Source organism: Anomalospiza imberbis, unplaced genomic scaffold, assembly GCF_031753505.1.
Source record: "Anomalospiza imberbis isolate Cuckoo-Finch-1a 21T00152 unplaced genomic scaffold, ASM3175350v1 scaffold_105, whole genome shotgun sequence".
In the NCBI taxonomy this organism is placed as follows: Eukaryota; Metazoa; Chordata; class Aves; order Passeriformes; family Viduidae; genus Anomalospiza; species Anomalospiza imberbis.
Genome location: NW_027099438.1, coordinates 1 through 54,725, shown reverse-complemented (window position 1 = coordinate 54,725; position 54,725 = coordinate 1). Strand labels below are relative to the sequence as shown.

At 54.2% G+C, this 54,725-nt stretch overlaps 4 protein-coding genes and 1 pseudogene across 5 annotated transcripts; all 5 read left to right on the top strand.

Moving 5' to 3' along the window:
• Positions 1-3,976: 3,976 nt before the first annotated feature.
• On the top strand, positions 3,977-8,581 carry LOC137465722 (fibroblast growth factor 11-like). The gene is given in 6 exon segments (XM_068177766.1): positions 3,977-4,093; positions 4,095-4,183; positions 6,058-6,168; positions 6,829-6,932; positions 7,170-7,368; positions 8,451-8,581. Coding segments are annotated over 6 exon segments (738 nt in total). The 5' UTR covers positions 3,977-3,989.
• Positions 8,582-9,653: 1,072 nt separating this feature from the next.
• Positions 9,654-15,653, top strand: CHRNB1 (cholinergic receptor nicotinic beta 1 subunit). Its single transcript, XM_068177765.1, has 10 exons — positions 9,654-9,729; positions 10,998-11,122; positions 11,660-11,704; positions 12,165-12,274; positions 12,686-12,794; positions 13,122-13,263; positions 13,695-13,880; positions 14,045-14,268; positions 14,515-14,766; positions 15,513-15,653. The coding sequence occupies exons 1-10, from the start codon at positions 9,654-9,656 to the stop codon at positions 15,651-15,653; spliced, it is 1,410 nt and encodes a 469-aa protein (XP_068033866.1).
• A 3,566-nt stretch (positions 15,654-19,219) lies between these two features.
• LOC137465720 (sentrin-specific protease 3-like) lies at positions 19,220-24,913 on the top strand (the record flags this gene model as incomplete). The annotated part of the gene is made up of 10 exons (XM_068177764.1): positions 19,220-19,520; positions 20,087-20,347; positions 20,778-20,889; positions 21,503-21,650; positions 21,960-22,007; positions 22,134-22,211; positions 22,847-22,984; positions 23,651-23,734; positions 24,393-24,443; positions 24,797-24,913. Coding segments are annotated over 10 exons (1,332 nt in total), but the record flags the coding sequence as incomplete, so codon positions are not given.
• A 2,559-nt stretch (positions 24,914-27,472) lies between these two features.
• On the top strand, positions 27,473-44,606 carry LOC137465716 (eukaryotic initiation factor 4A-I-like; annotated as a pseudogene). Its single transcript, XR_010994806.1, has 11 exons — positions 27,473-27,590; positions 28,213-28,261; positions 28,880-29,012; positions 31,232-31,371; positions 34,700-34,867; positions 36,566-36,675; positions 38,452-38,595; positions 40,174-40,311; positions 42,947-43,036; positions 43,934-44,013; positions 44,378-44,606. The product of XR_010994806.1 is annotated as a eukaryotic initiation factor 4A-I-like (transcript).
• Positions 44,607-48,352: 3,746 nt separating this feature from the next.
• ELP5 (elongator acetyltransferase complex subunit 5) lies at positions 48,353-54,686 on the top strand. The gene is made up of 7 exons (XM_068177757.1): positions 48,353-48,556; positions 49,017-49,225; positions 49,691-49,771; positions 50,768-50,980; positions 52,352-52,533; positions 53,408-53,624; positions 54,588-54,686. The coding sequence occupies exons 1-7, from the start codon at positions 48,353-48,355 to the stop codon at positions 54,646-54,648; spliced, it is 1,167 nt and encodes a 388-aa protein (XP_068033858.1). The 3' UTR covers positions 54,649-54,686.
• The last annotated feature ends 39 nt before the right edge of the window (positions 54,687-54,725 follow it).

Here is a 54,725-nt window from a genome sequence, read left to right as displayed (position 1 = left end):
TTAGAGGGGGGGGTCGCCCCTCCCCCAACACCTAAGCCCCTCTCCACCCTCCCCTCCCAAGACCCCCCAAAAAAACGGGGCGTGGGGGGAGGGGCCGCCGCTGCATGATCCCGGGGGAAACGAGGCGAAATCCGGCAAAATCCGGCAAAAAACAAAAGAAACCCCAAAAAAAACCGGCCGGGAATTCGGGGAGGGGGGCGCGCGGGGGGGTGGGGTCCCATCCCGTCCCTGCCCCTCCCCCCGCCCCGTTTTTTCCCCCAATTTCCGTTTTTTCGCCACTTTCTGTACAAAGAAATTCGTGCCAAACGTGGGGGAGGGGTGAGAGGGGGGTGGCCCGGCCCCTCCCCCCACCCCACCCCTGCTGCCCCTCCCCCACCACGGGGACCTCCCTTCCCCCCCCCGCCAGAAAAGGCCGCGACCTTTGACCCCCGGGGCATCATCATGGCGATGGCAATGACGTCATTGCCCAATTCCACGTGACGTCACTGGTCGCTGCGGTGACGTCACTGCAGTGACGTCATTGGCTATCCCTATGGCGTCACTGGTTACCGCGGTGACCTATGACGTCGTTGGTGACGTCACTGTGAGGCCGTCTCCCGGTTGCCATGGAGACGCCCTTCCCCGCCCCTCCCCCCCTCCTGGCGACCCCCGCCCCTCCCCCACCCGAGAGCTTCTATTTTTATTCCCGGGGGGGCCGCGGGGGGAGGGGCGGGGGGGAGGGGCGGGACCCCCCCCGCGTGGGGGACGGGGGAGGGGAGGGGAGGGGCGGGGGGAGGGGCGGGGGGCGGGGCGGCCCCGCGGGCGTTTTTAAGAAAAAAAAAAGAGGAAAAAAAAAAAAAACCAAAAACCGGAAGCGGAACAGGCGGAGTTTGTTCTCGCGGAGGGGCGGGGACCTAGAGGCCACGCCCCCTTCCCCTGAACGGCGGCTTCCCATTGGCTGGGCGTGGAGTGGGGTGGGAGGGACTGGGAATGAGCAGGGAGGGAACTGGGGGGGACTGGGATGGAACTGGGCGGAGATCAGGAGGAACTGGGAGGGACTGGGATGGAACTGGGAATGGACTGGGATAAACTGGGAGGGAACTGGGAGGGGAGTGGAACAAAACCGGGTGGAACTGGGATTGGGCCATACTGGGAGGTGCTGGGGATGCTCAGATCCACGCTCCACACTGGTCTGAACTGGGTCGAACTGGTTTGGACTGGTCTGAACTGGGTCGAACTGGTTTGGACTGGTCTGAAATGATTTGAACTGGTTTGGACTGGTTTGAACTGGTCTGGACTGGGTTGGACTGGTTTGAAATGGTTTGAACTGGTTTGGACTGGTTTGAACTGGTCTGGACTGGTTTGGACTGGTTTGAATGAATTGAACTGGTTTGGACTGGTTTGAACTGGTCTGGACTGGTCCATACTGGTTTGTACTGTCCCAAACTGGCCTGAACTGGTCTGAGCTTGCCCACACTGCTCCTTACTGGTCCTTACTGGTCCTTACTGGTCCGCTCCGCCCGAGGCTGGGGGGAGGGGCGCGCGCGGGTGAGGAGGGGGCGGGGCGTGGGCGCGGCCCCTCCCCCTCCCCCGCGGGGCGCCTGCGCGCCGCCCCCCCCGCGCCTGCGCGCACCGCCCCCGCCCCTCCCCCCCCGCGAACCCCGCCCCTCCCCCCACCCCCGCGGCCGCGCCCCTCCCCCACCCCCCTCGGCTCGGCGGGACCGCGGCGGCCGCGCGCCCCCCGCCCCTCCCCCACCGCCGCCGCCACGCAGGGACCCCTCCCCTCCCCCACCCGCCGGACGCGCCCCCCATCCCCCCACCTCCCCTCCCCCCCACGCCCCGCGCGCGCCGCTCGAGAAACCCCCACTCCCCCCTCCCCCACCGCCCCAAAACCAGAACTCCGCCGCCCCTCCCCACCTGCGGGCCCACACCCCTCCCCCCAGCCCACACCGCCACACCCCCCCCCTCGCGAGGCGAATTTTGGGGAAGGGGGAGAAGAAGGGGGGGAGGGGCGGGAGAGCGAGCGAGAGGAGACCCCTCCCCCACCTCATCCCCGCCCCCCCCCCGCGGGCGCGGCGCGAGTCACGTGATCCGGGCGCGACCCCACCCCGCCCCTCCCCCACTCGGGAGACCCCTCCCCAAATCGCCCCAAATTCCCTGAAGCCCCGCCCCCCAAAACCACCTGTGACCCCGCCCCCCCCTTCCGGGACCACCCCAAATCCTCTCGGACCCCCCCCAAAACCCAAAAAAACCCCCAAAAACTCCCTAAATCTCCCCAAAATCCTTGAAAACCCAAAAAAAAAACCCCAAATCCCCCCTAAATCTCCCCAAAATCTCCAAATTCCCCCAAACTCCCCCAAATCCCCTTTAAAGCCATTTAAACTCCGCCCAAAATCCCCAAAATTCCCCAAACCGCCCTCAAAACCTCTCTTAAACGCCCGCAAAAACCCCAAAACTTCCCCCAAAACCCCCAGGAAAAACCCAAACCACTCCCCAAAAAAAAACCCCAGAACTCCCCAGGAAGCGCCAAAAACCCCAAAACTTCCCCTAAAAATATCCCGACCCCCAAAAAAACGCCAATTCCCAAAAAAAAACCCCAAACTCCTCCCAAAAAAAACCCAAGAAACCAAAAAAACCTCCAATTCCTCCAGAACCCCTACAACCCCCCCCAAAAAAACCCACAAAATCCCAAACTCCTCCCAAAAAAACCCCAAAACCCAAACCCCCCCCCCAAAAACCCCAAACTCCCAAAAAAGCCAACCTTCCCAAAACCCTTCAACCCACTCACGAAAACCCCCCAAAATAACCCCAAAACTTCAAAAGCTCCAAAACCCCCCTAAAAAAAATCCCGAATAAAACTCAAAAAACCCAAAAATCTCTCAAAAACTCCTTAAAAAAACCCCAGCCGCACAAAAACCGCCATAAAACCCCCAAAACCCCTAAAAAAATCCCCAAAAATACCATAAAAACCCCAAAAATCCACAACACCTCAAGGAAACCCAACAAAAAACCCCAAAAAAACCCCAAACGCCCTCAAAGAAACCCCAAAAAACGCAATAAAAACCCACAAAATCCCCCAAAAACCCCCAACCCTCCAAAAAAACCCCCAAAAAATCCCCAAAAACCCCAAAAAACGCATAAAAACACCCAAAAACCCTATTAAAAAAACCTCAAAAACCCATAAAAATCCCCTAAATTCCCGAAAACTCCTAACACCAAAGCCCCCCAAAAAAACCCAGGAACCCCCCAAAAAAAAACCCCAAAAAGTCCCCAAAACCCCACAAAAAAACCCATAAAACCCATAAAAACCCCCAAAATCCAGAAAAAAACCCATAAAAATCCCCATACAACCCCAAAAACCCTACAAAAACCCCATAAAACACCCAAACCCCCCTAAAAAACCCCACCATCTCAAAAAACCCCATAAACCCCATAAAAACTCCCCAAAAAAACCCAAGAATCCCTTCAAAACCCCCAAAAACCCCATAAAAACACCAACTCCCCACAAAAAAAACCAAAGGCCCATCCCAGAAAAACCCCAAAAACCCCATAAAAACCCCAATAAAACCCCCCAAAAAACCCCAAAACCTCATAAAAAACCCCCAAAAAACCCAAAAGCCCCAAAACCCCCCAAAAAAACCTCCAGAACCCCCACAAGTAAACCCCCCTAACAATCCCCAAAACCCCAAAAACCCCCTAAAAACCCCTTAAAAATCCCCAAACCCCCCCCCCGAAAAACCTATTAAAAACCCAAAAAAATCTCCAAAAAACCCCCAAATCCCCCCCCAAAAAAAACCCATAAAAACCCTTAACCCCCCAAAACCCCAAAGCCCCCCCACCAAAATAAACCCCATAAAAAACTCCAAAACTCCCCCAAATCCTCCCCCTAAAAACCCATAAAAACCCATAAAAACCCCAAAAAAACCCCAACCCCCCCGAAAAAAAAAAACCCAAACAAATCCCCCAGAGCCCCCCAGAGCCCCCCAGAGCCCCCCAAAGCCCCCAGCCCCATGGCGGCGCTGGCCAGCTCCCTGATCCGGCAGCGCCGGGGGGTTCGGGACGCGCCCCCCGCCGCGCGCCCCCGGCCCCGCGCGCGCCCCCGGCGCCCCCCGGCCGCCCTCGCTGTGCCAGCAGCAGCTGCGCGGGCTCGTGGCCAAGGTCCGGGGCTGCGGGAGGCGGAGGAGACCCCGCGAGAAACCCCCCGGTAACCGGGCAGGGGGCCCCGATAAAATCGGGGGGGCCGTTTGGGGATTTTTCGGTTTTTTTTTTTTTTTTTTTTTTTTTTTTTTTTTTTTTTTTTTTTTTGGGGGGGGGGATTGGGAGTTTTGAGGGAGTTTGGGGAGGTCATGTGGGATTTTGGGGGGGGTTCGGGGGGATTTGGGGAGGCTTTGGGGGGTCTGGCGGGGTTTGGGGTGAGTTTGGGGGGTTTTGGGGAGGTTATGTGGATTTTGGGGAGATTTTAGGGGGATTTGGGGAGTTTGGGGTGATGTAGAGGGGAATTTGGGGCGATTTGGGGGAGTTCTCAGGGAGTTTGGAGGGATTTGGGGAGAGTTTGCGGTGATCTGGGGAGGTTTTGGGGAGATTTGGGGGAGTTTGGGGGGATTTGTCTGGAGTTTGGGAGGGTTTTGGGGAGGTTATGTAGGATTTTAGGGGAGTTTGGGGAGATTTTAGGGGATTTGGGGAGTTTGGGGTGATGTAGAGGGGAATTTGGGGGGATTTGGGGGAGTTCTCAGGGAGTTTGGAGGGACTTGGGGAGAGTTTGCGGTGATCTGGGGAGGTTTTGGGGGGATTTGGGGGAGTTTGGGGGGATTTGTCTGGAGTTTGGGAGGGTTTTGGGGAGGTTATGTAGGATTTTAGGGGAGTTTGGGGAGATTTTAGGGGGATTTGGGGAGTTTGGGTGATGTTGAGGGGAATTTGGAGGGATTTAGGGAGTTCTCAGGGAGTTTGGAGGGATTTGGGGAGAGTTTGCGGTGATCTGGGGAGGTTTTGGGAGATTTGGGGGAGTTTGGGGTGATTTGTCTGGAGTTTGGGAGGGTTTTGGGGAGGTTATGTAGGATTTTAGGGGAGTTTGGGGAGATTTTAGGGGGATTTGGGGAGTTTGGGTGATGTTGAGGGAATTTGGAGCGATTTGGGGGAGTTCTCAGGGAGTTTGGAGGGATTTGGGGAGAGTTTGCGGTGATCTGGGGAGGTTTTGGGGGGATTTGGGGGAGTTTGGGGGGATTTGTCTGGAGTTTGGGAGGGTTTTGGGGAGGTTATGTAGGATTTTAGGGGATTTGGGGGAGATTTTAGGGGGATTTGGGGAGTTTGGGGTGATGTTGAGGGGAATTTGGAGGGATTTAGGGGAGTTCTCAGGGAGTTTGGAGGGATTTGGGGAGAGTTTGCAGTGATCTGGGGAGGTTTTGGGGGGATTTGGGGTTTTTTTGGGGGCAATTTTGGAGAAATTTAGGGCAATTTGGGGGGATTTTTGGGGGGTTTCTGGGTGGAAATTTGGGGGTTTTTTGGGTGGGTTTTTGGGGGTTTTCAGGGCGGGTTTTTGGGTTTGTTTTTTGGGTTTTCCGGGTGAGTTCTTTGGGTGTTTTTGGGTTGGATTTCAGGCTTATCAGGTTGGATTTTGGTTTTTTGGGTTGGATTTTGGTTTCTTTGGTGTGGTTTTGGGGTTTTCCGGGTGGGCTTTTGGGGTTTTTTGGGCTGGATTTCGGGTTTTTCAGGTTGGATCTTGGGTTTTTCGGGTTGGATTTTGTTTTTTCGGGTCTGATTTTGGTTTTTTGGGTCAGATTTCAGTTTCTCCGGTTGGGTTTTTTGGGTTGGATTTCGGGTTTTTCGGGTGGGATTTCGGGTTTTTTTGGGTGGATTTGGGGTTTTTTCGGGTCGAATTTCGCGTTTTTTCGGGTTGGATTTTGTTTTTTCGGGTTGGATTTTGGTGTTCCGGGTTGGATTTTGGTTTCTCGGGTTGGATTTCAGGTTTTCCGGGTGGGTTTTTTGGGTGGATTTCAGGTTTTTTGGGAGGGATTCCAGATTTTTTGGTGTGGTTTTTGGGGTTCCCGGGGTCCCCGTGACCCCCGGACCCCCCCTGCTCAGAGCCACAGCTCCGGGGGGCGATCGCGCGGCTCCGGGGGGGCCACGGCCACTTCCTGCACATGGGCCCGGACGGGCGGCTGGACGGCACCTGGGAGGAGGCGGGGCCTGGCAGTGAGTGGGCGGGGCCTGCAGAGGGGCGGGACATGTTGGCGAGTGGGTGTGGCCAGGGAATGGGGCGGGGCTTTGGGTAAAGGGGCGGGGTCCGAGGGGGCACTGGGTGGGACTGGGGGATGCTGTCAGTGGTTACTGGTTTGTACCGGTTTATACCGGTTTATACTGGTTTATACCAGCTTATACCAGTTCATACTGGTTTATACTGGTTTATACTGGTTTATTCCAGCTTATACCAGTCTATACTGGTTTATACTGGTTTATACTGATTTATACCGGCTTATACCAGTCCATACTGGTTTATACTGGTTTATACTGGCTTATACCAGTCCCTACTGGTTCATACTGGTTTATACAAATCCATACTGGTTTATACTAGCTTATACTTGTTTATTCCAGTTTGTACTGGTTCATACTGTTTTATACTGGTTTATAACAGTTTTGACTGGTTTATACTGGTCCATACTGGTTTATACTGGGATATCCCTCCCCCCAGCGCTGTTTAACCTGATCCTGGTCGGGGTCCATGTCGTGGCTGGTTGGGGTTACTGGTTTATACTGGTTTACACTGGTCCATTCTGGTTTATACTGTTCCATACTGGTTTGTACCGGTCCATACTGGTTTATACTGGTTTATACTGGTATTTCCCCCCCTCCCAGCACTGTTTAACCTGATCCCGGTCGGGCTCCGTGTCGTGGCCATCCAAGGCACCCGGGCCGGGCGTTACGTGGCCATGAATGGGGCCGGCGTCGTCTACACCTCCGTGAGTGACCCAAAAACCCCAAAATCCACCACAAAAACCCCAAAATCCCAGAATCCGCCATAAAAATCCCAAAATCCACCTCAAAACCTCCAAAATCCACCCCAAAACCGCCAAATCCACCCCAATAACCCCCAAATCCACCCAAAATCCATCCTGGGATCCCCCAAAACCCCCAGGTGTGCCCAGGTGTACCCAGGTGCGCCCAGGTGCGCCCAGGTGACGCCCAGGTGCCCGCAGGTGCACTTCACGCCCGAGTGCCGCTTCAAGGAGTGCGTGTTCGAGAACTACCACGTGCTCTACGCCTCGGCGCTCTACCGGCAGCGCCGCTCGGGCCGCGCCTGGTACCTGGGGCTGGACCGGCACGGGCGGCCCATGGCCGGGCCCCGCGTGCGCAAGGACAAGGCCGCGGCGCACTTCCTGCCCCAGCTGCTGGAGGGTGAGCCCAAAATCCACGGATTTGGGGATTTGAACCCAAAAATTGGGGATTTGAGCCCAAAATTGGGGATTGGGAGTGACCCACACGGCTGGGCCATGGGTGCGCAAGGACAAGGCCGCGGCGCACTTCCTGCTCCAGCTGCTGGAGGGTGAGCCCAAAATCCACGGATTTGGGGATTTGAACCCAAAAATTGTGGATTTGAGCCCAAAATTGGGGATCAGGGATCCAAAAATTGGGGATTTGAGCCCAAAATTGGGGTTGGGAGTGACCAGGGAGTGACCACACGGCCGGACCCTGCGTGCGCAAGGACAAGGCTGCGGCGCACTTCCTGCCCCAGCTGCTCGAGGGTGAGCAAAAAAACCCAAAACTGGGGGTTTCAAACCCAAAAATTGGGGGTCAGGGTCCCGAAATTGAGGTTTGGAAACCCAAAATTGGGGATTGGGACCCAAAAATTGGAGTTTGGGACCCAAAATTGGTGATTGGAATCTAAAAATTGGGAATTGGAACCCAAATATTGGGATTTAGAACGCAAAATTGGGGATTGGAATCTAAAAATTGGGGATTTGAACCCAAAATTGGGGATCAGGAACCCAAAAATTGGGGTTCGGAATGCAAAGATTGGGTTTGGGAACCCAAAAATTTGGGATCAGGGACCTAAAATTGAGGATTTGAACCCAAAATTTGAGATTGGGAGGGACCACATGGCCAGACCCTGTGAACAATCAGCGAGACCCCAAAATTTGGGTCGGAACCCTTGGGAGTTGGGGGAGGGAAATTTGGGGAATATTTTGGGTGGGATTTTTGTGAAATTTGGGTGGAATTTGGGTGGGATTTCTGTGGGATTTCAGTGGAATTTTTGCGAAATTTGGGTAAAATTTGGGTGGGATTTGGGTGAGATTTTTGTGAAATTTGGGGGGGATTTGGGTGTGATTTCTGTGAAATTTGGGTGGGATTTTTGTGAAATTTGGGAGGTATTTTTGTGGGATTTTTGTGGGATTTGGGTGGGAATTCGGGGCTCCCCCCCCCCCCCAATTTGGGGAGGGGTCGGGGCCCCACCTGACCCCCGGCACCCTCCCCCACAGTGGCGCTGTACCGGGAGCCGTCCCTGCACGAGGTCGAGGAGCCCCCGGGGACCCCTCCCCCACCGGCGACCCCTCCCCCACCACCTGGGACCCCTCCCCCCCCTCCGGGGACCCCCCCCGGTGACCTCTGACCCTGCTCGGCCGGACCTGTGACCTCGGACCTGTGACCTCTGACCCCGCCCCCCCCCAAAAACACACACCTGCACTGAGAGCCCCCGGGGGGGCCCCGAAAACCCCAAAAATACCCCAAAAATCACTCCTGAAAAAAACCCAAAATCCCTGCTGAAAAAAACCCCAAAATTCACAAAACAAACCCAAAAATCCCGCCTGAAAAACCCCCAAAATCCACAAAACAAACCCAAAAAACCCCCGAAAATCCCCTCAAAAAATCCCAAAATTCCCCCCCCAAAAACCTGCACTGAGATCCCCTGGGGGGACCCCAAAAACCCAAACCCCCCCCCCCCAAAAAAAACCCAAAAAACCCCAAAAATCCCACCCCGACCCCTCCCCCCGGCACGTGGGGACCCGAGCCCCCCCCACAAGCCACGCCCCCTTCGCGACCACGCCCTTTTCTACGACCCCACACTGTGCAAGCCCCGCCCCCGAGAGCAATAAGTCCCACCCCTTCTCGGCGAGGCCCCGCCCATTCTTTGCATGATTGACACCTCCCCGCGCGGCCTGGCCCCGCCCCCTCAATAAACACCAGTTTGTACCATTTCGGACCAGTTGGGACCAGTTCGGGGGCGGGGCGGGGAAATTCCGAGATTTTTGGGGCAAATTCTGGGGATTTGGGGGCAAATTTGGGTCAATTTTGTGTCGGGGGGGGAATTTGGGGGGGGGGCAGAAATTTGGGGGGCGGGGAAGAATTAGGGGGGTGGGGCGGGCAAATTTGGGGTCACGTGATTTCGGGGGAGGGGTCCAGGCGAGATTGTGGGGGGCTTTGGGGGAAGAATTTTGGGGGGTTGGGGGCAAATTTGGGGTTCCCTGGGGGCAATTTTGGGGCTTTGGGGTCAATTTTGGGGTTCCCGGGTTCAATTTTGGGGTTTTGGGGTCAATTTTGGGCTGGGGGGAGGGGCCGGGGTCATTCCCGGGTCAGTTCCAGGGGGGGGGATGGGCGGAATTCCCCCCCCCGCCCCTCCCCCACATCCGGAGCAGCTGCGGCCGCCCCTCCCCCACCCCCCCCGCCCCTCCCCCACTCCGGCCATGGCCGCGCTCGCGCTCGGACCCCCCCTCACCTTCCTCCTCCTCCTCCTCCTCCTCCTCCTGGAGCCGGACCTCGGTACCGCGGCCCCCCCGGGACCCCCGAAACCGCCGAGATTCACCCCAAAACCTGCCCGGGACCCTCCCCCAAAAATCCCCCCCAAAATCCCCAAAATTCACCCCAAATTCCTCCCCAAAACCGCCCGGATACACCCCAAAACCTGCCCAAGACCCTCCCCCAAAAATCTCACCCAAATCCCCCCAAAATTCACCCCAAAACCGCCGGGATTCACCCCAAAATCTGCCCGGGACCCTCCCCCAAAAATCCCCCCAAAATTCACCCCAAATTCCTCCCCAAAACCGCCCGGATTCACCCCAAAACCTTCCCGGGACCCTCCCCCAAAAATCTCCCCCAAAATCCCCAAAATTCACCCCAAAACTGCCGGGATTCACCCCAAAACCTGCCCGGGACCCTCCCCCAAAAATCTCCCCCAAAATCCCCAAAATTCACCCCAAATTCCTCCCCAAAACCACCGGGATTCCCCCCAAAACCTGCCCAAGACCCTCCCCCAAAAATCTCCCCCAAAATCCCCAAAATTCACCCCAAAACCGCCGGGATTCACCCCAAAACCTGCCCGGGACCCTCCCCCAAAAATCTCCCCTCAAATCCCCCCAAAATCCCCAAAATTCACCCCAAAACTGCCCGGATTCACCCCAAAACCTGCCTAAGACCCTCCACCAAAAATCTCCCCCCAAATCCCCCCAAAATCCCCAAAATTCCCTCCCAAATCCCCCCCAAAATCCCCCAAAATTCACCCCAAAACCGCCCGGATTCACCCCAAAACCTGCCCGGGACCCTCCCCCAAAAATCCCCCCAAATCCCCCCAAAATTCACCCCAAATCCCCCTAGATTCACCCCAATATTTTATTTTAACTAATTAATTTATTTATTTCTATAATTTATTACATTTATTGATTAATTTCCTGCAATTAATGATATGTAATTATTGATATGTAATTAATTGATTAATTAATCCCCCCAGCCCGGGGGTCTCCCCTGGCCTGGGCCCTGCTGGGGCCGCACCGGGCCGGGGTTAATTTCATTTCTTGATTAATTTAATGCCGTTTATTGCATTTATTGATTAATTTCTTGTAATTAATGATATGTAATTAATTGATTAATTAATCCCCCCAGCCCGGGGGTCTCCCCTGGCCCGGGCCCTGCTGGGGCCGTACCGGGCCGGGGTTAATTTCATTTCTTGATTAATTTAATGCCGTTTATTGCATTTATTGATTAATTTCTTGCAGTTAATGCTATGTAATTAATTGATTAATTAATCCCCCCAGCCCGGGGGTCTCCCCTGGCCCGGGCCCTGCTGGGGCCGTACCGGGCCGGGGTCCGCCCGGGGGGGCCCGGGGGGGGCCCGGTGCTGGTCACGGTGGGGCTGGAGCTGGCCCAGCTGCTGGGGCTGGTACGGGACCGGGACCGCGGGAAATTGGGGGAAATTTGGGATTTGGGGATTTTGGGGGGCGTTGGGGCAGATTTGGGGCGGATTTAGGGGTGATTTTAGGAGGATTTTTGGGGGTTTAGGGGGGATTCGAGGGGATTTTGGGGTGATTTTGGGGGGATTTTGGGGTATGGTTTGGGGGATTTTGGTGCATTTTTGGGATTTTGGGGGGATTTTGGGGTGAAGTTTGGGGGATTTTGGGGGATTTCGGTGCATTTTTTGGATTTTGGGGGGATTTGGGGGATTTTTGGGGTGGATTTGGAGGAGATTGGGGTGGATTTGGGGAGGATTTAGGGGATTTTGGGGGGATTTAGGGTGGTTTAAGGGGGATTTTTGGGGGGTTGGGGTGGATTTGGGGGGGTTTAAGGGAATTTTGAGGGGAATTTTGGAGGGTTTGGGGTGGATTTGGGGGATTTTGGGGAGGTTTTGTGGATTTCTGGGTGAGGGAGGGTCCGGGGGGCCCAAAAAAACCCAGAATTCCCCAAATTCCCCCCATTCCAGGACGAGAAGAATGAGGAGATGACAACGAAAGTTTACCTGAACCTGGTGGGGATTTGGGGGAAATTCGGAGGAATTCGGGAAAAGTTGGGAGATTTTGGGAGAATTCGATGAATCCGGGGGGGATTTTGGGGTCTCCTTTTTTTGGGGGGGGCGGGAATTCTCGGGAATTTGGGGTGGATTTGGAGGAATTCTGGGGGTTTTGGGGCGGATTTGGGGGAATTTTGGGGTTTTTTGGGGTGGATTTTCTGGAATTTGGGGGTTTTGGGGGCGGATCCTCTGGAATTTGGGGTGGATTTTTGGAAATTTGGTGTTTTTGGGGTGGATTTTCTGGAATTTGGGGTGGATTTTTGGGAATTCAGGGTGGATGTTTGGGAATTCGGGGTGGATTTTCAGGAATTTGGGGGTTTTGGGGTGGATCCTCTGGAATTTGGGGTGGAATTTCGGGAATTTGATGTTTTTGGGGCGGATCCTCTGCACTTTGGGTTTTTTGGGGTTTTTCCCCCAGAGCTGGCGCGACCCCCGGCTCTCCTGGGACCCCCGCGAGCACGGGGGGGTGGCGGTGCTGCGGCTGCCGGCCGAGCACATCTGGCTGCCAGATGTGGGGCTGGACAACAAGTACGGCGATTCCGGGGCGATTTCGGGGAATTTCGGGAAAATTTGGGAATTTTTGTGAATTTTGGGCAATTTTTGGGTGGTTTTGGGGAGTTTCAGGTGATTTTGAAGCGTTTTTTGCAGAATTTTGGGGGATTTTGGGGTTTTTTTGGGGGGATTTTGTGGTTTTTGGGGTATTTTTTGGGGAATATTGGGGTTTTTTGGGGCAGTTTTGGGTTTTTGGGGTTTTTCTGGGGGGATTTTGGTGGTTTTTGGGGGGATTTTGTGGATTTTGGGGTATTTTTTTGGGATTTTTGTGGTTTTGGGGGGGATTTTGGTGGTTTGGGGGGGGGGTTGTGGATTTTGGGGCATTTCTTGGGGGATTTTGGGTTTTTTTGGGGTCCCCTGACCCCTCTGCCCCCCCCCACCCCCCAGCAATGATGGGGAATTCGGCGTGTCCCTGGGGGTCCGGGCCATCGTGACCCCCGACGGCGCCGTCACCTGGAGACCCCCGGCGCTGTTCCGGAGCCGCTGCCCCATCCGGGTGAGGCCGGAGCCGCGAAATTCGGGGAAATTCGGTGAAATCTGGGGGAATTTGGGGGATTTGGGGGGAAAATTTGGGGGATTTGGGGGGAAAATTTGGGGGATTTTTAGGAAATTTGGGGAAAATTTGGTGGATTTTTAGGCAATTTGGGAAAATTTTGGGGCATTTCAGGGGGATTTGGGGGAAATTCGGGGAAAATTTGGGGAATTTTTTTGGGGGAATTTGGGGTTGATCTGGGGTTTTTTTCCGGGCATTTCGGGCTCGGGGAAGCCGGGATTTTTGGGGCTCGGTTTTGGGGTGAACTCCGGGGGTTTCGGGGCTCCCCAGGTGTCGCACTTCCCCTTCGACTGGCAGAACTGCTCCCTCAACTTCCGCTCGGGCTCCTACGGCCCCGGGGAGCTGCGGCTGCGCCCGGGGGGCCCGGGAGGGCCCTGGGGGGCGCAGGTGGCACTGCCCCCCGACTTCCAGGGTGAGCTTTGGGATGAATTCCTGCGATTTTGGGGCATTTGGGGGGATTTTTGGGGATTTTTTAAATTTTTGGGGTATTTTGGGTCAGGAATGGGATTTTGGGGGAATTTGGGGGAATTTTGATGTTCTCAGGTGTATTTTGAGCAGGATTTTTGTGGTTTTTTTTGGGGGTTTGGGGTTTTTTGGGGGGGGTTGGGGTTTTTCTGGGTTTTTTTGGGGTTTTTGGGGTTCTCAGGTGTATTTTGGGGTGGATTTGGGGGTTTCAAGGTGCATTTTGAGCGGGATTTTTGGGGGTTTTGGGGTTTTTTTTTTGGTTCTCTTGTGTATTTTGAGTGGGATTTTGGGTTTTTTGGCAGTTTTTTGGGCTTTTTGGGAGTTCCCAGGTGTATTTCGGGGTCGGTTTTGGGGGTGTCTCACCTGTCCCCTCCCCAGAAAATGGGCAGTGGACCCTGGTGCACCGCTCGGGGGGCACCTGGGGCCCGGCGGCCGCGCCCGCGGGGGTCGCGTTCCACCTGGTGCTGCGCCGGAAGCCGCTCTTCTACCTGGCCACGGTGCTGGTGCCCTGCGTGCTGATCACGCTGCTGGCCGTGGGCGTGTTCCACCTGCCCCCCGACGCAGGTGAGCTCACCTGGGGCCAGGTGGGACCAAAATTGTCCCCAAAATTGGGGGAATTGTCCCCAAACTGAGTCGGCTGTGGGCATGTTCCACCTGTGCCTGTCACACCTGTGTCACACCTGTCCAGGCAAGCTCACCTGTCCATTACCTGTCCGTTACCTGTCCAGGTGAGAAGATGTCGCTGTCCCTGTTCGCACTGCTCACCTTGACGGTGTTCCTGCTGCTCCTGGCCGACAAGGTGCCGGCCACATCGCTGCAGGTGCCGCTCATCGGCCGATACCTGACGGGCACCTTGGTGCTGCTGGCGCTGGTGGTGGCGCTGAGCGTGGGCGTGCTCAACGTGCACCACCGCTCACCTGGCACCCACCACCTGCCCGGGTGGGCCCGACAGGTGAGGAGAGCACCTGGGGAGGGAAAAATGCAAAAATCCCAGGAAAAACCCCCAAAAAATCCCCCAAAAATCCCCAAAACATCAAATAATGGGCACCAAACCACACCTGGGCACACCTGGGCACGCCCCCAGATGGGTCCCAGGTGATTTGTGGGGGCCCTGGGATGAATTTTGGGGTTCCCTGGTGAATATTTGGGGTTCCCAGGTGGGAATTCTGGGGTTCTCACCTGTTCCCTCCCCCCCCAGGTGTTCCTGCAGCGCCTCCCTCCCTTGCTGGGCCTGCGCCCCTCCCCCTCCACCCCCGCCCCCGCCTCCGCCCCGCCCCCCCGCACCTCGGACGCGTATTTCCTGCGCCGCCCCTCCCTCTCCGGCCCCGCCCCCCCGGCGCTGGCCTCGCCCCCCACCGGCGCGGCTCCGCCGCCCCCGGAGCTGCGCGAGGCCGCGCTTGCCGCCGCCGCCATCGCCCGGAGCCTGCGCGAGCGTCAGGGGAGGCAGCAGGTGAGGGCACACCCGAAACACACCTGGGCACAGCTGGGACACACCTGGGGGCACCTGAAACACACCTGGGCACAGCTGGGACACACCTGGGGGCACCTGAAACACACCTGGGCACAGGTGGGACACAGCTGGGGACACCTGGGCACACCCGAAACACACCTGGGCACAGCTGGGACACACCTGGGGGCACCTGAAACACACCTGGGCACAGGTGGGACACAGCTGGGGACACCTGGGCACACCCAAAACACACCTGGGCACAGCTGGGACACACCTGGGGGCACCTGAAACACACCTGGGCACAGCTGGGACACACCTGGGGGCACCTGAAACACACCTGGGCACAGGTGGGACACAGCTGGGGACACCTGGGCACACCCAAAACACACCTGGGCACAGCTGGGACACACCTGGGGGCACCTGAAACACACCTGGGCACAGGTGGGACACAGCTAGGGACATCTGGGCACACCCAAAACACACCTGGGCACAGCTGGGACACACCTGGGGGCACCTGAAACACACCTGGGCACAGGTGGGACACAGCTGGGGACACCTGGGAACACCTGGGCACACCCAAAACACACCTGGGCACAGCTGGGACACACCAGGGACACACCTGGGCACACCTGGGGACACCTGTTTTTCCCCATTTTTTTTCCATTTTCCCCCATTTATTTCCATTTCCCCCGTATTTTTCCCTCGTTTTTTCCCCAATTCCCCGTGTTCCGTGACCGTTCCCGCAGGCACAGGACGAGTGGCGGGCACTGGCCATGGCCCTGGACCGGCTCTGCCTGTGGGCGCTGCTGGTGCTGACCGGGGGCTGCGCGCTGGGCACGGGGCTGGACGCGGCGCTGCACCGGCCCCCTGACACCCCCTTCCCGTGAGCGCCCCGAAATCACCCCAAAATTACCCAAAATAACCCGCCAAAATCACCCCAAAAAATCCCCAAAATCACCCCAAAAGTATCCTGAAAATACCCCAAAAGTAACCCAAAAAATACCCAAAAAAATCCCAAAATATCCCAGATATATCCCAGAAATTGCCCCAAAAAGCCCAAAATCTCCCAAAATCACCCCAAAGAAACCCGGAAATCATCCCAAAAATATCCTGAAAATATCCCAAAAATAACCCAAAAAATAACCAAAAAAATCAAAAATATTCCGAAAATATATAAAAAAACCCGCCGAAATCACCCCAAAAAACCTCAAAATCAACCCAAAACAATCCCAAAAAAACACCCTGAATATCTCGGAAATATCCTGAAAATATCCTTTAATATCCCCCAAAAAATCCCAAATTATCCTGAAAATATCCCAAAAATACCCAAAAATATAAAAAAAAATGGCGGATAAATCCCATGAGCCTCCGCGCATTTGGGGGAATATATCCCATGATCCTCCGCCCCAGTGGGGGGATAAATCCCATGAAACTTTGCGGTAAACAATGGCGGAGAAATCCCATGAGCCTCTGCGCGTTTAGGGGGAATATATCCCATGATCCTCCGCCCCAGTGGGGGGATAAATCCCATGAAGCTTTGCGGTAAACAAAATGGCGGACAAATCCCATGAGCCTTTGCGCGTTTAGGGGGAATATATCCCATGATCCTCCGCCCCAGTGGGGGGATAAATCCCATGAAGCATTGCGGTAAACAAAATGGCGGACAAATCCCATGAGCCTTTGCGCGTTTAGGGGGAATATATCCCATGATCCTCCGCCCCAGTGGGGGGATAAATCCCATGAAGCTTTGCGGTAAACAATGGCGGACAAATCCCATGAGCCTTTGCGCGTTTAGGGGGAATATATCCCATGATCCTCCGCGCCATTGGGGGGGATAAATCCCATGAAGCTTTGCGGTAAACAAAATGGCGGACAAATCCCATGAGCCTTTGCGCGTTTAGGGGGAATATATCCCATGATCCTCGGCGCCATTGGGGGGATAAATCCCATGAATCTTTGCGGTAAACAAAATGGCGGACAAATCCCATGAGCCTTTGCGCGTTTAGGGGGAATATATCCCATGATCCTCCGCCCCAGTGGGGGGATAAATCCCATGAAGCTTTGCGGTAAACAATGGCGGACAAATCCCATGAGCCTTTGCGCGTTTAGGGGGAATATATCCCATGATCCTCCGCGCCATTGGGGGGGATAAATCCCATGAAGCTTTGCGGTAAACAATGGCGGACAAATCCCATGAGCCTCTGCGCGTTCAGGGGGGAATATATCCCATGATCCTCCGCCCCAGTGGGGGGATAAATCCCATGAAGCTTTGCGGTAAACAAAATGGCGGACAAATCCCATGAGCCTTTGCGCGTTTAGGGGGAATATATCCCATGATCCTCCGCCCCAGTGGGGGGATAAATCCCATGAAGCTTTGCGGTAAACAATGGCGGACAAATCCCATGAGCCTTTGCGCGTTTAGGGGGAATATATCCCATGATCCTCGGCGCCATTGGGGGGGATAAATCCCATGAAGCTTTGCGGTAAACAATGGCGGACAAATCCCATGAGCCTCTGCGCGTTTAGGGGGAATATATCCCATGATCCTCCGCCCCAGTGGGGGGATAAATCCCATGAACCATTGCGGTAAACAATGGCGGACAAATCCCATGAGCCTTTGCGCGTTCAGGGGGAATATATCCCATGATCCTCCGCCCCAGTGGGGGGATAAATCCCATGAACCATTGCGGTAAGCAATGGCGGACAAATCCCATGAGCCTTTGCGAGTTAAGGGGGGAATATATCCCATGATCCTCCGCCCCAGTGGGGGGATAAATCCCATGAAGCTTTGCGGTAAACAATGGCGGACAAATCCCAAGAGCCTTTGCGCGTTTAGGGGGAATATATCCCATGATCCTCCGCGCCATTGGGGGGATAAATCCCATGAACCTTTGCGGTAAACAAAATGGCGGACAAATCCCATGAGCCTTTGCGCGTTTAGGGGGAATATATCCCTTGATCCTCCGCGCCATTGGGGGGATAAATCCCATGATCCTCCGCGCCTGTAAAGCGGCTGCATCGCGGCGTTCCCGGCGCGGTAGCCGGAGGATTAATCCCGGGATTTCTCCGGCGGGGAACGCGGAAAAATCCCTGCGCCTTGGGTGCGTCAGTTCGGGAGGAATTCCGGGGATTTTCCGCGCGGGGAATCGGAAAATAATCCGGGAATATTCGGCGTTTATTGGCGGGTCTATCCCATGGTGCACCGCGGCCCTGCCGTCTCCATGGCGACGGCGCAGGCGTACCGCGTTCAAGCGAAAAATAGGGGGGGGCTAACGATGGGCGTGGTCTATGCAGGGGCGTGTCCTCAGTAGGAGACGGCGATTGGTCGAGCTAGTCCCCGCCTCTCCGTGCTTTCCGAAGACGTCATTGCCCGGCGCCGACGGGGAGAGAGGCCGGCCCGGGGTGAGCGCGGATCCCAAAAAATCCCAAAATCCCCCAAAAATCCCCAAAATCCCGCCCAGGGGAGGGGTACGGGAGCAGCCGGGGGTGGGGGAGGGCCGCGGAGAACGGGGGGCGCGGGGAGGGCGGGAGGGGCTGGTTTGGGGAGGTTTTGGGTGAATTTGTGAGAAAATCGTTCATTTTTGGGAATGAACGGGAGTTTGGGGGGTGTACGTGGAATTTTCGGGAACATTTTGGGGATTTTTGGGGTTTGGTTGGGAAGATTGGGGGAAAATTGGGAATTGTAGGGGAATTCGGGGAATTTTTTTGGGTTATATTGGGAATTTTGGGGGAAAATTGGGAACTTTGGTGGAATATTTGGAAATTTATGGGTTTTATGGAGAATTGTGGGGGTAATTCGGGGGATTTTGAATGAAACAATTCTACTTTGGGGGATTTCGGGAAAATTTGGGGAATTTTGGGGGAAATTCTGCGGTTTTTGGGGAGTTATGTGGAATTTTGGGGGAACTTTGGGTATTTAGGTGGAATTTTGGGGGAACATTGGGATATTGGGGGAAATTTTGGGAGAATTTTGGAACTTTTGGGGATTTGGGTGGGATTTTGGAGGCCCTTTGGGGATTTTGATGAATATTTGGGCATTTTGGCGTAAGTTTGGCGATTTTGGGTGGAATTTTAGGGATTTTTTGGGGGAATTTTGTGACTTTTGGGGATTTGGGTGGGATTTTGGAGGAACGTTGGGGATTTTTGGGGTGATTTTGGAGATGCTGGGTGGAATTTCGGGCTCTTCCCCCTCCCCCCTCTGACCTCCTCCCCTCCCCTCCCCCCCCAGGCCATGAAGGAGGCTCCGCCCCGCCCACACGCGGGGGGAGGAGCTCCCGCCAGCCCCTCCTCCCCTCCCGGCCCCTCCCCGTCCCCTCCCCCGTTCCTCGCGCTGCTGGGGGGGGCGGGGCCGGAGCGCAGCGCGGGGGGCGGGGCCGGCGGCGGGGGGCGGGGCTGGGCGGGGCCGCGGACGCTCCCCCCGCGGTGCTGGCGGCGCAGGGGCGCCCCCCGGCGGCGGCTGCGGGCGCTGCGGCTCCTGCGCCTCCTCCTGGCCCGCCCGGGGCTCTGGGGGGGGAGGGGCGCCCGCCCCCGCGCCGCGGGGGGGAGGGGCACCCGCAAGGCCACGCCCCTCCCCGGCCGACGCCGGCCCCGCCCCGAGGGCGGCCAGGAAGTGACAAAAGAGGAGGAGGACGGGCCGGTGGTGGGAGGGGCTTCCTTCACCACGCCCCCCCTGACGGACCTGCTGCCCCTCCCCCACCCGCTGGCACCGCCCCTCCTTCATGAGAGGGCGGGGCTGGGGGAGGGCGGGGATGAAGGTGAGGAGGGAGGTGGGGGAAGGGCGGGGGGGCCTATGGTTGAGGGGCATGACCTAATACGTGGGGGAGGGGCCTAAATCTGGAGGGTGGGGCCTAAATTTGTGGAGGGGCCTTATTGTGAGGGGGAGTGGCTAAATTGTGGGGGGAGGAGCCAAAATGTGGAGGAGGGGCTTTCATGGGGAAGGGAGGGGCTTAAATGTGGCAGGAGAGGCCTAAACTGGGGGCGGGGCCTAAATCATTGGGGGGGGGCTAAAATTTGGGGCAGGCCCAAAATTTGAGGTGGAGGAGGATAAATAGTGGGGGAGGGGCTTAAATAGGGGAGGAGTCTAATGGGGAGTGGCCTAAAATTTAGGGGAGGGGCCTAAGTGTGGGGAGGAGGGGCCTAATGGCAGGGGGAGGGACCTAAATGTGGGAGGGTGAAGCCAAAATTTTTTGGGGGGGAGGGGCGGGGGTAGCTCTGGGAGGGGATGGGGGGAACCAAAGTTGGGGGCGGGGCTGACCCTATTTGGGGGCGGGGCCTGGTGTTCTGGGGTCCCTCACCACTCCCCCTCCCCCACCATTTGCAGGTCCCCTCCTGAACGGGCTGGGGGGGGGCGGGGTGGGGGCGGGGCCTCTCCCGGGCTGCCCCTCCCCCCCGCACGCCCCTCCCCCCGCCTGCCCGGGCCCCATCCTGATCAGCAACGTCACCGGAGGGGGCGGGGCTGAACTCGAGCCACGCCCCTCACCTGGATCCGGCCACGCCACTTCGGCCACGCCCCCGCCACGGGCCCCGCCCCCCGGGCAGTCCAGCCCGCCCCTGCGGGAGGAGCACGTGACCTGCGTGCAGAGTGAGTGACATCATCGGTGACATCATCGCACGGGGCGGTGACATCATAGGGGCTGTAGGTTTTGGGGTGACGTCATCAAGGCGCGGGGATAGGGGTGATGACGTCATCAGGAATCGGAATTGGGATGGTGACGTCATCAGAGAGGGAGGCACAGCCGAGATGATGATGTCATCAGGGGATGGAATCTGGGGCGATGACGTCATAGGTAAGGGGGCTTGGACCGATGATGTCATCAGAAAGGGAAATTCGGGGGGTTTGGGTGGAATTTGGGGATTTTTTGGGATTTCAGTTGGAATTTTGCAATTTTGGGTGGATTTTGAGTGGAATGCTTGGGACTTTTTCGGATATTGGGTGCAATTTTGGGATTTTTTGGGATTGCAGCGGGAACTTTGGGAATTGTGGGTGGAAATTTGGGAATTCGGGTCGCCAGGCATCCTGGACGAGTTCCTGCAGGCCTACGGGAGCCTCATCCCCGTCAGCGCCGACGAGGTCGTGGAGAAGCTCGAGGACATTTTCCAGCAGGAGTTCAGCACCCCCCAGAGGTGCGGAATTCAAGGGATTTCAGGGATTCTGGGGACTCTTTGTGGAATTTTGGGGATTTTTATGGAATTTTGGGGGATCCTGGAGAAGATTTGAGTGATTATTGGGGGGGATTTTTTGGGGATTTTTTTTTTCTTTTTTTATGTGATTTTTTTGGGGATTTTTTGGGGGTTTTCCTGGGATTTTGGGGGATTTTTTTAAGAATTTTTTTAAATTTTTTTGTGGTGGGGAATTTTGGGTTTTATTTGCAATATTGTGGGGTTTTTTTTGAGGTTTTTCTCTTTTGATTTCTTTATGATTTTTTTGGTTTTTTGGTGCATTTTTTTAGGTGTTTCCTGGGATTTTTGGGGGTTTTTTACTTTTTGGGATTCTTGTGGGGGAGCTTTTTGGGGGATTTTTTCGGGATTTTTGTTCAGGATTTTTTGGGAATTCCAGGTTTTATTTTGGGATTCATTTTGGGGTTTTTTGTGTTTTTTTGGGATTTCTTTGGTGTTATTTTTAGGATTTTTTTTGTTTTGGTTTTTTTTTAATTTCGGGGGGGATTTTTTTGGGTTTTTTTTTGCCAATTCTGGGCAATCCCAGGGCTGATTTTGGGTTTTTTGTGGCTGGGGGCAGGCGGGGCTCGGTGCAGCAGCTCCTCCAGTCCTACCAGCGCCTGCCGGGCTCGGCACTGCTCCGCGGCTTCCGCGTCAGCTACAAACGCCACGTGCTCACCATGGACGACCTGCAGACGCTCTACGGCCCCAACTGGCTCAACGACCAGGTTTGGGGAGAATTCCAGGCACTTTGGGAAATTTGGGGATTTTGGCGATTTTTTTCAGACTTTTTGGGAGTTTTTTGGGAGTTTTACAGGGTTTTTTGGGGGTTATTGGAGTGGGTTTAGGCAGGTTTTGGTGGGTTTAGGGAAGGTTTTGGGGGATTTTGGGTTGTTTTGGGTGGTTTGGGGTAGTTTGGGGGTATTTTTTGGGATTTTGGGGTGGTTTTGGGGCGTTTTTTTCCGTTTTTTGGGGTGTTTTGGTGTGTTTTTCGGTGTTGTTGGGTGCTGTCGGGGCGCTCAGGTGAGCCCTTGCAGGTGATGAACATGTACGGGGACCTGGTCATGGACGCCGTGCCCGACAAGGTGAGCGTGGGGGCGGAGCCGGGGGCGGGGCTTGGCTGGGCAGGGGCGGGGCCAGGCTGGGAATGGCGCCCAGGTGAGCCCCAGGTGTGCTGGGCGTGTCCCAGGTGAGCCCCGCCCCCTCCCCAGGTGCACTTCTTCAACTCCTTTTTCTACGACAAACTCCGCACCCGAGGCTACGAGGGCGTGCAGCGCTGGACCAAGAACGTGAGGGGCGGGGCCTGACCGGGTGGGCGGGGCAAGGTGGGCGTGGCTCGGGGGCAGCACTGGACCAAGAACATGAGGGGCGGGGCCAAGGTGGGTTAGGCCAGGGTGGGCGTGGCTCTGGGGGCAGCAAAGGACCAAGAATGTGAGGGGCGGTGCTTAAAGGGGTGGGACCTGAAGGGGCAGGATCAGGTATGGGCGTGGCCAGATGTGTTCAGGAACATATGGGCGTGGCCAGGTCTGCTTAGGGCCAGTTGTGGAGGTAACAAGATACACTCACATCCACACGTGGGCGTGGCCAGGTGTGGGCGTGGCTTTGGGCGCCAGGCTAGACTAAGAATGTGGGGGTGGAGCCTAATGGGGTGTGGCCAGGTATGCTCAGTGTTAGAGGTGGGCGTGGCCAGGTGCGTTCGGGAACTGGTGGGTGTGGCCAGCTCTGCTTTAGGCCAGGTGTGGGCGTGGCCAGATGTGTCCCGGAACATGTGGGCGTGGCCAGGTGCGCTCAGCACCAGCTGCGAGCCCCACCCCCAAACAGGGCATATCCCCAAAAACCCCTCCCCCGTCCCGCCCCCGGGGAGTTGGGCGTGTCCTTGCCCGCTGGGGGGGCGTGTCCCACGGCTGGCCCCGCCCCCGGGCAGGTGGACATTTTCGGCAAGGAGCTGCTGCTGATCCCCATCCACCTGGAGGTGCACTGGTCGCTGGTGGCCGTGGACGTGGTGCGCCGCACCATCACCTACTTCGACTCGCAGCGCACGCTCAACCGCCGCTGCCCCAAGGTGGGCGGGGCCCGGAAAGGGGGAGGGCCTCCTATAAAGGGGGCGTGGTCATGGGGTTAAAATTGGAAGGGGCGGGGTTGGATTTTGTTCCCTTTCATTGGTTGGTTTTGGCTGAAGTTTGATTAATTGTGGAGTGGGAAGAGTTAAAGGGGAGAGATTTGGCCCCAAAATGTAGGCGTGGTCATTCAAAGAGGGGGTGTGGCCAGGTTTGTAAATTAGAGGAGGTGGGGCTTGTGTTTGCCTTAAAATTAAAATATTATGCAAATAAAAAATTCCTGTCAAAAAACTCTTTTAGTTTTAGGGTGGGAGGTGCTAAACACAGAAAGGCGTGGCCCCAAATTGGGGGCGTGCCCTCCCAAAACTGGGCGTGGCCAAGAATGCATGAGGGCGTGGTTAAAGCAGAAGGGTGGGGCCAAACCCAGAGCACCCAAATCCCCTTTTATTGCCTTGAAATTGGGTGGGTGGGGCTTAAAGGGGTGTGGTGGGTGGGCGTGACCAGGCGTGTTTCGGGGGCGTGGCTTCGCATTTAGACGGTGTGGCTTCTCATTTAGAGGGCGGGGCTTGAGTTTTGTGGGCGGGGCTTGAAGGTTAAGTGATGGGTGGGTGTGGTCACCACGTTTGGCCCCTCCCCTGGCTGATCACGCCCCGTTTTGGCCCCGCCCCCAGCACATCTGCCGCTACCTGCAGGCCGAGGCTGACAAGAAGGAGCGGCCGGACTTCCGCGAGGGCTGGAGGGGCGCCTTCAAAATGGTCAGGGGGGACCCAAAACCGCCAGAAACCACCCCAAAAATCCCCCAGAAATCCCACCCGGGGTGGCCCCACATGTCCAAAAAAATCCCAAAAAAAACCCTTCCAAAAATCTTTAAAAATTCCAAACAGTCCCCCAAAAATCTCAGCCGGGGTGGCCCAAAATGCCAAAAAAAAATCCCCCAAAAAATCCCCCAATAAATCCTAAAAATATCCTCAAAAAACATTTACAAAAACAAAAAAATCCCATCTGGGGTGGTCCAAAATGTCTGACAAAAAACACCCCAAAAAAATCCCAAAAAGACCTCAAAAATCTTTAAAAATAAAAATCCCCATAAATCCCACCCAATATGACCCAAAATTCCCTTTTGTGGCTCCAAAAAAATCCTAGAAATATCCCTGGAGAAAAAAAACCAGAAAAAATCCCCAAAATACCGAAAAATCCCCCAAAAAATCCCAAAAAAGTCTCAAAAATCCCTAATGATCGCAAAAAAGTCTCAAAAACCCCTAAAAGTCCCTCAAAAACCCCTGAAAATCCCCCAAGAGTCCTTAGAATTCCTCAGAAACAAAAAAAAAATCCCCGAAAATCCCAAAAATCCTCAAAACCCTAAAAAATCCCCAAAGAATCCCGAAATTGGTAATTTTGGTTTTTTTGCCCCAGAACGTCGCCCGGCAGAACAACGACAGCGACTGCGGCGCCTTCGTGTTGCAGGTGGGCGGGGTTTGGGACGGGAGAATTTGGGGGAAATTTGGGATTTTTGGGAATTGTGGGTGGTGTTGGGGTGAATTTGGGGGAATTTTGAGGGATTTTTGAGAGTAATTTTGGAGTTAATTCTGGGATTTTTGGGCTAATTTGGGGTGAATTTTGGTTATTTTTGGGCAAATTTAGGGTGGATTTTTGGGGCCAATTCTGGGATTTTGGGGCGGATTTGGGATGAATTTTGGGTGGGTTTGGGGCGGATTTTTTGGTGTAATTTTGGGGTTGCTTCTGGGATTCTGGGGCGGATTTCCCCTTGGAGTTTTACCTGATTTTGGGTTTTTTTTGGGGGGATTTTGGGTCCCCAGTACTGCAAGTTCCTGGCGCTGGGGCGCCCGTTCAGCTTCACGCAGCAGGACATGCCGCACCTGCGCCGCCTGATGTACAAGGAGCTCTGCCACTGCCAGCTCGCCCTCTGACCCCCCGGAATCCGGGGAACCCCCCCAGAACCCCCAAATCCCCTAATTCCCAAAAAAACCCGGAAAAGCGCAAAAAACCCCTTGGAAATCGGGCTCGGAATGGCCAAAATGCGGGAAAAAATGTGATTATGGGGGGGGGGGGGTGGGCGGGGTTTGGGGGGATGGGCGGGGTTTGGGGGACCCCAGAATTTGGGAATTTTTTGGATCCCGAAAAACCCAAAAATCCCCAAAAAAATCTGAAAAAAATCCAAAAAAACCCAAAAAGCCCAATGAAAATTGGCCTCGGAGTGTGTGAAATGTGGAAAAAATGGGAATTTTGGGGGGGGGGGATAGGCGGGGTTTGGGGGGGCCCAAAATTTTGGGAACTTTTTGGATCCCGAAGAAACTGAAAATCCCAATAAAATCCAAAAAAAAATCAAAAAAAAATCCAAAAAAGCAAAAAAAACCCATGAAAATTGGCCTTGGAGTGGATGAAATGTGGAAAAAAATGGGAATATTTAGGGGGGATGGGTGGGCTTTGGGGGGCCCCAAATGTTGGGAATTTTTTTGGATCTTGAAAAACCCAAAAACCCCAAAAAATAAAAAAAAATCCTAAAAAAAGCAGAAAACCCTATGGAAATCGGCCTTGGAGTGGGCGGAATGTGGAAAAGATGGGAATTTTGGGGGGGGATGGGCGGGGTTCGGGGGGGCCACAAAATCTGGGAATTTTTTCGATCCCGAAAAACCCAGAAAATCCTAAAATTTCCCCCCAAAAAACCCAAAAGATTCCAAAAACTGCTTGAAAATACACCCCCAAAACTGGATTTTTTGGGAGGTAAACGGGGGGATTTGGGGGATTTTTGGGGTTTTAGGACCGAAAGGGGAAGCACCAAAAATCTGGGAATTGTTGGAGGTCCTGAATGTGCAGCAAAAAAGCCAAAAAAAAAAAAAAAATCCCCAAAAAACCCCCCAAGAAACCCAGAAAAGTAAAAAAAAATTCCCAGAAATGCTAAAAATGCCCAAAAATTCAAAAGCAATCCTGAAAAATGGAAAAGAACCCAAAAAAAACCCCAGAATTCTCCCAAATTCCCCAAAACTCTCAAGATTCACCCAAAATCTCCCAAAAATTTTCCCAAAAATTCCCAAGAATTCCCCCAAATTCTCCCAATTTTCCACAAATTTTCCCCAGATTTCCCCGAATTTTCCGTTTCGAAGCCGGCGCAGAAAAACTTTGGGAATAAAAAGGAGCAAAAACCGACGAGAAAAACCCAAAAAATCCCAAATTTGGGCTGGGGGGAGGGGCCGGGGGCATTTTGGAAATTTTTGGGGCCATTTTGGGGGGATTTGGGACATTTTTGGGGCAAATTCTGGGACTTTTTGGGGGTTTTTTTTGGTTTTGGGGGCATTTTTGGGGGGATTTGGGGACAATTTAGGGGATTTTGGGGGCATTCGGGGGGGTTTGGGGAGATATGGGGACATTTTTGGGGATTTTTGGGTTTTTCATGGTCGTTTTGGGGGGATTTGGGGTCGAGTGGGGACATTTTAGGGCTTTTTGGGATATTTGTCATTTTTCGGGCCAATTTGGGGGGATTTGGGGTCATTTTTGGGGCCATTTCGGGTCATTTTTGGGGACATTCATGGGGTTTATTGGGGTTTTTGAGCCATTTTGGGGGGATTTGGGGACATTTTTGGGGGGGATTCTGGGGGAATTTTGGGACATTTTTGGGGGGATTTGGGGACATTTTTGGGGGATTCTGGGGGAATTTTGGGACATTTTTGGGACATTTTTTTGGGGGATTCTGGGGGAATTTTGGGACATTTTTGGGACATTTTTTGGGGGGATTTCGGGACATTTTTTTGGGGGATTCTGGGGGAATTTTGGGACATTTTTGGGACATTTTTTGGGGGGATTTCGGGACATTTTTTTGGGGGATTCTGGGGAAATTTTGGGACATTTTTGGGACATTTTTTGGGGGGATTTGGGGACATTTTTTGGGGGGATTCTGGGGGAATTTTGGGACATTTTTGGGGGGATTTTGGGACATTTTTGGGACATTTTTTGGGGGGATTCTGGGGGAATTTTGGGACATTTTTGGGACATTTTTTGGGGGGATTCTGGGGGAATTTTGGGACATTTTTGGGACATTTTTGGGGGGGATTCTGGGGGAATTTTGGGACATTTTTGCGGGGATTTTGGGACATTTTTGAGGCATTTCCGGGCAATTCGGGGCCGTTCTGAGGGGGTCGAACCCACCGCGGTGGGAGGGGGAGGGGCGCCATCCTTCCCTCCCCTCCCCCCTCCCGCTCAATTCCGGTGCGCGGCCCCTTTAAGAGCCCCTCCCCCCTTTTTTGGGGGGGCCTCCCTCCCCCTTCCCCCCCTTCTGAATTTTGGGCTCTCCCATTTTGGGGGAGCGGCGCCCGAACCCCCCCTCCCCCCCCCACTTGGTTCGTTCCGGCCACGCCCCCCCGCGCTTCGGCCACGCCCCCTCCTCATTGTCCCAACGCGGGGAGGGCGTGGCCCCGATTCGCCCCGCCCATCCCCGCGCGGCTCCCAGCCAATGGGCGAGCGGCGGGGGCGTGGCTGCGGGGGCGGAGTGGACCAATGGCGGCGCGGGGGGAGGCGCGGCCCGGGCGCTTCTTAAGGCGGCGCCGGGCGGGGGGGGCGCGAGCGGAGCGCGGAGATGTCGGCGAGTCACGACAGCCGGTGCGATACGGGGCGATACCGGGCGGTACCGGGCGCTACGGGAGCGGCGCGGCCGCGGGAGGGGAAGGGGAGCGCGCCCCCGCGTGAGGGGAGGGTTTTGGTGGGGGGGGGGGGGGAAATGGCGGCGCTTTCTCCTCACCGCCGCGATTCTCTGAGGGGAGCCCGGCGCTTTTTCGGCGTTCCCGGCCCGGCCCCGCCGCCCCGCGGGGTTTCCGTCCGGTTTTTTTCCCGTTTATTTTGCGGTTTTTGCCCCGGTTTTTTTTTAAATTCCCCCCTCCCCCGCCCCACGTGGTCAGCGCCGCGCGCGCGCCTCCATTGTTCCACCCCCCCCCCCTCACGGCGGGCGCGGTGACGTCACGCGCGGCGCGGCGTGTGGATTGGCCGGTTCGTGAGGGGGGGACAGGAAGTGGGCGGGGCTTCGCCTGACGGCGCGATTTCCGGTGGCGCCGCGTGGTCGGAGGGGGGAGGGGGAGGGGCTGGAGCCGCTTCCGATCACGTGGGTGGGCAAAAAAAAAAAAAAAAGACGTGAGGCTGTCGCGATAGCGCGGCGGTGACGTCACGATATGGGGCGGTGACGTCATGGCGACGCGGTTTAACCCACACCACCACCCCCCCCCGGCAGATCTCGCGAGAGCGGCCCCGAGGGGATGGAGCCGGACGGGGTCATCGAGGTCAGGAACCGGGAAGGACTGGGAGGGGTTAAAGTCAAACTGGGATGGACTGGGAAGGGTTAAAGTCAAACTGGGATGGACTGGGAGGGGTTAAAGTCAAACTGGGATGGACTGGGAAGGATTGAAGTTAAACTGGGTAGGGTTAAAGTTAAACTGGGAAGGACTGGGAAGGGTTAAAGTCAGACTGGGAAGGGTTAAAGTTAAACTGGGGTGGACTGGGAAGGGTTAAAGTCAGACTGGGAAGGGTTAAAGTCAAACTGGGATGGACTGGGAGGGGTTAAAGTTAAACAGGAAGGGACTGGGATGAACTGGGAAGGGGTAAAGTGAAACTTGGGAGGGGTCAGAGCCATACTGGGATGGACTGGGAGAGGTAAAATCAAACTGGGATGGACTGGAGGGGTCAGAGCCATACTGGGATGGACTGGGAGAGGTAAAATCAAACTGGGATGGACAGGAGGGGTCAGAGCCATACTGGTCAGACTGGGCCGAGCCCTCCTCCTCCTCACTGGGGCAGGGCTGGGCCGGTTTCCACCAGTTTAAACCGGTTCGTACCAGTCGCGTGGGCCATGGGGCTCCGTGCCGCTCCTTACTGGTCCGTACTGGTCTGTACTGGTGCAGAGCAACTGGCACGAGGTGGTGGACAGCTTCGACGAGATGAACCTGTCGGAGGCGCTGCTGCGCGGGATCTACGCCTACGGCTTCGAGAAACCCTCGGCCATCCAGCAGAGAGCCATCCTGCCCTGCATCAAAGGTAAACGCACCTGGGCAGGTGTGACCAGTACGGACCAGTATGGACCAGTATAGACCAGTACGGACCAGTACGGACCAGTACAGACCAGTACAGACCAGTACGGACCAGTACAGAGCAGTACAGACCAGTACAGACCAGTACGGACCAGTACAGAGCAGTACAGCACAGTACAGCCCAGTACAGACCAGTACAGCACAGTACAGCGCAGTACAGACCAGTACAGACCAGCCATCCTGCCCTGCATCAAAGGTAAACGCACCTGGGCAGGTGTGACCAGTTCGGACCAGTACAGACCAGTATAGACCAGTACGGACCAGTACGGACCAGTACGGACCAGTACAGACCAGTACGGACCAGTACAGAGCAGTACAGCACAGTACAGACCAGTACAGCCCAGCCATCCTGCCCTGCATCAAAGGTAAACGCACCTGGGCAGGTGTGACCAGTACGGACCAGTACAGACCAGTACAGACCAGTACAGACCAGTACGGACCAGTACGGACCAGTACAGACCAGTACAGACCAGTACAGCACAGTACAGACCAGTACAGCACAGTACAGACCAGTACAGACCAGTACAGCCCAGCCATCCTGCCTTGCATCAAAGGTAAACGCACCTGGGCAGGTGTGACCAGTACAGACCAGTACAGCCCAGTACAGACCAGCCATCTTGCCCTGCATCAAAGGTAAACTCACCTGGGCAGGTGTGACCAGTACGGACCAGTACAGACCAGTACAGACCAGTACAGACCAGTACAGACCAGTACAGCCCAGCCATCCTGCCCTGCATCAAAGGTAAACGCACCTGGGCAGGTGTGACCAGTACGGACCAGTACAGACCAGTATAGACCAGTACAGACCAGTACGGACCAGTACAGACCAGTACAGACCAGTACAGCCCAGCCATCCTGCCTTGCATCAAAGGTAAACGCACCTGGGCAGGTGTGACCAGTACAGACCAGTACAGCCCAGTACAGACCAGCCATCTTGCCCTGCATCAAAGGTAAACTCACCTGGGCAGGTGTGACCAGTACGGACCAGTACAGACCAGTACAGGACCAGTACAGACCAGTACAGACCAGTACAGCCCAGCCATCCTGCCCTGCATCAAAGGTAAACTCACCTGGAACACCTGGGCAGGTACATGGAACTTGTCCCAGTATAAACCAGTACAAGCCAGTACAGCCCCAGTGCTCCCAGTACACACCTGTGACACACCTGTGTGTGTTCACCTGTCCCCAGGTTATGACGTCATCGCGCAGGCGCAGTCCGGCACAGGTGACACACCTGTGACACACCTGTGTGTGTTCACCTGTCCCCAGGTTATGACGTCATCGCGCAGGCGCAGTCCGGCACAGGTGACACACCTGTGCACACCTGTGACACACCTGTGTGTGTTTACCTGTCCCCAGGTTATGACGTCATCGCGCAGGCGCAGTCTGGCACAGGTGACACACCTGTGACACACCTGTGACACACCTGTGTGTGTTCACCTGTCCCCAGGTTATGACGTCATCGCGCAGGCGCAGTCCGGCACAGGTGACACACCTGTGCACACCTGTGACACACCTGTGTGTGTTTACCTGTCCCCAGGTTTATGACGTCATCGCGCAGGCGCAGTCTGGCACATGTGACACACCTGTGCACACCTGTGACACACCTGTGTGTGTTCACCTGTCCCCAGGTTATGACGTCATCGCGCAGGCGCAGTCCGGCACAGGTGACACACCTGTGACACACCTGTGCCCACACCTGTGTGTGTTCACCTGTCCCCAGGTTATGACGTCATCGCGCAGGCGCAGTCCGGCACAGGTGACACACCTGTGACACACCTGTGTGTGTTTACCTGTCCCCAGGTTATGACGTCATTGCGCAGGCGCAGTCCGGCACAGGTGACACACCTGTGACACACCTGTGACACACCTGTCTGTGTTCACCTGTCCCCAGGTTATGACATCATCGCGCAGGCGCAGTCCGGCACAGGTGACACACCTGTGCCACACCTGTGACACACCTGTGACACACCTGTGTGTGTTCACCTGTCCCCAGGTTATGACGTCATCACGCAGGCGCAGTCGCGCACAGGTGACACACCTGTGACACACCTGTGACACACCTGTGTGTGTTTACCTGTCCCCAGGTTATGACGTCATCGCGCAGGCGCAGTCTGGCACAGGTGACACACCTGTGTACACCTGCCTTTGTTCACCTGTCCCCAGGTTATGACGTCATCGCGCAGGCGCAGTCCGGCACAGGTAAAACCGCCACCTTCGCCATCTCCATCCTGCAGCAGGTGGAGCTGGAGCTCAAGGCCACGCAGGCGCTCGTGCTGGCCCCCACGCGCGAGCTGGCCCAGCAGGTACCAGTATGAACCAGTATGAACCAGTACAGGACCGGGCCGGGCCGGTTTGGAGGGGTTTGGGCCAGCTCAAACCAGTACAAACCAGTCGGGGGGGGGGGCGGGGGACAGGTGTGAGTGGCTGCTGGGGATGGTGGTGCACCTGTGCAGGGACCAGTTTGGACCAGTATAAACCGGTTTTGGACCAGTATAAACCAGTTTGGACCAGTATGGACCAGTATAGCTCAGTCTTAATTATTTCAAACCAGTACAAACCAGTATAACCTGGTCACAGTGGCTCCAGACCAGTACAAACCAGTATAAACCAGTACAAACCAGTCGGGGGGGGGTGGGGGACAGGTGTGAGTGGCTGCTGGGGATGGTGGTGCACCTGTGCAGGGACCAGTTTGGGACCAGTATGGACCAGTATAGCCCAGTCTTAATTATTTCAAACCCGTACAAACCAGTATAACCTGGTCACAGTGGCTCCAGACCAGTACAAACCAGTATAAACCAGTATAACCCATTCACTATGGCTCCAAACCAGTGCAAACCAGTCCGAGCTGGTCGAGGTTAGACTAAACCAGTAAAGGCCAGTATATCCCAGTATAACCCAGTCTTAATGGCTCCAAACCAGTCCATGCCAGTATAACCCACTCCAAACTGGGCTAGACCAGTACAAACCAGTCCAAACCAGTATAACCTACTTCAAAGTGGTCTAGACCAGTATAAACCAGTCCAAACCAGTATAACTCGGTCTTAAAGGCTTCAAACCAGTATAAACCAGTATAAGCTAGTCTTAACAATTCCAGACCAGTATAAACCAGTATAGACTTGCCTTTAATGACTCCAAACCAGTATAAACCAGTCCAAACCAGTATAACCCACTCCAAAGTGGTCTAGACCAGTATAACCAGTCCAAACCAGTATAACCCACTCCAAAGTGGTCTAGACCAGTATAAACCAGTCCAAACCAGTATAACCCACTCCAAATTGGTTCCTGCCATTCCAAACCAGTACAAACCAGTACAAACTGCTCCAAACCAGTATAAAAAATTCCAAACCAGTATAAACCAGTACAAACTGCTCCAAACCAGTATAAATCAGTGTAAAACATTCCAAACCAGTATAAACCAGTACAAACTGCTCCAAACCAGTATAAAATAATTCCAAACCAGTATAAACCAGTACAAGCCAGTACAAACTGCTCCAAACCAGTATAAAACATCCCAAACTGTTCCAACCCAGTATAAACCAGTACAAGCCAGTACAAACTGCTCCAAACCAGTATAAAAAATTCCAAACCAGTATAAACCAGTACAAACCAGTACAAACTGCTCCAAACTAGTATAAAACATCCCAAACTGTTCCAACCCAGTATAAACCAGTACAAACCAGTACAAACTGCTCCAAACCAGTATAAATCAGTATAAAACATTCCAAACAGGTCCAAACCAGTATAAACCAGTACAAACCAGTACAAACTGCTCCAAACCAGTATAAAACATCCCAAACTGTTCCAACCCAGTATAAACCAGTACAAGCCAGTACAAACTGCTCCAAACCAGTATAAAAAATTCCAAACCAGTATAAACCAGTACAAACCAGTACAAACTGCTCCAAACTAGTATAAAACATCCCAAACTGTTCCAACCCAGTATAAACCAGTACAAACCAGTACAAACTGCTCCAAACCAGTATAAATCAGTATAAAACATTCCAAACAGGTCCAAACCAGTATAAACCAGTACAAACCAGTACAAACTGCTCCAAACCAGTATAAAACATCCCAAACCCGTCCAAACTGGTCCAAACCAGTATAAACCAGTACAAACCAGTACAAACTGCTCCAAACCAGTATAAAAATTCCAAACCAGTATAAACCAGTACAAACCAGTACAAACTGCTCCAAACCAGTATAAAACATCCCAAACCCGTCCAAACTGGTCCAAACCAGTACAAACCAGTACAAACTGCTCCAAACCAGTATAAAATAATTCCAAACCAGTATAAACCAGTACAAACCAGTACAAACTGCTCCAAACTAGTATAAAACATCCCAAACCAGTCCAAACCAGTATAAACCAGTACAAACGAGTACAAACTGCTCCAAACCAGTATAAAAAACTCCAAACCAGTATAAACCAGTACAAACCAGTATAAACTGCTTCAAACCAGTATAAATCAGTATAAAACATTCCAAACCGGTCCAAACCAGTATAAACCAGTACAAACCAGTACAAACTGCTCCAAACCAGTATAAAACATTCCAAACCGGTTCAAACCAGTATAAACCAGTACAAACCAGTACAAACTGCTCCAAACCAGTATAAAACATCCCAAACTGGTCCAAACCGGTCCAAACCAGTACAAACCAGTACAAACCAGTCCCCGCCGCCTGGGCAGGGCGGGGTCCGCTGGCCCCGATCCCAAATCCGGCGGGGGGCAGAGCAGCTCCCAGTTCATCCCAGTCCGGCCCATTGCCCAAACTGGTTCATGCCTGGGGAACACGGTGACGTCACCGTGACGTCAGCGATGACGTCATCGCGCCCGGGAGGGGAAAGGGCAGAATCTATAGATTTTGGGGCTTTTTTGGGAGAGTTTTTGGGGTGTTTTTGTGATTTTGGGTTTTTTGGGGATTTTTTGGGCAATTGTAGGGGTTTGTGGGGGGATTTTTGGGGTTTTTTGGGCTCTTTTGGGGGCTTTTTGGGATTTTTTAGGGGGTTATTGCTGGGATTTGGGGGGGGGGTTTGAGGGGAATTTGGGCTTTTTGGAGGTTTTTTGGGGGGATTTTTTGTTTGTGGAGTATTTGGGGTTTTTTGGCTTTTTTTTTGGTGTTTTTTTTGTGATTTTTGTGGATTTTTGGGCTTTTTTGGGGTCTTTTTGGGAGGGTTTTTTGGAGCTTTTTGAGTTTTTTTGGTTGCTTTTTTGGGTTTTTTGGTGATATTTTTTGGGTTTTTTGGGCTTGGATCTTTTGGGGGGGATTCTGGGGGCTTCTTTTGGGTTTTTTTGGGGCTTTTTGGGGCCTCTATTTTGGGCTTTTTTGGGTTTTTTTCGAGGTTTTTGTGGGGTTGTTTAGGGTTTGGGGGGTTTTTTTGGGCTGTTCTTTTTTTTTGCTGATGATGTCACCGATGACATCACCGATGACATCACAGATCCAGAAGGTGCTGATGGCTCTCGGGGACTGCGTGGGGGCCTCAAAAATGGGGTTGTTTATTGGGATTTTGGGATTTTAATGGGATTTTGGGGTTTTTATTGGGATTTTGGTGTTTTCGATGGGATTTCAGCGGGGATTTCGGGGTTTTTTTGGCTGACGACGTCACTGATGATGTCATTGATGACGTCACAGATCCAGAAGGTGGTGATGGCCCTCGGGGACTACATGGGGGCCTCGTGCCACGCCTGCATCGGCGGCACCAACGTCCGGCCGAGGTGCAGAAGCTGCAGCTGGAGGCGCCGCACGTCGTGGTGGGGACCCCGGGGCGCGTCTTCGACATGCTCAACCGGCGCTACCTGTGTGAGCGACCCCGAAATCCCCGAAATTCACCCCAAAATCGGGATCGGCGACCCCGAAAACCCCAAAGTGCCCACGCAGAATACCCAAAAATGGCCAAAATCCAGTGAGAAAGGGGCTAAAAATGGGGAAAATCCGATTTAAAATGGGGGCTGGGGGCGCTCAACTGGCGCTACCTGTGTGAGCGACCCCGAAATCCCCCGAAATTCACCCCAAAATCGGGATCGGCGACCCCGAAAACCCCAAAGTGCCCACCCAGAATACCCAAAAATGGCCAAAATCCAGTGAGAAACGGGCTAAAAATGGGGGAAAATCCGATTTAAAATGGGGTCTGGGGCGGCTCAACCGGCGCTACCTGTGTGAGCGACCCCGAAATCCCCGAAATTCACCCCAAAATCGGGATCGGCGACCCCGAAAACCCAAAGTGCCCACCCAGAATACCCAAAAATGGCCAAAATCCAGTGAGAAAGGGGCTAAAAATGGGGGGAAAATCCGATTTAAAATGGGGTCTGGGGCGGCTCAACCGGCGCTACCTGTGTGAGCGACCCCGAAATCCCCGAAATTCACCCCAAAAATCGGGATCAGCGACCCCGAAAACCCTAAAGTGCCCACGCAGAATACCCAAAAATGGGGAGAAATGGGAAAAGATGGCAAAAATCCAATTGAAAATGGGTTAAAAATGGCCCAAAATGAGAGAAATCCAATTGAAAATGGCCAAAAATGGGAAAAATCCAGTTTAAAATGGGTTAAAAATGGCTAAAAATGGCAAAAATCTGATTAAAAATGGCCAAAAATAGGAAAATCAGTTTAAATACAGGTTAAAAATTGCTATAATCTGATTAGAAATGCCCTAAAATCTCAAATTTTTGGGATTTTTTCCCAATTTTTTGGGGTTCCCCTGTTTTTTGGGATTGGGATTTTTGGGGAATTTTGGGATTTTAGGGATTTTGGGGCCCCCCTGTGATGAGCTGCGTGTCACCTGACCCCGGGGGGTGGTCCCGGCCCCGCGTCCTGCGCGGCCCCGACCCCAAAACCCCCGGGGGCTGATCATCGCCTGGACTGAGGGGGGCACCCAAAAATCCCCAAAATCGCCCCAAAATCACCCCAAAAACCCCCAAATCACCCCAAAAATTAAAAAAAACCCCCAGAAATCCCAAAATTTACCCCAAAAATCCCCGAATCACCCCAGAAGTCCCAAAAATAACCCCACAAATCCAGCTTTAAAACCCCAAAAATCCCAAATCGTCCCAAAATTCTGGCTTAGATCCCCAAAATCACCCCAGATTTCCCCAAAATTCTCCCCAAATCCTCTGAATTTTTCCCCAAATCCCTAAATTTCTCCCAAAATCCCCCCAAAAAAACCCATTTTTCCTCCCTAAACCCCCGCCAAAACCCCAAATCTTTTGAAACATCCCCCCAGAGTCGCTGGAATTTCTTCAAAATCCTCCAAGATTTTCCCCAGATTCTCCAAAAATCGCCAAAATTTCCCCAAAATCCCCCACAATTTTTCCCAAATCCCCCAATATTCTCCCAAAATCTCCCAAGTTTTCCCAAAATTCTCAAAGTTTTCTCAAAATGCACAAAAATTTCCCCAAAATCCTCCCAAAACCCCCGCTTTTCCTCCCGAAAAACCCCAAAGCCCCTGAAAAACCCCGGGATCCCCCCCAGGTTTTTGAGTTTTCCCGAATTCCCCCTTTTTAGCCCCGAAGTTCATCAAGATGTTCGTGCTGGACGAGGCCGACGAGATGCTGAGCCGCGGCTTCAAGGACCAGATCTACGACATCTTCCAGAAGCTGAGCGGGAACACGCAGGTGGGGGGACCCCAAATCGCCCCAAAATCCCCCCAAAATCCCCAACATTCCCAGATTCCGGGAAAATCACACAGTCCCCCAAAATAACGGCCCCGAAACGCCAGGATTTCGCCCGCGCTGGGTAAGGGGGGTTTCGGGAGAATTTTGGGGAATTTTCCCAACATTTTGGGGGATTTTGGGGAGGATTTTTGGGAGAATTTTGGGGATTTTTCCCAAAGTTTTGGGGGATTTTGGGGAGGATTTTTGGGAGAATTTTGGGGAATTTTCCCAAGATTTTGGGGAGGATTTTTGGGAGAATTTTGGGGAATTTTCCCAAAATTTTGGGGGATTTTGGGGAGGATTTTTGGGAGAATTTTGGGGAATTTTCCCAAAATTTTGGGGGATTTTGGGGAGGATTTTTGGGAGAATTTTGGGGATTTTTCCCAATTTCTTTTTTGGTTTTGGGGAATTTGAGGTGATTTTTTGGGGATTTTTCCCAAAAGTTTGGGGATTTGGGGAGGATTTTGGGTTTTTTCCCCTCAGTTGTGGGAGGATTTTTGCCTAAATTTTTGGGTTTTTGGGAGGGATTGGGGGAGGCTTGGAAAGTCCTGGGAAATTTTGGGGGAATTTTTGGGTTTTTGGGGTTTTTTTAGGGGGATTTTGGGAGAATTTGGAATTTTGGGGGGATTATTGGAGTCCTGGGTTGGTTTTTAGGGGTCCGGTTTTGATTTTTTGGGGAATTTTGCGGTCCTGGTCCCATTTTTGGGAGGTTCCTGGGGAGGTTTTGGGATTTTTTGGGGTCCCAACCCCGTTTTTGGTGGTTCTGGGGTGGATTTTGGGGGTTCCTGGGTCCATTTTTAGGGTTCCCAGGGCTGATTTTGGGTTTTTTTGGGGTTCCTGACCTCACTTTTTGGGGGCCTGAGCACAATTTTGGGGTTTCTTTCCCATTTTGGGGTTCCTTTTCTTGTTTTTTTAAAGTCCTGCCCCCATTTTTCAGGGTCCTGACCCCATTTTTTGGGGCCCTGATCCCATTTTTAGGCTCTCTACCCCATTTTCAGGGTCCCGATCCCATTTTTTTATGTCTCAATCCCATTTTTGGGGTGGTGACCCCATTTTTGGGGGTCCTAACCCCATTTTCAGGTTCCGAATCCCATTTTTTGGGGTCCCCATCCCATTTTTCAGGGCCTGATCCCATTTTTTTGTGTCCCAATCCAATTTTCGGGGTCCCTATCCAATTTTCAGGTTCCAAAACCCATTTTTTGTGGTCCCAATCCCATTTTTTAGGGTCCCAATCCCATTTTTGGGGGTTCTGACCCCATTTTCAGTTTCCAAATCCCATTTTTGGGGGTCCCGATCCCATTTTTTGGGATCCCGACCCCATTTTCAGGTTCCAAATCACATTTTTTGGGGTCCCAGTCCCATTTTTCAGGGTCCCAATCCCATTTTTTTGGGGTCCTGACCCCATTTCTTGGGGTCCCGACCCCATTTTCAGGTTCCAAATCCCATTTTTCGGGCTCCTGGTCCCATTTTTCAGGGTCCCAATCCCATTTTTTGGGCTCCCAGTCCCATTTTTCAGGGTCCAAATCCCATTTCTTGGGGTCCCGACCCCATTTTCAGGTTCCATATCCCATTGTTTGGGCTCCAATCCCATTTTTCAAGGTCCTAATCCCATTTTTCGGGCTCCCAGTCCCATTTTTCAGGGTCCCAATCCCATTTTTTGGGCTCCCGACCCCATTTCTTGGGGGTGCCCATCCCACTCCGGGGCGCTGACGCCCTTCTCGGGGTGCTGCCCCGCAGGTGGTGCTGCTGTCGGCCACGATGCCGCTGGACGTGCTGGAGGTGACCAAGAAATTCATGCGGGACCCGATCCGGATCCTGGTGAAGAAGGAGGAGCTGACGCTCGAGGGCATCCGCCAGTTCTACATCAACGTCGAGAGGGAGGTCGGAACTGGGGCAAAATCCGCCGCTTTGGGGCTTCGGGGCAGCAACCCCAAACGTGGGCAGTTTGGGGGGTTTTTGGGAATTTTTTGGGATTTTTTTTGAGGGGGTTTTTTGGGGATTTTTGAGGGTTTTTTTTGGGGGGATTTTACTGGATTTATTTGGGATTTTTTTTCAGGTTTTTGGGAGGTTTTTTTGAGGTTCTTCGGGGGATTTTTGGGGGTTTGTTGGGAATTTTGATCCGGATCCTGGTGAAGAAGGAGGAGCTGATGCTCAAGGGCATCCGCCAGTTCTACATCAACGTCGAGAGGGAGATCGGAGTCACTTTGGGGCAGGAACCCCAAACTTGGGTAGTTTAGGGTTTTTTTTGGGATTTTTTTTGGTTTTTTTTTGGGTTTTGGGTCATTTTGGGTCCATTTTGGGTATTTAGGTTCCATTTGGGGTCATTTTTGGATATTTTGGGTCCATTTTGGGTCCATTTTGGGGTAATTTCGGGTTGTTTTGGGTAATTTGGGTCCATTTGGGGTAATTTTGGGTCCATTTTGGGGTAATTTTGGGTTATTTGGGGTCCATTTTGGGGTAATTTCAGGTTATTTTGGGTAATTTGGGTCCATTTGGGGTAATTGTGTGTCCATTTTAGGGTAATTTTGGGTTATTTTGGGGAATTTGGGTCTATTTTGGGGTCCATTTTGGGGTAATTTCAGGTTATTTTGGGTAATTTGGGTCCATTTGGGGTCAGCCCCTCTCCCACCCCCGCATGGCCTCAGGATTTGTGGGGTGGCCCCGTGGCCCCCCCGCAGTGACCCCATGCCAGAGTGACCCCCCCGGACCATGGGCTGCCCCTCCCCCTCCGTGGGGCCGGCCCCTGAGCGGGGGGGGACAGCGACCGCAGGGGGAGGGGTCAGTTCTGGTCACCAAGGGTCAGTTTGGGTCAGTTCGGGTCACTTTGGGTCCGTTCGGGTCACTAAGGGTCACTGTGGGTCAGTTTGGGTCAGTTCTGGTCACTTAGGGTCCGTTCTGGTCACTTTGGGTCCGTTCTGGTCACCAAGGGTCAGTTCTGGTCACTTTGGGTCCGTTCTGGTCACTTTGGGTCACTTTGGGTCAGTTCTGGTCACTAAGGGTCACTTTGGGTCACTTTGGGTCAGTTCTGGTCGCTAAGGGTCAGTTCGGGTCACTTTGGGTCAGTTTTGGGTCACTTTGGGTCAGTTTGGGTCACTTTGGGTCCGTTCTGGTCATTTTGGGTCGCTGTGGGTCGGTTCTGGTCACTTTGGGTCAGTTTGGGTCACTTTGGGTCAGTTTGGGTCACTTTGGTTCAGTTCTGGTCACTTTGGGTCCGTTCTGGTCATTTTGGGTCGCTGTGGGTCGGTTCTGGTCACTTTGGGTCAGTTTGGGTCACTTTGGGTCAGTTCTGGTCACTAAGGGTCACTTTGGGTCACTTTGGGTCCGTTCTGGTCACTTTGGGTTGCTGTGGGTCAGTTCTGGTCACTTTGGGTCAGTTTGGGGTCGTTTCTGGCCACTCTTGGTCAGTTTGGGGTCACTATCATCATTCAGCGGTCACTCAGCGGTCATTTGTCCGGCCAGGAGTGGAAGCTGGACACTCTGTGTGACCTCTACGAGACGCTGACCATCACCCAGGCCGTGATCTTCATCAACACCCGGCGCAAGGTGGACTGGCTGACCGAGAAGATGCACGCCCGGGACTTCACCGTGTCCGCGATGGTTAGTGGTCACTCAGGGGTCACTGGGGGTCAGCGGGGGTCAGCGATGGTCAGTGATGGTCAGTGTGGGGTCAGTGATGGTCAGTGATGGTCACTGGGGTCAGCGATGGTCAGTGATGGTCACTGGGGGTCAGTGTGGTCACTCAGGGGTCAGTGATGGTCACCGATGGTCACTGGGGTCAGTGATGGTCAGTGATGGTCAGTGATGGTCAGCAATGGTCAGCGATGGTCACTGGGGTCAGTGATGGTCAGTGATGGTCACTGGGGTCAGTGATGGTCACTGGGGTCAGCGATGGTCAGTGATGGTCACTGGGGTCAGCGATGGTCAGCGATGGTCAGTGATGGTCAGTGATGGTCACTGGGGTCAGCGATGGTCAGCGATGGTCAGCGATGGTCACTGGGGTCAGCGATGGTCACTGGGGTCAGTGATGGTCAGTGATGGTCATTGGGGTCAGTGATGGTCACTGGGGTCAGTGATGGTCAGCGATGGTCAGCGATGGTCACTGGGGTCAGTGATGGTCAGTGATGGTCAGTGATGGTCACTGGGGTCAGTGATGGTCAGTGATGGTCAGTGATGGTCACTGGGGTCAGTGATGGTCAGCGATGGTCAGTGATGGTCACTGGGGTCAGTGATGGTCAGCGATGGTCAGTGATGGTCACTGGGGTCAGTGATGGTCAGCGATGGTCACTGGGGTCAGTGATGGTCAGTGATGGTCACTGGGGTCAGTGATGGTCACTGGGGTCAGCGATGGTCAGTGATGGTCACTGGGGTCAGCGATGGTCAGCGATGGTCAGTGATGGTCAGTGATGGTCACTGGGGTCAGCGATGGTCAGCGATGGTCAGTGATGGTCACTGGGGTCAGTGATGGTCAGTGATGGTCACTGGGGTCAGTGATGGTCAGCGATGGTCAGTGATGGTCACTGGGGTCAGTGATGGTCAGTGATGGTCACTGGGGTCAGCGATGGTCACTGGGGTCAGTGATGGTCAGTGATGGTCATTGGGGTCAGTGATGGTCAGTGATGGTCATTGGGGTCAGTGATGGTCACTGGGGTCAGTGATGGTCAGCGATGGTCAGTGATGGTCACTGGGGTCAGTGATGGTCAGCGATGGTCACTGGGGGTCAGCGATGGTCACTGGGGTCAGTGATGGTCAGTGATGGTCATTGGGGTCAGTGATGGTCAGTGATGGTCATTGGGGGTCAGTGATGGTCACTGGGGTCAGTGATGGTCAGCGATGGTCAGTGATGGTCACTGGGGTCAGTGATGGTCAGTGATGGTCAGTGATGGTCACTGGGGTCAGTGATGGTCAGTGATGGTCAGTGATGGTCACTGGGGTCAGTGATGGTCAGCGATGGTCAGTGATGGTCACTGGGGTCAGTGATGGTCACTGGGGTCAGCGATGGTCAGCGATGGTCAGTGATGGTCACTGGGGTCAGTGATGGTCAGCGATAGTCAGTGATGGTCAGTGATGGTCAGCGATGGTCAGCGATGGGATGGTCAGCGATGGTCAGTGATGGTCAGTGATGGTCACTGGGGTCAGTGATGGTCAGTGATGGTCAGTGATGGTCACTGGGGTCAGTGATGGTCAGTGATGGTCAGTGATGGTCACTGGGGTCAGTGATGGTCAGCGATGGTCAGCGATGGTCAGTGATGGTCAGTGATGGTCACTGGGGTCAGTGATGGTCAGCGATAGTCAGTGATGGTCAGTGATGGTCAGCGATGGTCAGCGATGGGATGGTCAGCGATGGTCAGTGATGGTCAGTGATGGTCACTGGGGGTCAGCGATGGTCAGCGATGGTCAGTGATGGTCACTGGGGTCAGTGATGGTCAGCGATAGTCAGTGATGGTCAGCAATGGTCAGCGATGGTCAGCGATGGGATGGTCACCGATGGTCAGTGATGGTCAGCGATGGTCACTGGGGTCAGTGATGGTCAGTGATGGTCACCGATGGTCACTGGGGTCAGTGGTGGTCAGCGATGGTCACTGGGGTCAGCGATGGTCAGCAATGGTCACCGATGGTCACTGGGGTCAGTGGTGGTCAGTGATGGTCAGTGATGGTCAGTGATGGTCACTGGGGTCAGTTCTGGTCACCGATGGTCACTGGGGGTCAGTGGTGGTCAGCGATGGTCACTGGCTGACCGAGAAGATGCACGCCCGGGACTTCACCGTGTCCGCGATGGTCGGTGGTCACTCAGGGGTCACTGGGGGTCAGTGTGGTCACTCAGGGGTCAGTGTGGGGTCAGTGGTGTGGGAAAGGGGCCAGCGGTCACTGTGGCCAGTGGGGGAGGGGCCAGTGGTCACTGTGGCCAGCAGCGGTGGGGGAGGGGCCAGTGGCCAGTGGGGGAGGGGCCAGTGGTCACTGTGGCCAGCAGGGGTGGGGGAGGGGGTCAGTGGTCACTGTGGTCAGTGGGGGTGGGGGGAGGGGCCAGTGGTCACTGTGGCCAGCGGGGGTGGGGGAGGGGCCAGTGGTCACTGTGGTCAGTGGGGGGAGGGGGCCAGTGGTCACTGTGGCCAGCAGCGCTGGGGGAAGGGCAACCCCCAAATTCTCCAGGCTGGGGGTGTGGCCTAAACCCGGGAAGGCGTGGCCTAACCGCGGGCGGGGGGCGTGTCCCGGCCTGACCCCGCCCCTCGCGCAGCACGGGGACATGGACCAGAAGGAGCGTGACGTCATCATGCGGGAATTCCGCTCCGGCTCCAGCCGCGTGCTCATCACCACGGACCTGCTGGTCAGTGCCGCCCGGCCCCGCCCCCGAAACGCCCCTGCCTCGGTTTCCCCGAGATTCCAGGGGAAAAACCAAAAATCCCTGAAAAAACAAAAAAAAAATCCTGAAAAACCCGAAGGTTTCCGGTTTTTTCACAGGAATTTTGGGTCCCTGCCCCTCCCCCGCCCCCAAAAAATCCCTGCCTCGATTTCCCCAAAATTCCTAAAAAAAAAAACCCAGGTTTTTTTTCTGTTTTTTTTGAGTATTTTTGGGGGTTTTTCTGCTTCTTGGGGGAGATTTTTGGGGTTTTTGGGGGGGATTTTGGGGGGGGTTTTGGGGGGAGATTTTTGGGGGGACGTTTTTCTCTTTTTTGCGGCAGGTTTTTTGGGTTTTGGGGGAGAATGTTCTGCTTTTTGGGGGAGGTTTTGGGGTTTTTTTGGGGGGAGGTTTTTTGGGGGTTTGCGGGGGGTTTTGGGGAGGTTTTTTGGGGTTTTGGGGGAGGTTTTGGGGGGTTTTTTGGGGGAGGTTTTTTAGGGCTTTGGGGAGGGTTTTGGGGGAGGTTTTCGAGGGGTTTTTGGGGAGGTTTTGGGGGGGTTTTGAGGGTTTTTTGGGGAGGTTTTGGGGGTTTTTTGGGGAAGGATTTTTGGGGCTTTGGGGGGGGGTTTGGGGTTTTTTGGGGGAGGTTTTTGGGGAGGTTTTGGGGGGTTTTTTTGGGGGGGGTTTGCGGGGTTTTTGGGGAGGCTTTTTGGGGGGAGGTTTTTTGGGGCTTTGGGGAGGGTTTTGGGGGGAGGTTTTTGAGGGTTTTTTGGGGAGGTTTTGGGGGGGGGGTTTGAGGGTTTTTTGGGGGGTTTTGCGGGAGATTTTTAGGGTTTTTTTGGGGGGATTTGAGGCTTTTTTGACCAAAAACCCGCCTCCCCGCAGGCGCGCGGCATCGACGTGCAGCAGGTGTCGCTGGTGATCAACTACGACCTCCCCACCAACCGCGAGAACTACATCCACCGGTCAGCGCGGGGAACCGGGATTTCGGGGGAATTCTGGGGCAAATTTAGGAGCTTTTGGGACATATTATGGGATTTTGGGGAGTTTTTGGGTTATTTTGGGGGGAATTTAGGGGATTTGGGGGGATTTTTTTTTATTTTGGAAATTTTGGGGGGGTTCTTCGGGATTTTGGGGAGTTTTGTCGGGGATTTTTTGGAGGATTTTTGGGAACTTTTGGGAGTTTTTGGGAGATTTTTTGGGAATTTTAGGGCAAATTTATTTTTTTGCCCCAAATTGGAATTCTTTTTCCCCCAGATCAGGGTTTTTTTTTTGCCCCAAATGGGAACTTTTTGCCCAAAATCCGGGTTTTTTTTTGCCCCGTTCCAGGATCGGCCGCGGGGGCCGCTTCGGCCGCAAGGGCGTGGCCATCAACATGGTGACGGAGGAGGACAAACGGACGCTGCGGGACATCGAGACCTTCTACAACACGGCCATCGAGGAGATGCCGCTCAACGTGGCCGACCTCATCTGAGACACCCGAAAACGAGCAAAACCACAAAAAACCGCAAAAAAAACCCAAAAAAACTGCAGAAAAAACCCCCAAAAAACTGAAAAAAACCACAAAAAACCAACAAAGAACACAAAAAAACCCGACAATAAACAAACAAAGCTGCCCCTCCCCCACCCCCCCCTTGTTCCCAATTTTTTTCCACTTTACCCCCAATTTTTTTCCCTTTGTTTTTTAGAATTTTTTTCCTAAATTTTCTTCCTATTTTTTAATTTTTTTTCCAGTTTTCCCCATTTTTTCAGATTTTTTCTCCATTTTTTTTTTATTTTCTCCATTTTCCCCCCCTTTTTTTCCCCATTTTTTCCAGATTTTTTTCTTCAATTTTTCCATTCTTTAGCTTTTTTTTCCGTTTTTTTCACCTTTTTCCCAATTTTTTTCCTATTTTTTTTTTCCATTTTCTCCCATTTTTTTCCCTTTTTTTAAAATTTTTTCAATTTTTCTGCAGCTTTTTAAAATTTTTAAATTTTTTTCCCTTTTTTTTTTTTTCCATTTTTTTAAATATATTTCTTTTTTTCACAATTTTTTTTTTTCCTTTTTTTTTCCCCATTTTCTGATTTTTTCCAATTTTTTTTTCCCCAATTTTTTCTAAGTTTTCCCCATTTTTCCTTTTTTTGCAGTTTTTTAGAATTTATTTCCGTTATTTTTTGATTTTTTTTTCCCCTTTGTTTTCCAGATTTTTTTTAAATTCCAAATTACCCCATTTTTTTGCATTTTTCCTGCTTTTTCTCTGTTTTTCCTCAATTTCCCCCCCTTTTTTGGGGTCATTTTCCTGGATTTTATTGAAGTTCCAAACTTGGTGCTTTCCCCCTCCGTCCCTCCCCCCCACTCTCCCTTTTTTCCCTTTTTTTTCCCTTTTTTTCCCCCATTTTTCCCCATTTTTTCCACTTTTTTAAGGCCATTTTTATGAATTTTTAAAACTGGTGCTTTCACCTCCTCCCCCTCCCCCACTCCCCTTTATTTTCCTTTTTATCCCTATTTTTTCCTCTTTTTTTTTTTATTTTTACACATTTTTAGGCTCATTTTTAAGGATTTTTGGGGCTGCTTTGAACCCCGCCCTCCCCCACATTTTCCCCCCAATTTTTCTGCATTTCCCCCCAGTTTTTTGGGGTTTTCCTCCATTTTTTCCCAATTTCTCCCTTTTTTCGGTTCTTTTTTGCAGTAATTTTATCCTTGCCCCTTCCCCCTCCTTTTCTCCCCCCTTTTTTCCCCATTTTTCCCCCTTTTTTAATCTCATTTTCCCGGGAATTTCCCCAGGTTTTTGGGGTTTTTTTCCCCTTTTTAGGTCAATTTTAGGGTTTTTATTCCCAAAAATCATCGCTTTTTGAAGGGGTCCGAACCCGCCCCCTCCCCGCCCCTCTTTTTTCCATTTATTTGCTTTTTTTTTGGGGATTTTTGGGATTTTTTTTGGGATTTTTGGGGTTTTTTTTTTTTTTTTTTTTGGATAAACGTCACTTTTTGGGGGTCTCACACCCGCCCCCTCCCCCCACCCCCGGCCCCTCCCCCACCCCCCCTTTTGTAACGTTTATTTATTCAAATAAAAACGATTTTGGGACAAAAGCGACAAAATTTTTTTTGGGATTCGGGGTGGGGGGAAGGGGGGAGGGGAGGGAAAATTTTGGGGCTCTTGGAGCCCAAATTTGGGTCCTAAAGTGGCTGAAAAACCCTAAAAAAAACTAAAAAAAACCCCAAATTCTCAAAATTTGGGTCCTGTACCCCCAAAATTTAAATTCCTGACCCCCAAAAATCCCTAAAATTTTGGTTCCTGACCCCCAAAATGCCAAAAATTGCGTTCTTGAACCCCCAAACCCCCAAAATTTAGGGTTCTGCATCTCCAAAATTCCCTGAACCCCCAAAATCTGCCCCGGGACCCCCAAATTTGGGCTTTGGACCCTCCGGGACCCCCAGATTCTCCCCAGAAATCCCTCGGAGACCACAAAATCCGCCTGAGCCCCCCAAAATCGGGGCTGACCCTCCCAAATTCGGCTCCTTGAGCCCCTGGGACCCCCAGATTTGGGTCCTGGACCCCAGAATCCCCCCGAAACCCTTCGAGAAAACCCCCAAAATCTCCCCAAAATCCCCCCCAGACACCAGAGAGTCCCCGAGTTCATTCACTGCATCATCTGAGACCCCCCAAAAATCCACCTGAGACCCCCGAAATCCACCTGAGACCCCCAAAAATCCACCTGAGACCCCCGAAATCCACCTGAGACCCCCAAAAATCCACTCCAGACCCCCAGAAATCCACCTGAGACCCCAGAAATCCACCCTGAGACCCCCAAAAATCCACCTGAGACGCCAAAAAATCCACCTGAGACCCCCAAAAATCCACCTGAGACCCCCGAAATCCACCTGAGACCCCCAAAAATCCACCTGAGACCCCCGAAATCCACCTGAGACCCCCGAAATCCACTCCAGACCCCCAAAAATCCACCTGAGACCCCCAAAAATCCACCTGAGACCCCAGAAATCCACTCCAGACCCCCAAAAATCCACCTGAGACCCCCAAAAATCCACCTGAGACCCCCAAAAATCCACCTGAGACCCCCAGAAATCCACCTGAGATCCCCGAAATCCACCTGAGACCCCAAAAATCCACCTGAGACCCCAGAAATCCACCTGAGACCCCCAGAAATCCACCTGACAACCCCCAAAAATCCACCTGAGACCCCCAAAAATCCACCTGAGACCCCCGAAATCCACCTGAGACCCCCAAAAATCCACCTGAGACCCCCAGAAATCCACCTGAGACCCCCAAAAATCCACCTGAGACCCCAAAAAATCCACCTGAGACCCCCAGAAACCCACCTGAGACCCCCGAAATCCACTCCAGACCCCCAAAAATCCACCTAAGACCCCCAGAAATCCACCTGAGACCCCCAAAAATACACCTGAGACACCCAAAAATCCACCTGAGACCCCCGAAATCCACTCCAGACCCCCAAAAAATCCACCTGAGACCCCCCGAAATCCACCTGAGACCCCCAAAAATCCACCTGAGACCCCCCGAAATCCACCTGGAGACCCCCAAAATCCACCTGAGACCCCCAGAAATCCACCTGAGACCCCCGAAATCCACCTGAGACCCCCGAAATCCACCCGAGACCCCCGAAAATCCACCTGAGACCCCCGAAATCCACCTGAGACCCCCAAAAATCCACCTGAGACCCCCGAAATTCACCTGAGACCCCCAAAAATCCACCTGAGACCCCCGAAATCCACCTGAGACCCCCAAAAATCCACCTGAGACCCCCGAAAATCCACCTGAGACCCCCGAAATCCACCTGAGACCCCCAAAAATCCACCTGAGACCCCCGAAATCCACTCCAGACCCCCCAGAAATCCACCTGAGACCCCCGAAATCCACCTGAGACCCCAAAAATACACCTGAGACCCCCGAAAATCCACTCCAGGCCCCCGAATCCGGGGTGCGCCCCGCGGCCTCGGTGTCCCCGGGGGGCTCGCGGGGCCGGAACTGCGGCAGAAATGGGGGAAATTCCCCCTCAAACCGGGGAAATCCGGGCTGGAACAGAATTTTGGGGTTTTTTTACCCTCTCCCCCCCCCACCCCCCAGCCCGAATTTCGGGTTTTTTCCCCCCGAATTTTGGGTTTCTTTTCCCGTCACCCCCCCAAAATGTTTCTTTTTCCACCCAAAACTTTCCCGCTTACCGCTCGCTTCGCCTTTTTTTTATCCAAATCCAGAGGACTGGAGGCAAAATCCAACCTATGGATCCCAAAATCCCCCCCAGAAAAACGCCAAAAAACCCCAAAACTCCCCAAATTCCCCCATTTCCAACATGGCGGGCGCGCCCTGCCGTACGGTGACATCAACTGTGCGCCAGTTACGTCATGAAGAACGCGCCGGCTCGGACATGGCGGCGCCCTTTTCCGTACGGCAGTGTCGCGCGGGGGAAATGGCGGCGCCCGCGTCCGTACGTGACGTCATCGGGAGGCGCCGCGCGACGATGCTGGAGGCGCTGGGCGGCGGGGGGCTGCTGCTCGTGAGGGGGTGCGCGGGATTTGGGGGGGAATTTGGGGATTTTTGGGGGTTTTCTGGGGGATTTTGGGGGGCGATGGCGGTTTGGGGGGGCCGGGGGGACGCGGCAGGCCGGAGGGGATTTGGGGGGGACCCGGGGGGGGGGGGGGGGATTTTGGGGGGATTTTTGGGTGGTCCCAGGTGTGAGGGCGGGGGGGGGGATATTTGGGGAATTTCGGGGGGGTTTTGAGGGAATTCGGGGGGGGGTGTGGAATTTGGGGGGGGTCTGGAATTCGGGGGGGGGGTCTGGAATTTGGGGGGGTCAGGAATTTGGGGGGGTCTGGGTCTGGAATTTGGGGGGGGTCTGGAATTCGGGGGGGGTCTGGAATTCGGGGGGGGGGTCTGGAATTTGGGGGGGTCTGGAATTTTGGGGGGGGTCTGGAATTCGGGGGGGGTGTCTGGAATTTGGGGGGGTCTGGAATTAGGGGGGGGTCAGGAATTTGGGGGGGGGTCTGGAATTTGGGGGGGGTCTGGAATTCGGGGGGGGGTCTGGAATTCGGGGGGGTTTCTGGAATTCGGGGGGGTTTCTGGAATTTGGGGGTCACCCCGGGGGTCTCCCCCGTCCCCCCTCAGACAGCGCCGGGTCCGAGGGGCGCAGCCTCCTGAGGGCGATCGCCAGCGAGGCCGCGGCCAGGTCAGGGCCCGGGGGGAACTGGGGGGATTTTGGGGAAATTTGGGGAATTTTGGGGGGATTTTGAGGGAATTTGGGGGGATTTTGGGGGGATTTTGGGGGAATTTGGGGGAATTTTGGGGGATTTTGGGGGGATTTCGGGGATTTTTGGGGGGTGGGGGCGGTCAGGAGGAATTCGGGGGCGGTTTGGGAGGGATCTGGGGTGGTCTGGGGGCTCTGGGGGGAGGGCTTGGGTGTTCCTGGGAGGGTTTTGGGGGGTTCGGGGCATTTTTGGGGAGGTTTTGGGAGCGTTTAGGGGTTTTGGGGCGGTTCGGGGGATTTTTGGGCTGCTTTGGGGAGCTTTTATGGGTTTTTGGAGGTTTTTAGGGCGGTTTTGGGAGGGGGTTTGGGAGTTTTGGGGGTTTTTTTGGGGGGTTTGGGGCTTTCTGGGGGTCCCGAAGGGCTCCGAGCCCCCCAAATCTCCCCCAGGGCCGAGCAGGTGCTCGTGGTGCTCCTGGAGGTGCCACGGGAGCAGTTCCAGGAGGGGCTGAGCCCCCACGTCCGGGAGCGGTGAGTGGGGGCACGGAGCGCCCCAAAACAGCCCGAAACACCCTAAAGCCCCCTGAAACACCCAAAAAGTGCCCCGAAAACACCCCGGAACACCAAAAAAAACTGCCTGGAAAACCCCAAAACACCTCAAAAATTCCGAAAATCCCCAAAAGCACCCTAAAAACACCCCAAAAAAACAGCGTGAAAATTACCCCAACACCCCCAAAACCCTCTAAAACCCCCCAAAACCCCTTCAAGAAACCCCTCAAAAAACCCCAAATCCCCGGAAACCCCCCCAAAAACGCCCTGAAAGCCCCCAAAACACCCCAAAAACAGCACCCTAAAACCTCCCAAAACCACCCCAAAAACAAAATGAATAACATGAGATCTCAAAAAACCCCAAATCCCCGCCCCCAAACATCCCCAAAATGCAATCCCCCTTAAATTCCCCAAAATCCCCCCCAGATCACCCCAAAATCCCCCAAATCCCCCTTAAATTCCCCAAAATCCCCCCCCAAATCCCCCCAAACCCCCCAAATCCCCCTTAAATTCCCCAAAATCCCCCCTGAACCCCCCAAATCCCCCTCAAAAATCCCCCCAAATCCCCCCCAAATCCCCCTTAAATTCCCCAAAATCCCCCCCAAATCCCCCCAAACCCCCCAAATCCCCCTTAAATTCCCCAAAATCCCCCCTGAACCCCCCAAATCCCCCTCAAAATCCCCCCCAAATCCCCCCCAAATCCCCCTTAAATTCCCCCAAATCCCCCCTGAACCCCCCACATCCCCCCCAAATCCCCCCATAACCCCCCAAATCCCCCCAAAATCCCCCAAACCCCCTTAAAGTCCCCCAAATCCCCCCAAAAATCCCCCCCAAATTCCCCCCAAATCCCCCCCAAACCCCCCCCAAAATCCCCCAAACCCCCCTTAAATTCCCCCAAATCCCCCCAAATCCCCCCAAACCCCCCCCTGAACCCCCAAAACCCCCCGTTTCCCGCCCTGACCCCCCCCCAATTTCCAGGCTGCGCTTCCGGGACCTTTTCGGGGACCCCCTGGGCTGGCTGGGCCGGGACCCCCCGGGCCCGGGGGGGGTCCTGGGGGGGCTCCTGGGGGGGCTGCCCTCCCCCCCCGGGACGCTGGTGCTGGACTCGCTGAGCTGGGCCCTGCTCCGGCTGCCCCTCCCCCCAGCTCTGCCGGGGGCTGGGGGCGCTGCTGGGGGGGGGCGCCCCCGACGGTGAGGGGGGGGGAGGGGATTTGGGGGAAAGTTTGGGGGATTTGGGGAGGGTTTGGGGGGGTTTGGGGGGGGTTTGGGGGGGGTTCAGGGGGATTTGGGGAGGGTTTGGGGGGTTTCAGGGGGATTTGGGGAGGGTTTGGGGGGATTTGGGGAGGGTTTGGGGGGATTTGGGGGGGGGTCAGGGGGATTTGGGGAGGGTTTTGGGGGGATTTGGGGGGGGTCAGGGGGATTTGGGGAGGGTTTTGGGGGGATTTGGGGGGGGTTCAGGGGGATTTGGGGAGGGTTTGGGGGGGTTTGGGGGGGGGTTTGGGGGGGTCAGGGGGATTTGGGGAGGGTTTGGGGGGGATTTGGGGGGGTTCAGGGGGATTTGGGGAGGGTTTGGGGGGGGTCAGGGGGGGTCAGGGGGATTTGGGGGGGTTTGGGGAGGGTTTCAGGGGGATTTGGGGAGAGTTTGGGGGGGGGTTGGGGAGGGTTTCAGGGGGATTTGGGGAGAGTTTGGGGAGGGCTTGGGGGGATTTTGGGGGGTTCAGGGGGATTTGGGGAGGGTTTGGGGGGTTTCAGGGGGGGTTCAGAGGGATTTGGGGAGGGTTTTCAGGGGGATTTGGGGAGGGTTCAGAGGGATTTGGGGAGGGTTTGGGGAGGTTTGGGGAGGGTTTGGGGGGATTTTGGGGGGGTTCAGGGGGATTTGGGGAGGGTTTGGGGGGGATTTGGGGGGGGTTTGGGGGGGTTGGGGGGTTTCAGGGGGATTTGGGGAGAGTTTGGGGGGTTTCAGGGGGGGGGTCAGGGGGATTTGGGGGGGTTCAGGGGGATTTGGGTTCAGGAGGATTTGGGGTTTTCAGGGGGATTTGGGTGTTTGGGGGGCTTTGGGGGAATTTCAGGGGGATTTGGGGAGGGTTTGGGGGGATTTTGGGGGATTTGGGGAGGGTTCAGGGTGATATGGGTGTTTGGGGGGGTTTGGGGGATTTCGGGGGGATTTGGGGAGGGTTTGGGGCGGTTTGGGGGAATTTCAGGGGGTTTTGGGGGGAGGTTTGGGTGATCTGGGGAGAGTTTGGGGGGATTTGAGGGGGCCTTGGAATGATCCAGGGGGGATTTGGGGGAAATCCTGGGGGATTCAGGGAGGATTTGGAGGCTGCGGCAGCGTTTTGGGGAGGTGCTGGGGGGCTTTGGGAGGATTTTGGGGAGGTCTGGGGGCCTTGGAGGATGTTCGGGGGGGGTGCTTGAGGGGTCTGGGGGTGTTGGGGGGGATTTTGGGGGGCTTTGGGAGGATTTTGGGGGAGTTTCGGGGTCTTGGGGTGTTTTTTAGGGGATTTTGAGGAATTTCGAGGTGATTTTGGGGTTCCCCAATTTCCCCCCGTGCCCCCCCCCCCCCAGAGCCCCCTCCCCGAATTGTGGCGCTGCTGCACCAGGACCTGCACCCCCCCCCCAGTTTTGGGGGCTCTCGGGGGGTCTCGCCCGGGCCCAGCTGATCCTGGGGGGGGCCCCCCGAGACCCCCGGGGCCCCCCGGAGGCTGCGGCTGCTCAGGGACCCCCGAAAAGGGGGGGGACCCCTCCAGGTGGGGGGGCTGGGGGGATTTTGAGGGGGGCTGGGGGATTTAAAGAGGAGTTTTGGGGGATTTTGGGGGGTCCTGGGGGGGGGTTAGGGGGATTTAAAGGGGATTTTTGGGGGATTTTGGGGGGTCCTGGGTGGGTTTTGGGGGATTTAAAGAGGAGTTTTGGGGGATTTTGGGGGGTCCTGGGTGGGTTTTGGGGGGTTTTAAAGGGGATTTTTGGGGGATTTTGGGGGGTCCTGGGGGGGGTTAGGGGGTCCCGGAGGATTTTCCTGGGTTTAAAAGGGATTTTGGGGGGTTTAAAGGGGATTTTGGGGGTCCTGGGTGGGTTTTGGGGGCTTTAAAGGGGATTTTTGGGGGGTCCTGGGTGGGTTTTGGGGGCTTTAAAGGGGATTTTGGGGGGATTTCTGGGGATTTTGAGGGGTCCTGGGGGGATTTTGGGGAGTCCTAGGGGGGCTTTAAGGGGATTTTTGGGGGGATTTAGGGGGAGATCTGGGGGTCCTGAGGTTTGGAGGGTAATGGGGGGGATTTTGGGGACATTTGAGGGGATTTGGGAAATTTAGGGGAGGATTTGGGGGGATTTTGGGTGAATTTTGGGGGGATTTTGGGTGAATTTTGAGTGGATTTTGGGGGAATTTTGAGTGGATTTTGGGGGGATTTTGGGTGAATTTTGTGTGGATTTTGGGGGGATTTTGGGTGAATTTTGAGTGGATTTTGGGGGAATTTTGAGTGGATTTTGGGTGAATTTTGGGTGAATTTTGAGGGGATTTTAGGGAGATTTGGGGTATTTTTGGGGTGATTTTTGGGGTGAATTTGAGGATAAATTTGGGGTGGTTTTTGGGGTGAATTTGGGGCATTCTGGTGTCTCCCCTCCCCCCAGGAGACCCTCACCCTCCTCCCCGACGGCTCCTTGGGGGGGGCCCCCCCAGGCCGAGCCCCCCCCGACCGCCGAGGACCCCTCCCCCCAATTGGGGAGAGCCCAAAAAGCCCCAAAAAGCCCCAAATTTTGGGGGGGGCCCCCCCATGACGTTCCGCCTGGGGCTGTCGGGGGCCGAGCGGGGGGCGAGGGCGGCCCTGACCCCCCCGTACCTGCCCAGGTGAGTTTGGGACCCCAAATTCCCCTGAAATCACCCCCAAAATCCGCCAAGAATCCCTGGAATTCCTCCCCAAATCCCCCAAAAAATCCTCCCGAAACTGCCCCCGAAAAATCCCCTTCAAAATCCCCAAGAATTTGCTAAAATCCCCCCCAAAATCCACAAAAAAACCCCTAAAATTCTTCCCAAAATTCCCCCAAAATTCCCCCAAAATCCTCCCAAGATTCCCCTCAGAAATCCCCCAAATTTCCACCCTACATTTGCTAAAAGCCCCCCAAAATCCCTTACCATCCTCCAAAAACTCCTGAAAAGTTACCCAAATTCCTCAAAAACCCCCAAAATTCCCCAATTTCCCCAAAGTTCCTCAGATGTCCCCCCAAAATTTTCCTAAATTCCCCCCAAATTCTCTAAATCACCCAAAAATTCCCCAAAAATTCCCCAAAATTTCCCCAAAATTTCCCCAAGTCCCCAAATTTTCCTGGTAATTTTCCTAAATTCCTTCAAATTCCCCCAAATTCCCCCAAAATCCCCCCAAGATTTCCTAAATTCCCCCAGAATTCCCCAAATTTCCCCCCAAATTTCCCCCAGATCCTCCTAAATTTCCCCCCAGATTTTCCCAAAATTCCCCAAATTTCCCCCAGATCCTCCTAAATTTCCCCCCAGATTTTCCCAAATTCCCCAAATTTCCCCCAGATCCTCCTAAATTCCCCCAGAATTCCCCAAATTTTCCCCCAAATTTCCCCCAGATCCTCCTAAATTTCCCCCCAGATTTTCCCAAAATTCCCCAAATTTCCCCCAGATCCTCCTAAATTTCCCCCCAGATTTTCCCAAATTCCCCCAAATTTCCCCCAGATCCCCCTAAATTCCCCCAGAATTCCCCAAATTTTCCCCCAAATTTCCCCCAGATCCTCCTAAATTTCCCCCCAGATTTTCCCAAATTCCCCAAATTTCCCCCAGATCCCCCAGGAGCGACCCCGAGCCGCCCCCCGAGGACCCCGAGGACCCCGACGAGGACCTGGAGCTGTGACCCCCCCCGGGACCCCCAGATTTGGGGGGAAAAGCCCCGAGTGTGGGACCCCAATAAAGGAGCTGCTCCTCGCCTTC

Bases quoted from the DNA above. Each gene is read 5' to 3' on its own strand.
- CHRNB1 (XM_068177765.1), top strand. From the start codon at position 9,654: ATGGCCGCGCTCGCGCTCGGACCCCCCCTCACCTTCCTCCTCCTCCTC. The intron at 12,275-12,685 runs GTACGGCGATTC...CCCACCCCCCAG, and splicing joins GATGTGGGGCTGGACAACAA to CAATGATGGGGAATTCGGCG. The intron at 12,795-13,121 runs GTGAGGCCGGAG...GGGGCTCCCCAG, and splicing joins GGAGCCGCTGCCCCATCCGG to GTGTCGCACTTCCCCTTCGA.
- ELP5 (XM_068177757.1), top strand. From the start codon at position 48,353: ATGGCGGGCGCGCCCTGCCGTACGGTGACATCAACTGTGCGCCAGTTA. The intron at 48,557-49,016 runs GTGAGGGGGTGC...GTCTGGAATTAG, and splicing joins GCGGCGGGGGGCTGCTGCTC to GGGGGGGTCAGGAATTTGGG. The intron at 49,772-50,767 runs GTGAGTGGGGGC...CCCAATTTCCAG, and splicing joins AGCCCCCACGTCCGGGAGCG to GCTGCGCTTCCGGGACCTTT.